Here is a 52,197-nt window from a genome sequence, read left to right as displayed (position 1 = left end):
TAATGTGGATTGTAACAGAATCTAACATTTAACTCTTTGGAGGGGCACACATTGCATTGTTTCTGTGTGAAGATCGTAGGAATCGCTTAAGGGTCGCGCTGAATACCGATTGCAAGCTGTAAATTCTGGATTAAATCATCTCGCGATGTTACGGGTCGCGATGGAGAAACAAAAGCGCGATTTTAAATCGCAACTTGCTATCCAGCGGCTTGAATGCAAAGAAAATGCTCTTAGGTTTTTTCGGTAAAGTCACGTAGGAAAATAATAATAATAAAATAATAATAAATGAAAATAACTAAATTAAAAAATAATAAAAGTAAAATAAGAATAAATGAAAAAAAACTTCTTTTAATCATGTATTTTCATTTATTTTTATTTTCTTATTTTTTACCTACGTGACTTTACCGAAAAACCTAAGAGTATGAATCCTTGCAGTCACGAAAGCTTCAAATCTAGAAGCAAAGAAAATGCATTGGCTTTGCAGGACGACTGCGTGCTTACATGAACTTAAGCCGTGAGACCCGAAGGACACGCGACTATGAATGAATATATCATACAAATTCACGATATTGCCGCTTGTGTTGGCCAGGACCCCACAGTTTGGACGAAGTGTTGTGGACATTAACAAATGGTTAACCCAACAACAGCATTTGTTTAACAAGCCCAAGCCCAAAGTCACGAAAGCTTTAAATCGAAAGCCCAATTCTGTCGGCGAGGCTAATGCGAGGTCCACTTTCCAGAGGTGTGGACTCGAGTCATGTGACTTGGACTCGAGTCAGACTCGAGTCATGAATTTGATGACTTGCGACTCGACTTGGACTTGCATAACAATGACTTTGTCCCACCTATGAGATGTGGACTCGAGTCATGTGACTTGGACTCGAGTCAGACTCGAGTCATGAATTTGATGACTTGCGACTCGACTTGGACTTGCATAACAATGACTTTGTCCCACCTCTGCCACTTTCTGCCCTGCCTCCTCCCCCCCCTTCTCTCTCCCCACTGCCGAGGCCGATATAACCTCGTGCCACGGCAGATTTACGAGATTTAAATGCCGTCACCAAGTATCCCACTTGGTCACATGTCCAGGATGGAACAGAAATATGGGAACCATTACAAGGGAAAACGGAACAAGAACTGAATCGTGAGCAACAGGGCAGCATCAAAACTTTAGCAGTTTTGTTCTTGCTGTGGTTGTCTCACCTGATGACGATTGCTTGTGTTGCGATCGAAACGTCGGTTAAGATGTTCAAACACCAAATATATGTACTCTTTGTTTTTTCGGTAAAGTCACGTAGGTAAAAAAATCTAAAATAAAATAAATGAAAACTACTAAATTAAATCACGTTTCGGAGGCAACACAAGCTTCTTTCATCGAAACGTCGTGATTTTATTTAGTTTTCATTTATTTTATTGATTGTTTTACCTACGTGACTTTACCGAAAAAAACAAAGAGTATAAATCCTTGCAGTCACGAAAGCTTCAAATCTAGAACCAAATATATGCCTTTTGCAAGGAATCAAGTCTGCATTAACCACACGTACTCGTGGGGAATATGCAAACATGCTCTGAAATTATATGCAGTCTTTGAAAAGGATTGGCATACGCCAGGTGTGATTGTGACCATGATCTTTCCACCCATCATCCCTTCCGTGTCACATACCTGTCAACCCCTTATCAGTGCCTTCCTTATGCCAGAACAATTCAGACCTTGATAATTGTGTTTTTACCCTTTTATCTAGCAACAAAACTGACACCTTTATTTACGAGGAGTCATGTTTGCATAGACCACAATACCTGCAGTCATAATGCAAACAAAAAACATAACTCTGATAATGTATGCACTGTCCTTGAAGTTGATTGGTCCACACCAGAGACAGCTTTCCTTAGAGCCGTCTGTAAATACTTACCCCGACCTCTCATACTCTGATGGTGCATTGTCTTTGAGTTGTGCGCCTTTTGGCGTCATCTGGTCCAACCCATGTGAGACTAGGCTCTAAGGAAAGCTGTCTCGGGTGTGGACCAATCAACTTCAAGGACAGTGCATACATTATCAGAGTTATGTTTTTTGTTTGCATTATGACTGCAGATATTATGGTCTATGCAAACATGACTCCTCGTAAAAAAGGTGTCAGTTTTGTTGCCAGATAAAAGGGTAAAAAAACAATTATCATATTTTTTACTGGCAAATGAGGTACCAATGGTGTAAATTCAGACCTTATTGGTCACCTCGGTACCCTTATAAATCTCAACGTTCATCCTAGTCCCATCAGAAGGGAGAAACACAAATAGACAAAACATTTTTTTTCCCCGAATTGAAACGGCTGTACGCCGTATGGACCTGAAAACCCAAGATCTCTGAATGCGGCTAAACCGTATGGGTTGAGCCAAAGTGTCACCTATCTAGAAATCATCGTTTGTCTGACGATCTCATTTATAGAAAGGATTAGTTTGTTAAAAGTCGGCACACAAACACCAATCAAAATCCAGGAGAAAGTATTTTTGTCAAATGCATTTATTAAACAGGAAACATCCTAAAATGTATTTTTAACCAATTAATGAAGTATCAGATCAGAAATGTGTTTCTGTCAAAGAGCTGACACTATCCAGGGCATTTGTTTTTTCATGCCTATCAAAATCTGTGGACAAACTACCTCAACCAACACTTAACATTATACTGCCATTGCTTAATAATGGAAAAGTTCAGCAAAAATAATATTAAAATAACATTGGAATTAGATTCCAGAGGAATATTCATGCCCAAAAATTAACGTGCAAGTCCACAGATTTCTTAGGCATTTGAAAGGTCTTTGAAAAATCCCAAATTAAAGACTAAAATAAGTACCGTATCTTGAAAAGCCACATTGGGATTTAAATTTGTAATTCCATGTATCCCCAATCCACAGTGGCCGTCGGTTTCAATATATCGAGGGTCACGGATTTAATCGACCACTGCAAAATAATATTAACATTATCGAAATCATCGCAAATTCAAATTTGAGCACTGTAATGCAAATACATGAAAGGCCCCATATACCGGTTAGGGTTCAACATTTTTTTTTTAAAACACGTGGATTGTTCTCTCGACCAAGTCATAGCTTATTGCACGTCGATTCTTTCCGAAGATTACAAACAACATTAATATCCCTCCATCATAAGGTTCAAGAAAGCTAAAATACTTTAATCCTGCCTGCTACTACAACAACGCCCGTGATCATTTTCTCTATATTAATCTTTGAGATCGAGACGTATAAAGTTGTCTAGATTTTTTTTTTTTTAGGATGCGAGCCGGTTTGTACTCCCAGCCAGTCCAGTATAAGACAAGAGAAACAAAATCGAAGATTACCAATCACAACATAGGGGTAGGTTAACAGGAAAGTTTGAAAAGCGATCGGTCAGAAAGCCCTCATTTAATGCAAAGCATCCCCATGGCAGTACAAGCATGTAGAAAAATATGCCTGCAAGCGACGCATTCATCTAGCAGACACGGTCTGCACAATGGGCCCTTCAGCAGCGCTGCAAACTCCTTAAAACGGAAAGTTAACAAAAAAAATCGAACCTCCGTCATGAGATGTAGCCAAACAGGCCCTTTAAAGTCATCAGAACATCTCACGAGATGATTCACAAAGGACTACACACAGTAAACGGATACAGGATTGCTAATACACACTTGGAATCGCTTCTGAGTCTGCAAAATGTTGTATGTGGGTAATAAAGTAGCTAGATGTGTCGTTCGTCCCTTAGACAAAAAATTGACACAAGGGAAACCCAAAAAGTCGTCGCTACATCTTCGTGACAAATTCGCTAAGTTGGCAACCACTGCTCTTCAGCGGGTTCGATGCGCATTCGTGACCTCGGGTCTCAGTCACAGGCTTGCCAATATTCTGTCTCTTTTTGGTGTCACTTCATACATTTGTTTTTTGGTGTAAATAATTGTATTTTTTTGTATTAAGCGTGTGGTAAAGTGATCGGGCTGTGCAGCAAGATCCATTGGTTGTACCGAAATTCTATTTCCCCACATGCTCCCCACCTTTCATCGCCAACCCACACTGACCAGTGTGAAGGAAAGTAAAATAATTCTTACAAACAGCACATCATGGGGGAAGAGGCCCGAATCCAGCAGTGGCTTGACAAATTGGCCGTACAAAATGCATATCCTCAAATATGAAACGTGTCGATAATACAGTTTTACACACAATACGTGTTAAACTACCAGTGCTTTATGAAACGGACTAAGTACAATTTAGTAAGACAATGGTAGTTACTTAGTCAATCATGAAGTGCTATAAATGATCAAACGACGCAATTACTTGGGTTGCGCTGCGTTTTCAGGTTGTATCCAGAGCGGTTTCAGAATTATGTCCGACGTTTTGCTTGGGGTGTTGGGGAGCTTCTTTAGAACAAAACTTCGGACATCGTGCTGAAAAAGTGGTGCCGATTCTAAAATACACGAGATGTATACAGAAATGCAAACAAATCTATGCAGTAGGTATTACCAGGATAATTTCGTTTCACTTCTGTAAAACCGTTCCGTACACAACATGAACATTCGTGGAGATCACAAGAAATGTAGCCTTCAGAGCCTTAGGCCCAGTTACAATGACTTGGAATTCTGAACACCAACTGAAGAAACCGAAATAAAAATTCTTCGCCTAAATGTTATGAGCATTCCTCTTTGGGTCTTTCGGTAAAGTCGCGTAGATAGAAAAATAAAAGATCACGACGTTTCGATCGCAACACAGGCAATCGAAGACCCAAAGAGTATGAATTCCTGCAGTCACGAAAACTTTAAATCAAGAGTTATGAACATTACTTAAGTCATCGGAATTCAGAAAACAAGGAGCCATTATCTTCATATTATTCGCCCATGTCATTTGTTAAAAAAAAGCAAACTGTCTGGGCCATCAGCGTTGGCAAACGGTTTGCATTGGGAAAATCAGCATCATGACATTTATTCACACAGGAGAGTGTAACCGAGCCACATTTCTTTTGAACGAGGGTCCTGATAAATGTTGATGCGGTCTGACGTTGTTGCTTATGCGATTTCCACAGAGCAACTTACGGGCAATTTTTTCAAATTTGGCAACGCCGCTGTAGTGCCCGTGCGAGGTGCAGTGCAACACGTGAGGGATATTACCACTTCCTGGAATTTCCCCACTCTTTTTACATGAATTGTACACGAGAGATGTTTGGACAGTGGCTTCAAATTGAAGTTAAGGCACCGCCACATGATGACATTTAGGAGAGAAACAATACAATATGAATTTAAAACTTAGCAAGCCTAATAACAGGACATAGAACGGATGCAACTAAATCACCATTTCCACTCTCAATGCTCATATACAAATATATTAAATACTCTAAATTATATCATGGGTAGCCATTAAAGTGGTTTCGTCACCAGCACCTCTGCTCTACACTACACGGACCGGGGAAAAGGCTCAGTTTGTAAAAGTAATATAAAAAGAGCGCTACATTTACAGCTATTAATGTGATGTTATAATTGGGCTTTCAGTGCCAATAGATGGAATGGCACTAAGATTATTAAAATATGGTTTCTATATTTCTTTACCACATAACCCACTGTTCTGAACGGCAGTGTTGTATCCTAGAACAGCGGATTAAAACCTCAATTCAGAATGATCCTGTATAAATCACAACAGTGTTTATTGTTCGCCATCACGTGCAGAAAACGATTTTCACCACAGACGTCACTTATGCTTAGACGGCCTCAGCACAGCTCAATGGAGAACCAATGCTTCCCTCAAATGTTTTTTTTAACGCAAGGCTGGCTTTAAGATAGGCAACACAGCTGTCAGATGGCAGTGAGAAAGTTGCTAGCTTCTGCTGGGGTGATTTTGAACGTGTCTAAAGAGTTAGTGTATTGGGCGTATTCGGTGATAATATACGCAAATCGATTCTTCGTTAAGAATCAATATTGCTGCCGCACCCATTAAAATAGATGTTTATTTTTGCATACGATTGTTTAAATGTGGCTCGTGTGAGCATGACCCCACCATGCGAGGTGAGCAGTGACCCTCTGAGCAATTGCATCGAATGGGAAAAAATATTCCTCAAATAAACACATCCATCCCTTATAAATTATTCAACTGCAACCAAACATAACACAATTAAATCAAACAAAAAAAGTCGAAACGGGGAAATAAATATAGAAACCAAAATAAAAACTTTAAACCCAACTTATAATGCATTTGTCGTGACATGTGAAGCGCACACAATGGAATGTGTGCCGCTGTGTTGCGTGTTTGGTGAAATTCTTCACGAGCCGCCGTGGTCTCGAAGAATAGACGGTTGTTCCTCCTTTCAGCTGCAACAACCAAGAGACTGCTCACAAGGCATCGCATTTGTCAAATATAAGCCACGGAGAACAGTCGTGAGGACAAATACCCAACACATACACCTAAAAGAGGAATGTGTAAAATGCCATGTTGCCTTTGGGGCCATTCGACCAGCTGTTTACATCATTATAAACGCCCCCACAATAGCGCAATATATGCATTTCTGTTTAAATTAATCACTTATTCGATTATTTTGTCAGACAAACTTCTCAAAATACACCACAAAAGTTTCACTGCAATGTAACCTCCCACGTCTCGTGATGGTGAATGCTTGCTACCTCTCAGCCAGGCGATTGCAAACCAATCGAATCCACAGCGCCTCTTTTCTAACGTGAACAAAATAAAATCACCAGACACCTCACCTTTATTCCCAAGACCAATTTCCTCTTTATTTTTTCTTAAGAGCAAATGAAGCACTTAAACCGTGACCACCACCCAGTGCTGTTACAGCACAGGTTGGGGTATGGCTTACAGCATTCACAGTCAACATTCAGACTCTAACCTGCTAAATAAATTCCATCAATATCCATCAACCTTTTGGCGTGCGGTGCGTGTATGTGCGGGCTGTTTATATATTTATTAAAATTCTTTACAGACACTGAGAAGGAGAAATTCGCCATCATTTCGCAGTGCCCGGCGTGAAGGTGGCAATGCTCAGACTACTTCATGGCGGGGTACTTGCGCGCTCCCAACCGACCCCCTCTCTGGCCACCGGCTGGCATCCCCGTGGGCTGAGGAGACAAAAGCAACGCGTCGATGGCATTTAAAGGTGAAAAACAGTAGGGTCACGTAGTCATAACTAGGAAAGAAGGACCGGGGTTCGATTCCCCGACTAGAGCGCCTTTGCTGTAGAGGTTGTACGCTCTCCCCCTGGTACTGCATGCCTATCTTTTAACAGGTAGGAACAACAGGTTCCACACTGCCCACCAGGGATTATTTGTCTGTCTGTCGTGCATATTTGTCTGTCGTGCACGAATGCGCTGTCCAACCAAGTTCCTACCTGCCCACTCCGAAGGAACGTGTTTTAGGTTCTCCAGTATCCTCACATTGCTAAAAAGAGTTCCATAAAAGTTACCCAAAACTACAAAAAACATAAAATGCAGGTTGGGCTAGGGGGAGACAGGAGTCCATCCACAGGCAATCACAGCTTTGGATGGATGAATAACTGAACCCTATGGCGATACCCCGGGATCCCATAAGCCCCCGGCTCTCGCATAAACTGCGTTGCGACGATACGGCAATCTATTCCTCTCGACGAGCTCTACACGATGCGCTAATCAAAGTTTTGTTGATGACTACGTCAATTTTGGCAACGCCAGGTGCTTGGTGAAGAACAAGAGGATTGATTTCTGGTGGGTCGTGGCGTTTATGTGCGCAGTGGGACGGAGTCGCCAAAAAGAAAAAAATTATTTACGATTTGGACTTCTGCTTATTCGGGAACCCCGGGGTCCCGCCATGAGGTTCAATGAAACAAGAGCATTGTGATGATCGATGTCAAAGAAATGTGACGGTTGCAAAACAGAAGGAACGAACTGCTGCTGATCTTGCACAACAGAGGAGCGTTGCGCAACGTGTGGGGACCTTTGCCCCATCTGGCTTCAGCAAAATGCCGACGTGTTTACTGCATACGCAGCATGAACCACGATCATCTCTGCTTCTATTAAAATGTAAGCAGTGTAAAGTGCATGACAGAATACTAGCGTTTTACGTTTCACGGGTACATCAAACCCATATTTTGCAACTTCATTGCCTTACATTGCCTTTACAAAATCACTTCCCCCAATTCATTGCCACGACGCACATTTCTCCCCCGTTCTCCTGTGGAGTTTGGAGATTCACTTGCATTGAGACGCTATATGCATCCAAACTATACGTGGTGCAGACAAAAGTGAGGGACCTTAGAAATGCAGAGTAAATTATAACAGATGCTCACAATGTCCATCGTTGCTTGGACACATGTCTCACTCACAAATTAACACACAGGATGCTCGAACAGTACTTTGACATATCCACATTGACCTTACCTTACCGCGCTCGTATTTGTGCCTTCGGTTCTTCAATGTCTCCGGGATGATTGGCCATAAACGATTGATCTCAAATGCCCCCACAGAACAAAAACCAAGGGGCGCGAGGTTGCGGTTAACCCGAGTGGCCATTCAATGGGACTTCAATGGGCAAATTTTCAGTTCATTTCTTCTCTGTACATACCAGACAACAGTATATTCATGACCTTTGCTGCACCCTGTCCTGCATTGAGCCTCACCTGTGTGAACTGCGTGGGGTTGAAGAAGGGCACAAACCCTGCAGCAGGGCCCTGTGGCTCGGGTGCATTCGCCTGCGGATTTGCACGAGACAAGAGGTCGCGACGTTACACAACGCTCATTAAAAATAAAAATGCTTAAGAATCTTTTAGTCAAGTTTAGCAAGAAGCATTCTCACTCGTGTAGAATTGAGAAGCGTCCTGGGGAAAAATGCTGATAAACAAGTTTTATTTTAAAATAATACCCGCTTCTGGTTTCAGTTACAATCCACTCTTGTTAGATTGTATTGTATCCTACGGCCACAACATCCACACAATGAACTTTACAATTCCCTCGATTCATCCACTTAATGCATCTGCTCTTAACAAAACTCTTCTTTCTGGACAAATTAACATTTGTGGGTTATCAAGTTTCTTTCCAGGACACCCTTCAATTGCACATATCTATTTTTTATGAAGGTTACTACTGAGCATAGGGCCAAAAGGCCTAATAGCAAAGCAAATGACAACAAACAGCACGACTGAAGGTGTGATAGATACGAGTTAAAACATTTGTTGAATTGAGCAACGTTATTATAAGAACTTTGGGAAAAAGCAGTCGATGGCAGGGAATTTCAAAGTCAGCCACGCAGCAAAGGCTCGATTAACTACACTTATTGCGAAGCGTCGTTGCATAGACAAGCACTTTTTTGTGAAATTAACTGAAACAGACGGCATTAGCCACAGCGTGGGCAGCGCGAGTCAGAGTAAAGCACTGGTGGAGAGAGGGTGCAGTAGAAAAAAGGTGAATGACTTCACAATATTGGAAGTTCACCTTCAAGTATTCCAGCCAAACAATGAAGCTCATGGTAGAACCCTACACAGAGTGACTTAAAATCTGCTTTGGACGCCGAGGTCTGGAACTGTTGCAGCCTCACGACACTTTAAACTACACTATACATTACACTATACACTACGCACTTTACTGTTACAGTCTGACGTCACTATACACTAAACCAGTGACATGGCCAGATTTAGTTTTTAGAAGGTAAATCATCGAAAACACAAATTAAGCATGGGCATGTGTGTACAACTACTTTGTTTCATCAAACCTATGGATGTATTAACATTATAATTGTTTTTACGATTGAAAACAAGGCTGCAGTAAAGGTTAAGAACCACTGTACTATAATATACACTACACACTACTATACACTACACTACACACTACTATACACTACTATGCACGACACACTACTATATACTACTATACAATACTACACACTACACTATACTATACAATACTACACACTACTATACAATACGATACACTACAATACAATACGATACACTACAATACAATACGATACACTACACACTACTATACACTACACTATATACTACGATATACTACACTATACACTAACACTACACTATACACTACTAACACTACACTATACTATATACTAATATACACTACACACTACTATACACTACACTATACACTACTAACACTACACTATACTATATACTACTATACACTACACACTACATTATACACTACTAACACTACACACTACTATACACTATACTATATACTGCTATACACTACACACTACTATACACTACACTATACACTACTAACAATACACATACTATATACTACTATACACTACACACTACACTATACACTACTAACACTACACTATACACTATACTATATACTGCTATACACTACACACTACTAAAGACTATACATTACTATACACTACACTATACTCTTACGGCCTCACGTCGGTTCCCTGCTATCGCTCCCTCGGTGTAGAACTCTCTAATCCCTTTGCACATCCACATCATCAAATGCACTCGGACTTTTAAGAAACATCTAAAGGCCTCTATCTGTGTTGGTAAGGCTTTCGAGCAGCCATCAGCTTGGCTCCGCACCACTGAGTTGATGACTTGTGTGCAAAATAATCATTATTATCACGACTTGAAGGGTGACACAGCTGGAAGACTAATAATATGGGTGTGGCCAACAATGAATGGAAGAGCAACTCAAAAGGGAAATAGAGTAGCTCGTGTGGTAGGTACATACATAGGCTGTATGTCCCCAAATCTGTCTGACATGAGTTTGAAGCTTGCATGACGAAAATGTATTTTCAAGTAACAGTAACGTAAGCTGTCAAAAGGACCATCAATATGGATAGTGGTGTTGGGACTGACGTCACAGTGACGAGGAGTGGTATAATGGCAAGCCTAACGATTACCTCATCATCTTTTTTCATTAACAAAGTTCTGAACTCCTATTGGGCAGCCCAAACATGCAGCCTTGGCACGTATCAAGAAGGGATTTGAGCCGTCTTCTTTTAAATGACTAAACATCCGTTGGCTTTTAGAAATAACATCACAGGCATAACCCAGTCTTGCTTCTCAATACTAATAATAATGTGCCCTTAAACAATTCTCTGTTGAGACATCACTGCTATGTCCTGTGTGTAAAGTGACATATAAGGCACGGGGGACCCTCTGTTAAAACTATAAACTAAACAATTTTTTTTATTTTAGCAGGTAAGGCCCACCGAGCTCTATAGCTCCTCAGAAGCGACCTGGCCACATGAAAGCTCAACGCGTGTTGTTTCTAAATGTAGAGAAAAATCGACGCGACCAGGGGGAGTACTGCAAACTCCAAATGTACAGGGCGTCAGAGTCGGGATCAAACCCACAACCTATTGTATACCAGGCGAGGTAGTTAACGCTTCGCTACCGTGTTGTCACCAGACCTGTAGGTGGGGGCCTGGTGCGTCGGTGTGGGTGCCGACGGGCAGCGCAGGGCCGTCCGCAGCCCCTGCAGGTGGCATCTCCTGGGGCTGCTGCTGCTGTTGTTGCTGCTGCTGATGATGATGTTGCTGCTCTTGCTGATGCTGCTGCTGCTGTTGTTGCTGCTGCTGCTGCTGCTGATGATGTTGCTGCTCTTGCTGATGCTCTTGCTGATGCTGCTGCTGCTGCTCGACGGGCACTGCACACGCGCAAACATTCGGATCCCATTGGACTTCAGGAAGACGAGTGGGCCTTGTGGCCAGTACAGATATGTAGGGTAACGCAGCCTTGTAGCTTCCACAGATTTGTAGCCAACAGAGCACTTTCACTCACACAAGCCCAGTAGCTGACACGAGTCTATCAAGTAACAGTTTAGTTACAAACACACGCGAGTAACTAACGCACTCAAACACTCGAGTAAGTAATAGAGCCCAGCAGCTAATATACTTTGGTGGTTAACACAGTCCAGTTGCTAAAGCAGTCTAGCAGATAAAACACTAGTATTTGGCACAATTTAGTAGTGAACACATTAACACTCTAGTAACAGTCCAGTAAATAAGAGCCCAGTAAATATTTATGTATGTTGAACTTCTTTCGCACCATACATAGCTAACCTTGCTAATCGGAGGTGCGGGGAAGCTTAATGATTAACACTCCAGTAGCTAAATGATTTGAGTAGATAACAAAGCGTAGTAGTTAACACCATCTAGCAGCTAACATGGTCCAGTAGCTAACACAGACCTATGGTTAACAGCCCACTACATAAAGCTTTATCTGCTTAAGCAGCTCTGCAGCTGGGCTGCTGTGGAGCTTCATTGGCAGTTCAAGGGCAGTGAAGCAAAAGCCATTGTTGTACTTTACTATGCTCCCCACTTTCACCAACCTGCACTAAGCAGCATCGTGAGAAAAAGTAAAATAACTCAATAGGCTCACATGACAAACGGAGGCCCTTGTCCAGCAGTGGATTGACAAAATTGCTGTCCGTACGTACCTCGTGTGTTGTTAAGTATGGGACGAATCTCCCCTCTGTCCTGCGGCCTAGCTGACACTGTGCTGTGACTATTCCGGGAGGGGCAGGCAGGCGCACTGCCACCTACCTGGGCCGGACGGCACAAAGAAGTTGCTGCTGAGATTGGCCATGGGGGCGAGCGGAGCAAACATCTCCGGAGGTGGCGCGGTCGTCTGCGGCGGCGCAGCGGCACCACCGGGGTTCATCACGTCCACGTAGCGGCCCCGGCCGCGTGCGCCAACTGCTCGCGTGGGCCAGAGGGGGACACGTCACGCGCTCGTCACGCGCTCGTCACGCGCTCGTCACGCGACCGTCACGCGACCGTCACGCGACCGTCACGCGACCGTCACGCGACCGTCACGCGCTCGTCACGCGACCGTCACGCGCTCGTCACGCGACCGTCACGTGCTCGTCACGCGCTCGTCACGCAAAGGGACGAGTCGATATGAAAGGGTTTTAGCACTTACGCTAAACCCGGTTTTCATAGTTGGCCACCGACACGCTCCGGCTGTACACAAATGTCGGGGTGAATTGTCGGGGGTGAGATGTAACACTCGGGGTGAGACGTCACATGCGGGGCGAGACGTCACGTGAGGGCGAGCTGCTAGCTCAAATAAATGAACAATAAACTGCCAAGCGTAAAATAGAATTGCTGTTTACAGATTAATGAGTATATAACAAGGAGGGAAGATCAAAGATCCCACGTTTGGCTTTAGAAAGTTCGAGGGCAAGTGATGAAAGTGAATTTATGAAAGTGCCAAGTTCACATTATGGCCCTTCAAGAATTCCAGGGCAAATGATGTGAGCAAATTTTTCATGAAGGCCATAAAGGAACTCATGAAGACTGAATGATAATCACCACATGCCCGACTATGTCTTTGCCTTGCGAGCGTTGAGAATGATTAACGCCTCGCAAATGACATGCAAAATAAACGATTGTATGGCGGCAAAGCTAAGAGTTGCGAAGGCGCGCGACATCACAACGCTCGCTCACCGGCTCTGCGAGAGAACATATTGACCCCCCCCTGGGGGGCAGATGGTGCTGAGAGCCCCCCAGGGCCCTGTTGACCCTGCAAGGGCCCCATGGAGCCAGGGGCGGCGCCGGCGCCGGGGAGTTGGGCCCCTTGCAGAGCTGAAATTGGCGGCGGAGGTGGCGGCTTGCTCTGCAAAAAAAACCCCACCACAGTCCATCCTCACATTAATACGTGTTTCAATTTGGAATAATTTATTTTATTACAATGAGTGATCCCAATTCCCCTGCGAGCGAGTGCCGTGCTTACGGGTTTGTAAACCCGTAGGCTCGGCACTCGACTGCTCGTGAAGGCTGCTCCCTGTGCTCTCGTACCTCATCCTCGGGCTCCTCCAGGTTGACCCATTTTTTCCTCTTGTCATCCCACACGATCTGAGACGACACGCGCACACACACACACACACACAGGTGCGTGAAGACGGTTTTACTCCCCTCGACTTAAACACAACCCTTTTCCACCGACGCATCCGAGTCACGCCAGGGTCATGTGCCGAACCAGGTCGGCGCGGGTTAGGGAAGCTCAAAGTTATTTTTCCACAACAGAAGCAGAGCCGTGCCGCAGACGTCACACGACGAGTCGGGATGCGTTGTACTGACGCCAGATGCACTGGACCCATCATTAGCACCATCCTTCGGTCCTAATCGGCCCTAAGCTAGGTTCGGATGTCTCGTAAGGCCAGCGTATGATGGATTTGTCACAGCTCTGCACGGCAAATAACGAGTAGAAAACCACCTGTACCCTGAGAGCCCTGCACTGGCTTCGCTCAGACGTGCCAGTATAAAATGGATTTTACACTTCCCCCCAGAGTGACTTTTGCCTTCAAACCTCTGACTGGAAGGGGGGAACAAGATGTGTCCCTTAATTGGTAGGGAGACGCAACACTGATGACCACGATTATCCATTTTATTTCGCCTGTGACCAAATCAACCGATTAGCATGGTTGACTACGTACAGTTGTGCGAAACAAGCTCAACATAAAATACGTACGTATCGCTCTAGGATGTATTTTTCTGGTTGTACCGCGTGTTGTTCGGCACAATATCCGACATTTCACTCCATATTCTGGCAGCTTCTTTCGGAAACAGATTCCGCATTGTCTCACTCTTACACATTAGGCAAGACGTGCGATCTTGCATATGGTGTCTGGCAGCGAGACTCACAGATTTGTTTTTGTCCTCCGGCAGATGGGCTTCATTCTTCTTTGGGAGAAGCCAACTGAACCAGCCGCCTTTAGACCCCTGCGTGTGCACGACACGCCAGCCACACAGCACACACACACCAGGGACATGCGGGCAGGGGAGGCAGGGGAGGCAGGGGAGGCAGAATAATCAAATACAAAATTTTCCACTGATCTGTGTTATAAATGTCATTTCTGTACGATTCCAATTATTTTTATAGTCAAAAATCGCCAAATTTGTGGAGCTCCGCTGTAAATACAGGAAGAGACGAGAGGTGAGGCAGCAACGAGCTCAGCCTCCCCTCTGATTGCGCAACTCCTCAGTAACTGGATGGAGTGCGGGCAATAAGCACATGCCTGTTACTATCTCAGTATGTCACCAATGTAATATTTGTACGCTGGTCTCGTCATGAAACTGCAATGAAAAAGCACCAGGGGAGGCAGCTATCACATCTGCCTCACTGACGGGGACGTGTCTAACACACCCCCTCAGTAAGGATACGCCCCCCTTGGCGAGGACACGCCCCCTTGGCGAGGACACGCCCCCCTCAGTGAGGACACGCCCCCCTCAGTGTGTGAATCTGGCTCTGATACGAGCCAGTGCCTGCCCAGCCATTGACCTCACCGCACGTCACTGACACACACAGGCCAATGGTTACAACGCTTCACAAAAGTCCATAATCTCTGGTTTTTTTTCGGTAAAGTCACGTAGCTAAAAAATTCTAGTAAATGAAAACAAACAAATTTTCATTCATTTAATTTTTTTACCTAAGTGACTTTACCGAAAAAAATATACGAATCTTTGCAGTCACGAAAACTTCAAATCTAGAATTCACTAAAGTCATCCAGCAGGTGGCTGCGAAAAGAACCATGTCCTCAAAATAAGTTTGGCAGATATACCGTGTCCCTGCGTATTACGGAGATTTTTTGGGGATCACTAAAAGTATTCAAGAAGTCTTCCACAAGGCGACATTTGTAATAATTATTATAAAAGCATTGCAAGTAATGTCAAGACTGTAAAGAGAAGTGAATGCTATGAATTGTACGGCATTGAAATGCTATAGAGCAATTTAATGGACAGCATTTCCAGAACACTGAGGACACACCATATACACTGTTTGATATGCGAGAATGAGCGGCTCAGCATGGTGCACGGCGACTCAACACTGGGCTGTTTCGTCCTCAGTGTACAGCATGCCATTGTAATGCTGTGCGAGCCTATCCACATTGCATGGGCAGTAGCGTAGCTAACGAATGTGCAGACGATGCGCATCTGCACCACCTGAGACCAAAGATCTACGTCCAAAATCTCTTCAGGTGATCTCGGGCATACAGAGTAGGGGGCAGTGCTATACAACCCACCCTGCTGCAGAAGGTAATGTCCGTCGCGTGACAAAGCCATATTTAAAATTCTCAAGAGTTAGAATTTAGCCAAACTTAAATACAGAACAAAACATTTCATGTGATGTTATTTAAAAAAATCTATCATCGAAGTCCACAACACTCCCTACATTTGAGAACGCAGATTATTCACAGGCGGCCATCTGGATTTGTATCGAGGTTCTTGGCATTGCCAGCTCAGCGCTCTGACATTCGAGCCGCCCAGCCATCTCCTCGCGACCGCTGCACGACGCTCAATGCTGAGAGCGAGACCTCGGGCGAGGTTCATGAGGGTTGTGAGGGGTGTGGTCAAAATAAAAGACAAAGATTTCCCGTTCAGCCTGAACAGACTGTTGGGGCCAGTGCTGTTAATGAGAAGCACCTATGAAGGCTGGCACGGCACACGAGCGGGTGGTTGGCGAGCACCACGCCCGACCGTCTGTCTTCCCCAGTGGTGACGTTTACACACCGCACAAGGTACTCATTTGATGCCGAGTCGACCTAGGGGAGGCCCAGGACAGGTTCAGATAATCATCACTGTTATTGGTGTTGGCCATGAGCGGGAATAGAACTTGGGTCGCTGGATTTGTCGCGCAGGGCGCTAACCTCGGCACCACCCCCCCCCCCACGTCCGGGCAGGGTGCGACACCCACCTTAGTTTTGTCTGCGGGTTTCTCCTTGTCCTTCTTCTCCGTCTTGTTGGAAAGCAGCTTCGCGTCGGGCGCCATCGGATTGCTGTCCACCCCGATGGAGTGGACGGATGACTCCGACAGCGTGCGCGAGCGCCGGCCCGTGGCCTGAAAACACCGGCGCAGAGGCAACGAGCGTGTGAGCACACGGAGAGGTGCGTTCACATGTGCATGGAGATACATGGAGTGACAGAAGCAATGTATATGTATATATGTATGGAGGAAGAGAAGCACAGAGACTTGGGAATGTAATGACGAGCAGAGATATTGAAAGAGAGAATTGGGGATATATTGAGATGAGCAAAGAGATGCGGAAAGAGAGAAATGGAGATATATGGAGTGAGAAAAGCAGTGAGAGATGTAGAGATGTATTGAGAGGAAGCAGACAAAATGAGAGAGGAATAGAGTGAAATTGAATCTTTGAAGAGAGAGATATACAGCATCAGAGATGCAGTGAGAGCGAATGAGAAAGAGAAGCAGAGTAAGCCAATCAGCCAGCATGTCAAACGTTACATTCTACGAACGTACATTTTTTTGGCCTTTTAAGCAACACTCTTTTAAGGTTTTAGCGCAACTACCATTTATAATATGAAGGAGTTTTTGATTGCAATAGAGGAGTTTGATATAAATGCCGTTTATGCAGTTAAATTATTTCTGATTAACATTGTAAACAAAAAGGTATGCTTTAAAAGATCACCAACAAACATTCAATTATTCACCATAAACCCACCACAAATATTCACCCCGCAATCATCAGGTCCAACACCAACAATCACCGGACACACCAGAACAGAAGGGCACTGACCAACAAATCAAAGTGAGTTTCAGAGAGAGACCATGAGATTGTTTAAGACAGACACAAGACACCGTCACCAAGACAATATTCAGATATTATCGTGGGTCAAAGCCACCAATGTCACCACACCACGCCGCCGACACTTTATACGAGGCATGCTACCACCAAAGCCACTCCACGTGAACGCACCCCCTGTATCAAACAGATTGACACATTCCCAGACAGACCACCTGAATGATCATTCATTGGTGTTAAATCACTGGACATTCAGCCAGGGACAATTAATTTCCCCCCCCCCTCCATTCAATCCGCTTCCACTTGCATGGCCGATTTAAATGACCACCACATCGCACAACACTGACGTTGAGCAGTAACTCTTTTTTTCATGAAAATATAAATGCTTCAAAGGATATTTGTAATTTGGATAGAAAAAAATTCTGTTCAGCGCTTGAGCCACTGGACAAAACCCGTCCAAAATTTATCAAATTTCATGACACGCATCTGTCTAGATTTTGCGCGTAAATTTTGCCATCTTGACACCACTTGTGCGATGGGCGGCCAATCAAAGCAGTCACGAACAGTGGGAGGAGGATATCACGCGGGGCATGCGACACCAGATGTGCGCCGAGAGCAGCACACTTGCGTACCCTGTAACTCGACGTCTCCGACAGGCGCGAGCTCCGTCGCCTCTCCTAGACAAACGTCACACACGCCGGTCCTTGGGGACACAAAACCTCCCGGACAAACCGAAACATCGCCATGCAGTTCATTGATATGATGTAGAAAGCCTTGTCCGTCTCAAAGCTTGCCCAGTGGCAGGCAGTGCGACGGCACCTGGGGCCCACGGCTCGGAGGGGCCCAGGCGACGGGCCACAAATAGGTGGGAAAATCAACATGGGTTTAACTATTTAATTATTTATATCAGGGCCCACACCAACCGGGCTATGCCACGAGGCTTTCCCCTCGTCTCAATTGTTCTGTTTGTCAATCCATGACACTTGAGTTGCACTTGCGTGCATTAAGGTCACACTTGCATATACTGCGGAAGCTGGATATAAGCAGCACAGTTCTTATTGTAATAAAAACAGTTCTCATACGATCAACACATCCTTACATTTGTGGAGGGGGAAGGCGAAGGGCGACTTCTGATACAAGCACACCAGTCCTTACCCCCAAGGGACATGCTATAACCCAGTTTCTCCCGAATTAAGTTAAGGAGTACGATGAAATGTTGCAGGAGCCTGTGTATTCTGTTGTTTCATAATGATGCACATGATGTACTGGAACAGTTGATTCTATACAAACACGATGTCTAAACACAACCACATTTTAAAAGAAGTCGCTCCAAAGGGACGCATGCTTTAACACGAGACTGTGAGGAAGAGAGGGGGGGGGAGCCCACGGTGCAGCACCCAGAGACCACGAGACTGTTCCAAACAGACACAAGACACCATCACCAAGACAATATTAAGACATCATCACGGGTCAAAGTCGTTTGATGCCACCACACCTTGACAATGCTCTTTCTACAAGGCATACTACCGCCAAACCACTCCACATGAACACACCCCACACGCATCACCAAAAAGATTGACACATTCCCAGACAGACCACCTATGAGTGGTAATTAATTGGGTTTAAACCACTGGAAATTCAGCCAGGGATATTGTTTTGCCCATATTCAATCCACTTTCGTGGCTCATTTCAATGACCACCAACACCGCAGAGCACTGTCAAGCAGCAACTACTTTTTGTACGAAAATACAAACACCTCAAAAGATGTTTGGAATTCCGATATTAAAAGTTCAGCAGACCTTTCAGCTCACTGCTCGAGCCACTGGACAATACGCGTCCAAATGTTACTCAGATTTCACGTCATCGATTGTCTAAGATTTTGCAATATTTAACGAATACTGCTCATGCGGTGAGCGGCCGATCAAAGCAGTCACGAACAGTGGGAGGATATCACGCGGGGCATGCGACACCAGATGTGCGCCGAGAGCAGCACATTTGCATACCCTGTAACTCGACGTGTCCGACAGGCGCGAGCTCCGTCGCCTCTCCTAGACAAACGTCACACATGCCAGTCCTTGGGACACAAAACCTCCCGGACAAACCGAAACATCGCCATGCAGTTCATTGATATGTGGGAGCCTCGTCTGCCTCATTGTTTGCCGAGTGGCGTAGCCACCGAGTGCAACGGCACCAGGGCCCACGGATCGGAGGGGCCCACAAATCGCAGGGGCCCAGGTTCCGGGCAACAAAGGTGGGAAAATCAACTTGGGGTAGGGAATACATTTTTTACATTGAGGCCAACAATGATGTTTTGCAGGTGTTCGTGCATCCCATTGTTCTCCATATGGATGTACACAATATCCTGGAATCATTCTATACAACATTTTTTTTACACGATTTAAATGGAACGACATTAAACAAGGAAACATGCTTTATTGCGAGACTGAGAAAGACGGAGATCTTACTCTTCTTATTCTTTGGGTCTTTCGGTAAAGTCACGTAGATAGGTTGATATTTGATCCTTTTGGCGGTAACCCGGGGTACCAAATAATCCAAAATGGCCTAGGCAATTAAATATTTTATTTCTGGGACACTATTTTTTTCCAAGGGTGTACTTAACTCCGCAACTGGGGTACCAATCAATCCAAAATCAGTGCCACTCCGCGATGTCGAAACGCAGCGAGGACGAACGCGCCGAAACTCTGAGCGCTCGTATGCACCACAGTGCATCGTGTACAGCTCGAGATGAGTCGATTGCTGCATCCCCGACCATCAACAGACTAAAAATGACTGCATCACGGACATTATGCGAGACACGGGGTGCTATGGTACCCCGGGGTACCGCCATGAGGTTCATATGCTGGTGGCGATGTTACCTTGCATAACACTGCCAACAAGATGGTGTGGGAACTCGATAAGACGTAGAAATAGCTTGTTAATGGAGTCTGCATGGAAACTGATTTTCACCTCACTAACCAAATGATTCTTCATTATAAAAAATGTTCTTAACAAACATAAACAAAGATCCCCGTATAGACTTAGCAGACTGTTGGGGCAAGTGCTGTTAGTGAGCCCCTATGAAGGCTGGCACGGCACACGAGGGGGTGGGTGGCCAGCACCACGCCTGGCCGCCTTCGTCTCCCCAGTGGCGATGTTTTTACACACCGCACCAGGTACTCATTTGAGGCTGAGTTTACCTATGGAGGCCCAGGATTGGGTCAGATAATTGTCACTGGTGCTGGTGGCCATGAGCGGGAATTGAACTTGGGTCGCTGGATACGTAGCGCAGCGCGCTAACCGCTTCACTACCGCACCGCTCCCCACGCTTGAATACTTTTAGTATTGTGCAACCATTGGTTACCAGGTTGATATACTACTGAAAAACACCACCGACCTTAAAATGACAGCGTCAGTACAAGTCAGAGTCGTTAAACACAGACGGAATAGTTTGATTGCTGAGGCCGAGGCATACGTGTCCGCAAACGGAAGAGGGCACAGAAAACATGAAGACTCTTCTCATCGGCTCATGATCGCCGCCACCGCCAACATCATCTGTTTCATTGTAATACAGCACCTTCCTCCTGCAATACAAGTCTTTTGAGTGTTATCCCCCAGTGTGCCGAGGGTGTTCGCCGAGCACTTGTTTCCTTAAACATGTAATACACGCGTGCTAAAACACCAACGGCAACAACAGCCGTTGGTTAGGATCCTCCTGGAAAACAAAAAGAGTATTGGTATTCTGTGAAGCTTTCCTAGATAAAGAACATGAGTGATTAACATAATATATTCAACTGCGTAGTGTTGCAGCAAGAGTACTCTACTCAGCAGATCGAGGACGACTGCGGCGCATACACACACACCCACCCACCCCTTCACACCCCCCCCCAACACGCCTCCGCTAGCCAACTCACCATGCGGACGCCATCATCAAAGTGGTCCCTTTGCTGGTTCGTTGGCCCTCCGGCGCCATTCTCCTGCACCGTCGCGAGGGAGGGATCACCTGCGGGACACGCCATGGAGCCACCCCCCACCCCCATCGTCGTTCAGCTGGGCCGTTACCACGTAAGGCACATATGCACATGTACAGCCCTTTCATCCATCCACTGCTGGACGAGGGCATCACGGCGCCGTGTCAGGTTGTTGGACCACAAATGTGCGACATCACGATAGGGCATCATCTCGTCGTACTTGCAAACATAAATTGTCGCTAAACAAATACTTTCAAGGTTAAACCACACTGTTGGAAAGCATTGCAGAATCCGTGCATATGCATGATTATTATTCCTTATTCTTATTTAATACGTGCAGTAGACACCATTAGAGGGAGCGTGTACCTTGCTGAAAACTCATCTGCTGTGCATGTTGCGCCGGGGCCTGCAGAGTTTGCATCCCGTATCCCACGCTCTGCGGCTCCCCACTGTGCATCGCCATCCCCGCAGCTCCATACGAGGTGGCCTGACCCACGTAGCCAACACCCTGTGCATGCGAGAGACAACAGCTGGGTAAATCCTCTGATGCAATCGTCATGAAGCAAATTTGTATCCCATTACAAAAAAAGGCACCTTTATACTTGACAAATACTGCCCAAAGACTTTTACACAGCCACACCCACTCTGACATTGGCCACACTCACTATCCAGGTCGCCCCACCCATTATCCAAGCAGCCCCTCCCCCACTATCCAAGGTAGCCCCACACACTGCCCACATCTTGAGTCAAGCATGAGGCCAAATAGTTGCTGAACCGGGACAAATTCCCGACTTTGGCAAATTAATTTGCGATACCGGGGACAGGAGGACGTTCATTTAGTTGTATTGCATCTGCCGTGTCGACATTCTTAAACCCGTAATCAAAACGATAAAGAGTTAAAATCCCGGTTGGGAGTCAATCCAGTTCTTCCTCCCTCCAGTGTCATTAAAAAGTACCACGGAGAATAACCCCCACATCGTAATAAGGCATTTCCCCCACCGAGTTCTATGTACGTATGTTGAACTTTGTTCACACTGTACGTAGCCAACCGTGGTAAATCGGACTTGGGGGCACTTTAGGTAGGGAGATATTTCCATGAGGAAGGATATCATTGACACGTGAAGGGCAAGTGCTCGTGCACCTGCATGTGAGGCTGCATGCTGGTGGGTGGGTAGCCCGGGCCGTAGCCGGCCTGCTGGTGTGTGGGAGAGAAGCCAGGAGATCCGCCGTCCGGTGCAAACGATTGCTGCTGTCCAGGGTGCTGAGAAGCGGCTTGAGCGTCGACGCCGTGGGGAATGCCTGACGGAAACGCACCACACCGTCGCATTAACCCCTTAGCAATGTACTTACAATGGACATGAATGTTCAGCAGTTCATTGCTAATTTGCACAATTCGATGCGTGCGTGCGCGAGACTCCAGAGGAAAACCTCTCGAGGCTGGCATATTTGGGAAGAGAGCCTAACATGTCCGGCAAAATAAGTAAATGACAAAAAAATATAAATTTTGTACATTCCTGTATTTATTTCAGATAGCCTTCTGGCTTATACAAACTTCCAGCTTACACTGAATTCCCCTTTACTAGAGTCTGGGGCTTACAGATTTTGACTGCATTGTAAATCTACAAATCAAAAAATCTTGACAAGCCAAATGCAATGAGATTAACAAAAACAATTACCCGGCTGCATGAACTGCACTCCTTCAGATCCGGCGTGCGCCTGTTGCATCGCAGGCGGCATCTGATGCACCAGCGCCTGCTGCGTTTGAAACCCGCCTGCTGGTGGCCCTTCGCCCAGATACGTTGTAGGCGGGACCTGGAACCCGGGGGGCGGGGCCTGCATGCCAGGGGGCGGAGCCTGCATGCCAGGGGGCGGGGCCTGCATGCCAGGGGGCGGAGCCTGGTGGGCAGCGAACGGAGGCTGCTGGGGCTGCGTTGGGGGCACGTTGAGCTGCTGCTCCGAGGACGACGGGGTCACGATGGAGCTCGTCTCGCTCGAGTCGAAGCCGTGCGGAGTGTCGCGGCCCGAGCACGGCTGGATCAGCCCCTCCTGGGAATGGCCAAAGGAAAAAATATAAAACAAGCTGGCAAAAGCACTCCGTTAAGGGAGTCTCCATTTTGTCCCCCTGCCGCCTTCCCTCAGGGATGGACGGAAGTTAATTACCGCCTTACGGGACTATGACAGGTTGATAAGTTCACTAATAGCGTCCAAGTTATTCCTTCCTAGGTCCTCCTCCCTTTCCTTTTTCCATTCGCCCTCCACCCCTTCACCCCACTCCCTCTACTCCCTTACTTAAGTTCTGCATCCACCTACCTTCTCCTCCCCACATCAAAGTACAAATACCCCGCTCAAGTTCCCCCACTCGGTAGGGCAGTGAACCCAATCTCTTCCCTCCTTGAAGTTCTGGAGCACAGAGTTTGGGATTTACGTCCGCGGAGTTTCTGTACCATGTACCCCCCCTTTTCCCAGGTCACGATTCGTGCTTCTACAGAAATATACGACACAATTCTACAACTTAATTATCTGCCGGGTCACAGAATAGACTTAGCGAGCGTTGGCGGGCAAGGTGATTAACGTTATATCATGACATCATATCACTTCGAAACAGACCTCTCGTACACTTTTTCCACTGGCACATCAGAGCTGAGCTAGCGCGGGGCCCTCGCAGTATGGGTAGTTTTCCACTGGCAAATTGCAATGCCGAGTCGAAACCAAACTGTGATACAATGGCCTCACAAGACATCTGAACCTGGATAAGTGCCAAGCAGGGCGAGGGGCCAATAAGGTGCTTATTGTGTGTGACTTCAGCATCACCATGCCATCTATGTGCGTTTCGGCTCATTCATTGCGCGTCACATAGTTGGCACATCTCAGATTTTGCAGTGCAAAAAAAGCTGGTGCCTCCGAAACCCTTGCCTGGGAAATGCCCAACCACCCCAGTATGGTTGTGGAGGGGCCGCGTTGATTTCAATTGTACAGTGGAAATAGGCTTCCGGTCAAATTTTGTCTTGCACGGGACTCAACTACCGTCGAGTTACATGCAAGAGCCCTGGGAAGGGGGTGTCAAACCTTCATCTGCTGTTCCAGAAAGCGCAGCTGAGTCAGCCACTCCGGGTCCACAAACTGCTCCTCCTCGGGCCTTTCCTTCAGTTGTGGGTCAAACGGCCTGAGCTGCGCCGACAACTGGGGGGAACAAACGCACATACAAATACAGCACTCTCGATTATCCACGTGCGGTTTATCCGATTTGCGGATTAACCACGCACCTGAGATATTTACGTAAACTAACTCATGGATTTTCCCTTAAGCCCAAATTAATAATCGAAAAACAGTTATACATTGTTATTATTGGAAATGTGTATTACAAGTCACATGCTTAGACCAATCAAATATGTGCTCCGGTTAATCTGAAATCCACGTGATAGCCTCTACAGTACAGTAGTTGCATATCTTTACAACAGTGGGCGGAGTTTTATTGATGTTGATTGGCGTGGCTCTGCTGGTGTCCACTTAGTGGGCCGAGTCTTCTGTACGGGAGCAGCAAAGTGTTATTACTGAGCACGAGCGTGTTTTTCTATGGGTTTTTGTAACAAATCAAAATCAATATTTTCTTTACTAAAATTTTTAGTTTTGTTCAGATTAGTGGAAGATGGATATTTTTTTTTATTATCCGCCATTTTCAATTACCCGCGGCTACCCTCCCCGTCATTAACGAGGATAATTGAGTCGACTGTATCGTGGAATCATCATCAGCCAAAATTAATCACCAACTATATGAAGACCTTCCCAAGCCATCCCCATCTCACATGATCCTGCAATGTTAAGAATCCACCTAGCACCGGCACATGAGCTGATTTCATTGCTCCATCTCCTGGAGGACTTTCCCTCAGACGTGTTCCATTTCTTGGCTGCCACTCTGTCATCGTTCTTGACAATGATAGTAAATTAAAATATATATAGTATTAATATACATAAAAATGTTTATTAAGGCTTAGGGGAAACTAATGACAAGTTCAGATATAAATGGCAATCGGTGTTGTGCAAGGCCAGGAATTAAACGTAGGTCACTTGGGATAGGGGGAACAAAAGTGTGTTGCCAAAACACAAAAAGTCTAACTCATGTATGGCGATACATACAGATTACTCAGGGGCAAGTACTGTGAGTCACCAGCGATTAACTTCAGCATGGCAGACCTAATTGCTTCTCCAGTGCTGATGTTTAAACTCCATATTAGGTACTCATTTACAGCTGAGTCAACCTAGAGGAGGTCCAAGACAGATAAAAATATCACTCGCCATTAATGTTATCAGTGGCTAACGATGAAACCCAGGTCAGCCTGATTTATAACACAGTCCTTGAACCACTGGACAAATTACACCCACAAAGGTATAAAATAAAATAACATTTTCTACCTACGTGACTTTACCGAAAGAACCAAAGAGTATGGATTCCTGCAGTCACGAAAGCTTCAAAATCAAGATTACACCCACAAAACTACGCAAAGACAAAGATCCTCCTTGTAGCCTTAACAAGACTGTTGGGGCAAGTGCTGTTAGCGAGCACCTATGAAGGCCGGCACGGCACACGAGGGTGTGGGTGGCCACCACCACGCACGGCCGTCTTTGTCTCCTGAGTGGTGATGTTTACACATCGCAACCAGGTACTCATATAATGCTGAGTCGACCTAGGGGAGCACCCGGAACCGGTTAAGATAATCGTCACTGATGTTGGCCGTGAGCGGGAATCGTACTCGGGTCGCCGGGTTCGTAGCGCAGCACGCCAACCACTACACTACTGCTCCAAACAAAAATACACACACACTTATGCACACATAAAGACATGCACAGGTCAACATACTACTGGTGCATTCTGCTTACACTGACGAGCTGCACGAGGAAGGCGTGGGTGTAGAGCGACGGGTGTTCCAGCACGGTGTTGCCGATGACCTCACAGTACTGCATGGCCTGCGCCACCAGCCCGTTCTCTGCCAGCCGGCTGGCGTAGAGCAGCTTGAAGGGCTGAGTGGGGCAAGGGGAGGAGATGGCAGGTCAAGTCAGTGTGTAAGTGTTAACGAGTCAGTTGAGGTGGCAGTTGTGACTTGTCTGTAACACGAAGCGTCACAATCCACGTGATGTACTTCGATTCGGATAGGAAGTCAGGCTTGGTTTATCATGGAATACTTGGCAGGTCAATACATCTCCAGAAACTACAATTTTCTGACACTCCGCAGGCAGGCAATTGACTGCATTGAACTTTTTTCCAGATTTGAAATTACTTGCATGGTTCCATCATAATGAAACATAAAACAATTGTATCCACCACAGAACATACAGATTAAAAACCCAAAAGCGCCATGCGCTACGCTGCCCGATGCCGCCACCGACAAAACCCACCCCCCTCCCCACCGCACCTGGAAGTTGGAGAGCGTGGCGCTGGTGCCGTTGGAGCCGAGCGACTGCGCGTATTCGTAAACCTCCGTGCGCTGGATCGACTCGTTGCTCATGAACTCGGCCAGGGGCAGGCTGCTACACACACAAGACACAATGCGTGCGTATGAGAATCTATTATTTCTGAATTTGTATGCATTATATGTGATTGGTGTATGTAAACCCTGCAGCCACATTTACCAATAAACCAAAAAATAATTGTCGAATTGAATCATGACCGCAAATCATAACAATTCGCCAATCACAGAGGAGGGCAAAACTGTTAAATGTCCACAAGACACATTTTAAGGTATGACACACAATACAAGTAATACATGACTATGGACACTGCTAACCCCCATATTTCTCAAATCCCAACTCAGAAGGGCACTGACACACACACACACCTGTGGTTGGCTCCCAGCAGCACCAGCTTGGCCGACCGCTTGTTGTACATGTCAAAGCTCACTTGGGCCATCAGATAGCAGAAGTGAGCAGCATCAACCAACCCTTTGGAGGCTGCAAGGACAGAGGGTCATGTTAAGGTGGGTTCCTTTTAATAGCACGTACATGTACAGCCCTTTGGTCAATCCACTGTTGGATAAGGGTCTACTCGCATTGCGTGTCATGGGGGTTGTTTGCCCATTTTTGTTTACACCGGTCAGTCTGGGTTGTGAAGGCATGGAAGCAACACGGTAGGAGCCGCGAGGTACGGTACAGCAATGGATTTAGCTTTAGCTGCACTGCTCTTTGCTGCCCGGAACGTAACATAGCCCCGGCAGGAGCCTATGACATCCAAGCATGCATGGTGGTCACCGGTCCAAACACGATCCAGGCTGAGCCCCGCTTAGTTTCTAAGATCCGATGAGATTGGGTACATTGCCGGGTGATATTGGCATACGCACTTATAGATTGCTTTCGGATATTTGGGCGTAAGAGCCAATGTAAGAGAAACTGCTAAAGTAGGCCGACACCTACCCATGTTAATGTGTAGGAAACTGGCATGGTGGTGGAGTGAATGCACGAGGAACGGTGACGCATTGGTTAGCACATTGCACAATGAACCCCGCGACCTCAATTCAATTCCCACTCATGGTCAACATCGGCGACGAATATCTGAACCAGTTCTAGTCCTTATTTACGTCAATTCAGCCTTAAACGAGAACCTGGTGCAGTGCGTGATACATCACCACTGGGGAGACAAAGATGGCCAGGCGTGATGCTGGCCACCCACTCCCTCGTGTGCCGTGCTGGCCTTAATCAGGTGCTCACTAACAGCAATCGCCCCAAAAGTCTGTTAAGTATATACGGGGATCTTTGTGTGGTCTCCCACCCAGCGTGTCGCCCATGGTGGTGATGGTACGGCGATCCAGGTCGGGGTTGCTCGTGATGTTGGACAGGATCATGGCCAGGTGAGGCCTCCAGTCTCCCCAGCGCTCGTCGCAGCATGACTGATGGCGCCGCACAAAACGTAAACGTCAGTACGAGCTGAACGGTTACACACAACACTACAGCCTTGCAACACAAGCTATAGTAGGTTTAAAAGAAACAGACAAGGGTCAGTCATCAAAAAGGCATTTGAACCAAAGTTTTCCATCAGAATTTGTTTACATCGGCAAACCTTGGGCTGGTTTTAAAACCTCAGAGTCTCTTCAGCAATATGAACCAAACGGCTGTCAGATCATGTTTTTTATTTTCTCTGTCACCTACAACCGACCAAAAAAGAACAATATTCCACTTATGTAAACCTGAGCCTACACAAAACGTGGTTTGTACACTCAAGTCTTGCCAAACGTAATCGTTCCGACTACATAAGCATATAATATCAACAAACCTTATTTATAAGCTTCCAATAATACCAACCCCTTGTAGCAGCCGACACCCTGGCATTAACGAGCCCTATGTGGCTTTCACTTCACAGAATTCCTAGCTTACCGTGGCGGCCGCAGGCATCCTTCCGGATTGCTGCTGGTAGCAAGTCTGCAGCGGGTCATTCATGGGCAGACTGTTGGCAAACCTGCAAGGAGCAAGCAAACAAGGATGAGTAGCTATCACCCAATGCTCTGCATCATCACTGCAGTCAGCTTCATGCTTAATGAACCCCCCTATGACTTTGTGGAGGCAGCTTTGGCAAGAGAGATGTGGGCTGCAAAGTGCAATATAAAGTATCTACTTGCACAATAACAATCATAAAAAGTAATAAAAATGTGAAAAATATTTGTGAGCAAATAAATCATATATAAATAATGTACGAGTACAGCCCTTTGTCAATTTATTGCAATGGCTCTTGGGAAGTTATTTGACCATACTTCACTAAGCTGGTCAGTGAGGGTTGGTGAACGTGGGGAGCATAGACTTGGGAGCATAGAAGTGTACTATAAACAAGACATCTTGCTGTAATGCACATCTGGTCAATAATATGGCCACAATTTTGACTCTTTTTGAGTTGATGGTCCAAAACAAGGCTGTGTGCGTTGAACCTTCTTTTTAGAGGCCGACCAAAACTTAATTTCTGGTTTCGGCCGAAAACAAAACCAGATTGAAAGTAAAAAATTTACTTTCGGCCGAAACCGAAAGTAAAAAATTTACAAAAACTATGCCGAAAGAGGCATTTGCCAACTTTCGGCGCCGAAACCGAATTTCAGTCGGCCTCTAATTGTCAGACTTCGAATCTCGGTATCAACACGCGTGTAGACTGAAGCGAACCCAACACATAAGCTAAGGCGGGCATGCGCCTGGGAACAGGCAACATTGGCACTTGTTGTCGTCCCACCAGAGACTCCACCCACGGATGGAGATGCAGGCTGCCATCTGTTGACCGGTCATATAAACATTAGCAGACCATGGTTGCGGCTGTAACCTCGCTCCCAAGCTGCTGCTGCTGACGTGTGTGTGTGTTTGCAGCCTATCGTATAAGATTGCCTACCGCCGACTGGCCGGCCGATAGGCAGTGATAGACGTAGCACTAGCGTTATATTCTAACAACTAAACCCGTAAAAACAAAGTTTTTCACTATAAATCCTTTATATGCGTGGCATCGGGGCGGCTAGAGTCCTCTCGTCCTCTGGCAGCATTAAACAATTGGTAATTAAATATTTTAAAAAAATCCCCTAAACAGTGTAAAATTTTGGAAAAAATTTTTCACGAAAATGCATTGTCACGCACAACGAGTCTGTGTGCAAAATGTCAGCTCGATTGGATCACGGGAAGTGGGTTAAAAAACGACCTAAAGGTCCTAAGCAAGCAAGCGAACTTAATATAAAGGATTTAAAAATAGATCTTCGGTTGACGAATGACGACCGAAAGTTTAAAATTTACTTTCGGACGAAACCAAAAGTATGCCGAAAGAGGCCATTTGCCAACTTTTGGCACCGAAACTGAAACCGAATTTCAGTCGGCCTCTACTTCTTTTGCACCGTACGTAGCCAACCGTGCTAATCGGAGGTGTATAATGTACGCAACTTTCCCACATATTATCCTTCTTCACTTCCAGCCTGCGAGCACTTTGTCCGATGGCTCTCTCATCGTTTACAGATCGTGTTACACAATTGCTTACCTGGTCATGACGTTGGCGTGCGTGCGGCCATCCATCTTGCTGGCGAGCAGCAGGGCGTGGCCCCAGAGGTCGTTCTTCATCGCCGACTCCAGGGCATCCTGTACAAGTAGCAGCACCGTGTTTCCAGAGTGATTATGAGATGCAAGGGGGCGTGGGCCAACAAACCTATATATACGCACAGTAGACTCTCGATTATCCGCGCGAATGACGGGGAGGACAGCCAAGGATAATTCAAACATTGCGGATAATGCAAAAATATCCATTTTCCGCAGATCTTTATGCTGAAAACCACTAATGTTATATTTATGTTAAGAAAATTGAGTTCAGATTAAAAGCACGTGACTTCCAATAAACATTTCCAAGAATAAACTGTTTTTAGATTATTAATTTCTTAATTTGGGATTAAGGGAACATCCACGAGTTATTATTCTACGTGAAAATCTCCGGTGCGTGGTTAATCCACATGCATGTTAAACGTCTTTTGCACCATACGTAGTCAGCCGTGCTAATCGGAGGTGGACGGAAGGATAACAAATTAAACATAAAAGCCATCATCATTGCCGGACGAGAGCTTAAAAGATTACTGACCATTTACAAAATCAAACAAAAAGGGTATGGGGACTCAATTTTCAACAAAGCATAAGCAATTATTTTTAAAACCTTAGCTAAGCCATTGGTCGAAATGTTAGCCTATTAAATAGTTTTTTTTCTGTTGTAAGAATGGAGTGAGTTTTATTTGTGACCATATAAAAATGCCATGAAAAAAAACTTTCTCTATGTGTAGGGGTGTTAGAGAGAGAGCCGTTATGCATGGCAGCTTATGGGAAACAAACACAGTGGGCGGGGCTACGTGAGTGCACGGGGGGGGGGTGCTCTCAACGACGTCCGCACCAGGCAGCCCGGGGCCCCACCCCTCAGCGGGGGTTGAGTATAAAGGGGGATGTGTCAGAGGGCTCGGGGCAGAATGTTAAAACTAAACCAGTGAAGACCGAAGATCGTCTAGCTAGAGCCCTGGACTCCCCTGGGACGCCGCCCTTGTCAGGGCCGTGCAGGACCGAGCCAGCGGCGTGGTCCCGAGAACCAGAGCTAGTGCTCTGGGACTCCGGGTACCGTAGCCCGACTTACCAGTGTCGGGCCAGACAGCCTCCCCTAGCCCGTTAGTGGAGGACTAGGAGGTAGATCAGAGATAGCTAGCAGTGTATTCCCAGCTAGCCGGGTGAGGGGGCCGATACCCCCTCCAGTATTGTATGTCCGCGGTTGTGACAACTGTTGCGGAATAAATACGTGTGCCTCAACCCCGGGTGTCCAAGAGTCCTCAACGGTATTACATATGCACTGTTACCACTGCCTTGTGACAAACGTGGTTGGGGGGGTTCCATAATAGAGGGTTTTTTGGGTTAGAGCACGTATAAATATATGTCATTAAAACCCGCCACCATTCGACACAGCCAACTAGTAAAGGTTGTCACGTAAACAGAACGTGCCAATTCGTCACTAGTACAGCACACCGGTGTGTTGGAAAGCCAAGCCACAACATTTACAATCTCAGTGGTTTGATTGTTTAACATCTCTGAACAGCACAACAACCTCACTGCAAGACGTAACATTTTCCCCCTCTTTCTCTCCTTACACAGCTCAACTTTGGATCTCCCTTCATCTGTCTTTCCAACTTTCTGTTACCCAAATAAATTTAAGAATATTGGACATTCTCATAGCGAGTTGAACCTCGATGAAGATTGAAGATCCTCTGGGTTTGACCTCACACAAAGCCCATGGTCCACCCTAAACCACATCCCACTGCACAAACTATGGCAGATGCGGATCTCTGATGCACAAAAGGAAACTTTTAAACTCCCCAGTGTGTGACTGTGGTCATCCAGAAGAGACCATATAACGATGAAATGCCCGATGCAGTTATCTGGCTTAACCACCTCAATGTGAAATTGTAATTGCTGCTCTGAATCTAAATCAGCCATAAGAAAGAATAATTCTCATTAACTGTCCTTCCTCTATCTTTCATTCTTTCTTGCTGCCACTTTGTCAACAAAAGGCTCTTTCGGGTCAACGCACCTTCTTACGGCCGAACAGCAGCAGCTGGCGGAAGCGATCGGTGGCCTGAGCGACGGCCTCCTCGCTTGACAGGCGCCCCTCGCCCAGCAGGGACGCCTGCCCCACGGGGCCGTCCTCCGGAGCGCCCAGCAGCAGCGCGGGCTGCGGTGCGGCGGCGCCAGCGTCGTCATCAAGCCCCGAGAGCGCCCCCAGCTCCCCGCTCAGGTCGATGAGGTTGGCTTCGTCGTTTGGGGCCCGGCCTGGATGCCAGCCCGCGCGGTGGCCGCGCAGCAGCAGTTCAGCGATGTCGGTGCCCACCACCGTCTGTCGGTGCCGAGACACACCACCGTGCCGCGCCAAGAGATAACGTGTTATGCCAACGCATACCGTGCCATACCAGAATGCTTACAGCCGATTTATTTGTAAATAAAGGCCATTAACATCAAATCGATCGACGGCACCAGACATTCATTTATACACGAACCCCGTTCTGCCGGCAGATGAGCACGAGCAGCTCCCAGAGGAGGGCGGCTGACTTCTTGTCGATCAGCTTGTCATTACGAAGGCACTCCATAGCCTTGTTCTGAGCAAAGGTGATCACGTCCACCTTGTGCGTCTCGTCCCTACGCAGGAGGACAGCACACAAGAGTTACGCACAACGTCAATGGGAATCTCAATGTCACGGGCCCTGCCGTGCCCTTAACCAGCAACGTCACTTTGCAATCCAAGATCCGAACTCAAACCCAAATAACTAAAGTTACATCCCATGCAGTGGTGTAGCTATTGAGTGTGCAGGACTAGGATGTGGTCTATGAAGAGGGAGAAAATTTGACAGGTGGGGCCTGTTTAATTTCTTGGACCAGGGTCGACGCAAACTACAATACAGCACGGGTCTCCTGCTTTAGTGTAATGCATTGGCGGATAGATGCAACGTTTTTAGCGATACATTGACAGATAAGAGTGCAGTGGAATACAAATCTAATCTAATTCAATTTTATACTTATCAGGCACCATCACTCAAGGCGCTTGACATAGTAAAAAAAAACGGTGACAGAACGGAATGATTTAAGATTGGCAGGAGAGTGCAAGGATTGAGGAACGAGTGGCCGCAATAGAGGGGTGCTTAGGGATCACGAAAGGGTAGGGGATGGATGGGAAGGAGTGGAGGGGCGAGTGGAGTGAAGAGGAAGAGAATGGGCAACAGAGAAGAGGTGGAGCTTCACGGGTGGCACGTACTTCACCAGTGGTCCTGGGAAGCAGCGCAGTTCCGTTTGCTCCTCACTCTCCTGCATCATGACCTGCAGGGACATGGGCAGCAGAAATCAGCTGGGGCGAGGGGTTAGGGTTAATGCTAGTGTTAGCATGTGAGTGCTTAGGTCGAGGTAGGGGTTAACATTAGCAGTAAGGCATTCAAATTTGGCCAAGCAAGGCGGCTAACGTTATGGTAAAGATAACAATAGTAAAGTATTATATCACTGAAGCTGTTTATATTAGGTTTGTATTTAGGCAAATAACTTGGGTTAAGGTAAGCATGATAAAGATAAGCATTAGTACCCAATTATTAGTAATGGTACAAGAGACAGTAATATCATGAAAGATGTGTGTTTGCTTAAAACAATTACCAGGGCTTAGGTAAGTTAGAATTAGGGTTAAGCATGAGTGCTGAAATGAGAATAACTGAACATGCAATAGAGATTCATTCCATTTCAGAAGTCAGTTTTATGATTAAGTTCAGATGCTGTGAATAGGGTAGGTGTTCGAGTTAACATTGGGATTTGTGCTAATAAATAAGGTTAGCCTTAACATTAGGATTAATGTAAGCGTTTTGGCTGAGCTTAGGTAGAGTGTTCAGCCGATGGATCGGACTTCTTCCATGTGTGTGCTTTTTGCAGTCACCTCCACGTTGTGTATCTCAACCAGGGCAGGCTGCCCGTCTGCTGGCATGTTGGGCAGCACCTTTATGAGCTGCCCACCCGGGCCGAACCGCGCGATCGTGTGCGGCGCCACAAACTTCTCCGGGGTCATCGGTCTCACGGGGGCCGGGGCAACTGCGATCGACAGAGACAAGAGCATCGTTCAGTACCACGATTGCAATTGGGCACGTAACAATCAATGGATTTAAATCGGTTCTTACGCTCGCAATACATGTAGAATCGTGCACGTTACAAATTATGATCTGCACAAACAACCCGATTTTGTAAATTTTTATTTAGTTTACTTTGTTTAACAAAATTTCAGCTCTGAGAATAAAAAATCTGCTTCATTGCCCATGTGATGAACACGACTCTGTACAAGGAGTAACGGAATGTGCAGTGGTTCCTTGGTTGTGGTCATTGTTTTGTGGTCAAGATGAACACACACACGGTGGTGAACCCGCTGTGTGCGTGTGCGGTGAACGCAGCGGATAACTCACCCTGCTCGCCAGACTGCCACGACTGGGTAGTGTAGTCGTACTGGTAACCGTAGCCCTGGGACGCGTCGTAGCCTGCGCTGGGGTACTGTTCGTAGAGGTAACTCTCCGAGGCGGGCGTTGGTGTCTGGGACTGGTAGGCATGTACTTCCTGGGCTGGCGCACGGTACACGGCACTCTAAAGCGGGAAGAGACGCGACGATTACAAAAACAGATACGAGACTGCGGGGGCCATCGCGACCAAAGCTGTGAACAGGAAATGCTGCTGCCATCACCGCTACAAAGCAACTGATGTTACTGCTGCCCACACCCGTTACAGTACTGCCAGGGGGCTAAATTTGGTCTCCATGGAAATAACACGGTTTTCTAACGAATACGGATATAGCCGCAACCGCACCTGAAATAGTCTGGTGCTTCGAGGACACTGTAAATGACAATATGTTTATGATGGGAGGATAAAATAATTCTGCAAAGATTGGGTCCGGTCTTGGAATCTAAAACAGAAACATCACCCTTGCCTGCTGCGAATGCGTGCTGAATGCGCTGCGGTGGCTCCGCTCGCTGCGCACGCTGTGCACACTGTGCGTGCTGCGTTCGCTGTGCACGCTGCGCCGGTCAAAGTCTTCCGCGTAGGCCTCGGAGGCGCGGCGGTATGGGTCGTCGTCGGCCGCCTGCGGAAGCCGTGGATCCGACGGCCAGTTCTCCATGTAGTTCTCTCGCCTTTGGCAACGGAAGGGAAGGCAAGGGGAGGCCCGCCAGGGTTATCGTTAGGCGAGCTACATGGCCCAAGGGTTTGCGGTTCAATTCCAGCAAGCAGCCCTCGTTATCGCCGTGGGTGTATCAACCTAAAAAGTATTCGCAGTCTGCTCCACAGCAGACGTCAAAGATCCCCCGACTTACATAAAAACAAGTAAGTTATTGCGAACCGGCGTCATGGTCCAATTGAACTAATTCACAAACGTCCACCGCAAATTACTTAATTGGGATTACACCTAGCAATCATCGCCCCACTACTGACAAACTAATGCCTGGTTGCTTTCTAGGGGCCGAGTCACCGTGTGCCCAAATGAACAGCTGCTACTGGGGGTTCCGTTTCATGTTTCAGATGGCATGTGATAAGAGCTACTAATCGTGCTCTGAGATGCCATGGTGTAAGGGGCAGCTCTATCGGTAACAAATAATTATTATCGTGATTATTAACAGATAGCGGGGCGCAAGATGGATTGTCGAACATGCAAAATGCAAACATTTATGTTTCAAGGATAATGCATTCCACAGACACACAGCTGCGATTGTATTTCATTTACCAACACAATACTGGTCAACTGCAGTGCGTCCATCTAAATACGATTATTTATTCACCTCCCATTCTGAGCGCCGCAATTTCTGTATTCAAGTTTCCTGACATGCAGAGAGATTCTTCCTTTTAACTGACCACCATTTCCATCCATAGTAATTAAAATAAATACCACCATGCATATACCTGCCATAGTAGACGTCCTGATAGTAGCCAGGATGCCGGAGCTGCATATCTTGATCGTAACTGTAGCCATCAGCTCTGGGCTGGTCTGGCTCTGCGCACGTGAAGGGGATACAATACATCACTAACATTCATACATGGTATACTTCCATATTTCAAGCATATTTATCCACACAATGCTGATATTCTTACATCAAACACATACACACTAAACATGCACTATGCTACATTAACACATCTGCGTGTACATACATACGCATGCAAATGCTGCCCTTTGGAGGAAAGGGTGGGTGGATCAATCTGATTTGTCAAACTCTCAAACCCGGTGGGGGCTGTGAGAAATGGCCAGGGGATGGCGGTACAGCAAGTAGGTTTGTGAAACAGTCTGTGTGGACCTCCGAGTGTTATTCCGCTTGTGCGCTCCGGGATTTTCTCCTAGAATGTTCTATGTATGGAGGAAACTGGTCATCCCGTTTCCTCCCAAAATAATTAAAAAAATGCAGATGGGAGAACACCGGTACAATGGAAGTGGACAAATACCAAAGCTGGATCACCTTGAAAAGGAGCCTTGAGACTCGGCAAGGTTTTGTTTTCGTATAAGTGACAATACCCATGCAATAAATTCAATGAACATCAACGGTGACCCCAATACACTGAGGCAGAGACCAGGCACTAAAAATAGGGGTGGTGATAGGTGGCTTAGCGGTAGGGCGATCGCCGCTTGTAGGTAGAGGTTCGCTTCACAGTGGAAGTTAAAGATCTCATTACATCATTCTAAAAGAGGAGGCCATTGTGTGCCGGCATCTCGGTGCAAATTTGTTAAAAATGAAAAATTACCTGCAAATAAATCAACTGGCATTACACATGGCAACATTGCCCCCCTACCCCCCACTACTGTGAAACTACTGCAGACTGTCTCAAACAAAGCACCGCTTTGTGCTATAAGAATGGCACAATGAGAAAAATGTACGAGATAATATATATTATTTAAGTATTAATCTTGTACCCAGGTGGGATCCCAGTAAGAGAAGAGGACTTACGAGAGGGTGGGTAACCGTATGCCCTGGCACCGTAATAATTGTCTGCTGCGTAGTAGCCGTCTGGCCTGTCGTAGGGGCCCCTGCAATGTAAAAAGATGTGGGGTAGGCAAACAAACTAAATGGTTAAACAAGACATCAGCTAATAACAATAATACATCAATACTGAACGACTAACAAATTCCTGAAATGAAATATACATATCAATCATCATCTCCTACTACAAAAAATTGGCAGGAACTGCTGAAAAAAACAAAGTCATGAGGCTTCGTGAGGCTTTCCTGGGTAACACAAGCATAATAGATAAGCAGATAATGTCTCCTTCCAATATCTGTTTTTCCCCATGAACACAACCCATCGGCTCCACAGCCTTCTGGGAGTGAATACTTTGAGAAACGTCGTATTCAGAATGTAAATGTTGTGGATTTGCTCTCCAACACACCGGTGTGCTGTACTCGTAACGAATTGGCATGTTCTGTTTACGTGACAAACCTTACTAATTGGCTGTGTCGGGTGGTGGCGGGTTTAAAGACAAATTTATATATTTAAGCGATCTAACCCAAAAAAACTATTATGGATAATTTTATGAGACACGATGGTTTGTATCTTTTATTAAGAGGCCATAATAGTCAATGCCACCGATGGCACATCCTACCATCGCTTTCTTCCTTCTGCCACGTACCACAACAGCCTAGGCGTATCTATAAGATAACAGCTCTGTTGCTTTATGGGTTTTTCCTTGGTTTAACTTCAACACGTTCTTAGCCACACAAACGGTGGGACACGTGTGAGAGGTGTGGGGGGCATAGCCCACCATGAAGAATTTCCGATTATTAAACACGTAGCAAGTCATCATTCCAGGATTTGGTGAACTGTCACATCTGATTCAAGATTTGATTACTGTCTCAACTATTCTCTCTACACTTTCACCTCATTTGTAGTTTTCTACGGCGATTTATTTGTACCGCCGATAAAGGCAAGTTTGTGCCGTGTCGGTCTAATTAGCATTTCGTGTACGGTTTAATTTGCTCTGCCTCACGTGTTCGATCTCATTTGTACTGTCTCATCAGCACCGATTCATTATGTCTTGTTCATTTCAGCCATTATCCCAAAGGAAACATCTCATACAATACAAATGGTAAACAATTTGACTCGTGCGTGTATACGGTTTTATCAACCACGAGGGTGTACAAATCTATTTTAATTGTTCAGTTACGTGGAGCGAGCACACTCACCGCTCCGAGTAGTGGCTGGCACGGGAACTGGGCCTCTCCGGTTCGGGGGGACGGTAGCGGCCGTATGCGTCGTAGCCGCCCTGGTAGCTGCCCTGTCGTGACAGAGGCTGCTCGTAGCTGGCACTGCGCCCGTTCTGCTGCAAAACACCACAAACAGCGGCAAGCAAGACGACTCAGCAAGAGTAACAACCTCGATTAAGGGGAGGCTGGGGAACCTTATCCTTACTGAAAAGGACTTTCTAAAATATTTGGGGGGCCACACGTGAACACACACCTCAGTCACATAAATTAGTCCAAGGACATCTTGCAGCGGCAGAAGTGATACCGAGCACGTTAAAATGTTGCCTTGTCAAAGAAATTGCCCCGAAGTACCCAATTAGTGTGGCTAAGAAGCTTGCAGTACTGGATAAACATTGTTTGTGGGCCATTTCCAAGTGGTAGACTTTGTTGCCATGGGCCGTATGAAATTAACTCGTAGGCCATAGATACGCGACATATACCTTAAGACGGAAAACACTCGAGATGTATTCACACCAAACCCTATGCTCACATGAATTTTAATAAGCATGGAATTGTTCGTTTTAAATCCACAAAATATAAATGGTGAAATTTTTTTAAGAGTGTTTCACATTGAAAAGTTTGGTCAATGATTTCTATTGTGTTTGTGGAAGCCCGTGTCCAGAGAAAACTCGTGTACACCTGAAGATAACACTCCAGAGGCATCTACTGGCCACCTTGCAGCCCTTGCAAGTCGGTGTCTGGTGCACACGATAACTAAATGTTATCCACCAACTGCACCTACACGGTAAAGGATTACAGATACGTTAATCAGTACAGGAAGTAGGATGCAGAAAAAGCGACCCAAAAACCAAATGGCCCTGGTGATCTTGGCTATCTGATATGAGTTTCAAGCTCTGTTTATAACACTAAATTAAAAGTTATAAAGCACATCATTAGATCCCTCAACAGATAACTGTTATGTCACTCCATTATAGTGTCATGTCATATCACAAGTGGTACATGACAGACCATCTGGCCATGAAGTACCTTATATCAATAACTATATCAGAATTGGACAGACATCCTAGGTATGTATTTATGACAGATGTATTGTTTTGGCTGCCTCTCCGCTTAAGAAACTGTAACGTCCTCCCCATAACACCCACTTACTGATAAAATGTGTATGCATTTTATTTGTACTTATTTAAATGCAGATCTCCCTTGAAAAATAGACTGCTGGTCTCAATGGCTTTTTAGTTATAAATCTACCAATCACTTGTGTGACTTATGTTGTGGTCTGCCTTGCCGGTCCTTTCTCCACTCAATTCTGTGTGGGGCCATCTCCACGTCCACTCCAGTCCTTCATAGTGCGTTTCACCATTTCGGTACAATGGAGTAACTGGTTCACTGGTTGTACTGGTGCTGGAACACAAATACTGGTTCAACAGAATATAGTACTATTTACATTTCAAGGGAATTGAACAAAACATCGCAGGCAGTACGCTCCTGAAAAAGTATGGAACTCATTGTGGCTATACTACTAAATGAAGACAAACATTAATTGCACAAGTCATTAGCAAGTGTTTTCACCTCATAGTACGCCTGGGCAGCTCTGGGGTCGGCCTGCTGGTAGTACTGGTAGTAGTGATGTGCCCAGGGGTCGGTGCCATAGGGGTACGGCGGTTGCCCGTAGCCCGCCGTCCCTGCTGGCAGCGGTGGGTAGCCCGGGTAGGTGCCAGCAGCGGCAGCAGCAGCATAGCGAGCCGCCTCGTCGCCCGGGTAGCGCCCGCCCGTCTGACTGCCCGCATACTGTCCTGCTTGCTGATGCTCGGCAGTAGAGTGTTGAGATGACGACGGCTGTGGTGGCGCCCCTGTTGGGTAGTGAGATGAAGAAACTGGTGGCTGAGAATCGTTGGGTGGGTAAGCTACAGAACTATCTTGCTGTTGTTCAGTTTGTGTCCGTACAGGTTGATCGGGTGGATATGGAGTAGTTGCAGTGACTTCAACTGATGCTGCTCGTTCTGGGAGAGAATGGTAACTCGAGGTCACAACTGGCTGCTGCTGCTGCTGCTGCAGTGCTGCCTTTGAGTCAGCAATAGGCGGGTTTGCCAAGGTCACATGGGTCGAGGCTGCAGATGAGTCTGCATGCTGTGGAGGTGGAAGCTGTGAGGAGGGAGGCACCTGATGGCTTGGAGTTGGCTCGCTTAGCTGTTCCATTGACTGGCTCTTCCCAGATAAAATTTCTTGTGGAATTTGAACAACAGGCTGCTGGGCTCTGGGTGGTGGCTGTTGTTGTTGCTGCTGCTGTTGCTGCTGCTGCGGTTGCTGTTGTGGCTGCTGCTGCGTGACAGATGAACCTGGTACCTGCTGCCAAGCAGAAGGCTGTGACTGCAAGTGAGATGACACCGGTGGTGGACATGGCGGTACAGTGGATGTTGGCTGCAACTGAATGGGACCACCTTCTTGTGTCCTCATGGCGCCCTCTTGAGCAAATGCTGCTTGCCGCACGGTCAGGTCGAGAGCCTGATCGCCACTCTTGGGTTTCTCAATTTGCTGGTAAATGGAAGGGTTGTGTTGCTCACCCTGAGTTGGAAAGCTAAGCAGCGCATTCTTCGTCGCCGGTGGATCAATGGCGGTCATGCCCACGAGAGACGGGTTACCATAATTACTGGGCGGGCGCTCTCTGTGTTGAGCGGCTTGCGCGTTCAGAGATTCTTCCTGCCATGACGACATCATCTGGGGCTGCTGGCTGATGGCTGGAGATGTAGCGCAACGAGCTCCTTCTGCAAAAAGCTGCCCACCGACGAAACCCTGGGTCGTGGGCACGGGGGCGGCACTGATGGCGGGAACGGTAGGGAGGGTCAATGAATCAGACGGCACAAAGGTCAGCAGAAGGTTTTGTGAAAGTGCCGAGTGGTGCATCAGTGACTCGGGTTGAGTGCGAGTGACAGAGACAATGCCATTTTCAGATGTCTGGTTGCTTCCCCTGCGTGACAAATCAGCGGCCGTCGGAGGGACCAACTGAGGCTGCGGCAGGATTATTGGCGGAACCAGACCTATGTCCAACGGGGCCACGGGACAAATGACTGGTGCGATGGCTGGTCCAATCACAGCTGGCCCGTGCATTTTGGACGCTGGTGGAATTTCCATGTTCTCCACCGCGGACCCAGTGTATCCGTGGATCGCGCCTCCATGCCTGGTGCCCATCTCCTCCTCCGGAGGCTGAATCACATCTCCTCCGGCTGCTGGCTTCCTCGGCGGTTGCAGCGCAGGTGCGGCTGGAGCAAGGATGACGGTCTCGTCCAGGCCGGGGACCCCATCCTGCGCCCACAGCGTCGTCATGGGGCTCTCCGTCATCTGCCGCAGCGCCGAGCTGCGTGACAACGGCCGACTGGGCCGCCGCTCGCTCGGCGTCGAGTGCACACCGACCGGCGGCTTGCCGGGGTTCGCCGGACTCGCCACGGCACTGGGGATCTCTTGATTATCGGGCAACAGCTCCATGTTGGCATGCGCCGTACGTTGCAGCGCACGGTGACGTGCACCCCGGGCGCCGAAGTGCTCCTTGTTGAGCTCCTCATCGAAGTTGAGGCTCGTCTCATCCCAGCTGCCCACCTTCTCAGGGGCAGCGGCGCCATCTGCCGGATCTACTACGGAGTGCTGTGGCGAGCGGAATGGCTCAAACGAGCTGTTCCTGCTCAACTGGAAGTGGCCCGTAGGCCGAGGTGGGCTTGGACTGCCGGGCCACGCTTGCGCGGCGGTCGCATCGGCCGACAACTGCACATTCACAGGGGCGGTGGCAGGCCCCTGATGGTAAAAGTCCCCCAAGCCTGATAACGTTTGGGGATGCGGCCCTGCCGGGTTCTCCTGCTGAATGAACGTGTTCGACACCTTGGGATATACGGGCTTCTTGGCGTGTCCGCCAGCACTGCTCATACTGACACCGCTCAGCGTAGAGGACGTGGCGCTGGCCGGTCGGCCTGGCCGGGCCACCGAGTCCGGCGTCTCGACGTTGGGAAGAAGCTCAGCATTGTCAGGGAGCTGCGGCGGCCGATCCCGCAAGGTGCCATCGGGATGGACTGCGCCGAATGGATGGTTCGGTGAGTTTGTTGGTTGGCCAACGTTTTCCTGCTTGAAAGGATCCCTTGGTGGAACCTCCTGGTTCTGGGTGTAGTCCCAGTGACCAGAACCTTGAATCGTGGACGCCGCATTCAATGGCGCTACGATACCACCAACCGACCCTTCCAGGCTTACATCAGGGTTCTCAAGAGATGGATTAGAGAAGGACGCAGGGCTGCTGTTCACGTTGGCACCCTCAGGTACACCGTGCTGAGCGGCGCTGTCAGCCTGACTCCATCCGCTGGGCTGGAGTTGTGCTATGCTCGTCGGGGCCATAGTTGCCTGGTGAGAAGAGACGTTCTCAAAATTCTCAACATCATCATCCCTGAAGAACATGGACACAGTGCTGCAGTCGACGTCCGTCTGGGGACTTTTTAGGGCGTCTGCGCAGCCTGACATGTGTGCATTATGATCCCCCTCGTGTGCCGGCCCACTGTTGTAACCCACTCTGCCCTGCACGTCTGTGTGAAAGCCTTGCTGCTGTAAGGATGCGTCGAATGAGTACTGAGAGGCAGCTGCATTTCCAGGGTAAGTTTCTGCATTGGAGCTAGGCTCCGCCAACGTATTATCCAGATGAGGGGGGAGCTGAGGGACACCGTGCTGCTGCTGTGGTGGTGATGCTGTGTAAACGTCCCCTTGGGGCGCATACTCATGCGCGTGCGGTCCAGGGTTATAACTCTCGTACGTGGGTGCACCAGAGGACGTGGGAACCTCGGCAGATGTGCTGGAATTTTGAGGAAGGCGCTCTGCAGGGTAGAGTTCCTGGTCATATTCTCCGGAGCCTGGTCGGTACGGGGCTTGGTGCGATTGTGGGAGACCGGGATTGTAGTAATTAACGGCTCCATCATGCGCTGGCTGACCATAGCCAGGCAGGCCCTGTGCAGGTGCCACCCTCTGTACAGATCCAGCACCGAGTTCCGGGTGTCCTGATGGATCCATAGTGGCGCTCGGCACTGTGCCTTGCATGTGCCCGTAGGGTGGGTGGCCCTGATGTGGCGGTGGGACTGGTGAAGGACCCATGTAAGAGTCCCGAGGGCCTCCAGGCTGCAGGACAGCAGTCGAATGCACCTGGGAATGCTGTCCATGCTGCAGAGAAAAATGTGAGTCATTGTGATGTGTCACTTGGGGATGATGCTGAGGAGGTGCCGGTGCATGCTGGTAACCGTGGGAAACGGGGCCTTGCTGGTATAAATGGCCGTGCTCCAGGGAGGAAGCGGATGACACAGGCATGGCTTCAGCACCAGATGGGCGCAACCCTTGCTGAGGCTGGAAGTATGGATCCGCCCCTGCGGAAGAAGCAGGCACTGCCCAGGATGGCAGTGGAACTGACGTGGGGGGCAGGGATGGTGGCATAAACTGTACTGGAGCGGCGGCGGGCGCATGCTGCATTGGGTTGAACACATTTAGTTGCTGCTGCTGTTGCTGCTGTTGCTGCTGCTGGTGCTGCTGTTGCTGGGCTGGTGGATTTGTTATCAAAGAAGACGGCGGCTGAGCGGAGACCGGAACAGCAGGCTGGTAGAACGGCTGTGTCGGGTTAAAGAATTGAGTTGGTCCTGGCTGGCTGACGAGCGGTGGTGCACTCCCAGTGGGGTTGAAAGGCACGGGCTGCGCCAGCACGGGTGGCGACGGCCCCGGCTGCTGCAGGCGGTTAAATGCAAAAGGGTCCGAGATGAGCGGCTGCTTTGGTGGTGCGGCTGCAGATGCCGCCGCTCCCGCCATCGTGGGCGTTGTTCTCCGGCCGTACGGCGTCGTTCGCCGAAAGGGCGAGGGCGCACCATGCTTGGGAGGGCCAGCAAGTGGTGGCCCCGTGGGTGAAGTGGCAGCCCCAAGTTGACCCACTGGGGATGGCGTTGCGTTCTGAGGGATGGGCGCAAACATCACGGCAGCGGTGGGCCCGGATGTGTCACCACGGTCAGCCTTGGTAAGCCTGCAGGCAGTGTTTGATTATGAAGAAAGGCAGAAAGTTAGTGCAAACAATGAGATTATCCGACTGCTGTTTAAGGTCTTAGTCTCTCACTAAATGCACTACTTGAGCACAAATATTGAGATTGTGCACTGTAGTGGATTTTCTGCATTGCAAGATTTAGACTTTATGGACCAGGTTCTTAAGTAATATAGCAATTCAAGCAAGTTAACTACTGCGGTGAATTTCAGTGATTTGTTCATATATAAATAAGACTCATCCAAGTGGATTATAGTGGAGCAGTGCATTGCCCGATTAATCTAAAAACATGAGTGATAGTGAAGTGTGGTAGAGCATAGTCAAACAACCCTCATGGAGAAGCCTTCATTCAGCAGGGAATTGGCAAAGTACTGTAAAATATCCTTATAATGATGATCATGAGCCAGCCATTTTGCAGTAAAACAGTAATGAAACATGGTCATGAACTTCAAGTATATGCCCTTAATGTAAAACTTAAACAAAAGTAGAGCAGCTGGGAAAATCATGTTGGTATACACCCCAAATTGTCAAGGTAAAACAATAAGTCTAATTTCACGCAATAATGCATATCAAAGTGGGTTCTATACACTTGGGCTTGGAAACACGCAATCTGAGTCAACATGGCTATTTTCTTTCAGCTTCAGAGTTAACGCCACTAAGCACACACATGCACACTACACACACAGATTGATCCAGGAACTGGCTGAGCAGTGCAACGTCTAACAGCTCTCAGCGAGTGGCTGTGTGTATGGACACCTGGCACTGATAGCCACCGCTTGTCGCTGACCCGGGGAGCCACACGAAGCAATACAAGCACGAAACACATTTCTGTTTGAGCCCAATCGATACTTGCTTCCACATCAGCATCTGTGCCAAATGCACACAGCACCTTGCAAGTAGCAGGCCCATGCCAACCTTGGTGAACACATTGCTCTACACTGTACAGTTTTTCTAACCGCACATGAGCAAACACCGTAGTGTTGTTACAAAATATTAGTTTGCGTTCAATGCAATGTGCTGTCACTGCAGGAGTGTACATTTCGTCAATACAAGCAGTGATCAACATGTGCCACGCTGTCAGTAGGAGCTCTCAGTGGTTTCAAAACCCCCAGAGGCTTTAAAGCTTACAAAAAATGTACTTTAATCATCATTATTACATTTACAATAGAGGATTTTTAAAGACACTGTTGATAGAAAATTCATAAATTGCACGTTGCTGTGAAATGCTGAATAAATGTGACAAAAAAAGGTCTAGCATACGAACTCAAAAAGTAAATTTTAGGAGTATACTTTAAAATATGCGTGAAAGCAGTGTACAGCACCAGTAAAACATAACTACTCCGGTATGGATTTGATAGTTATATCAGCTTCAAGTAATGTTCGTAAAATAACAGGTACCACTGACGCAGTCTTATCTCCTGCCGCTAAAAACGCAATAAATGTTAAACAGCTGACTTGCAGCTGTTTCCTATAGAACTAAAAAACAAGTGTCTGAAGCCCTTATTAAAAATGTTCAAATGCCAAAAATAAACATGTATAAGGACACCCATTGCTCCTCGGCTACATATATTCATTCAGCATTGTATCTTATTTATGAAGCATATTCAGGGTTTAAAAGCTAAAAAACACCCAAGCGTAACAACAGATGATGCAACATTATCCGTACAGTTCTGCAACATGAGTTTAATTCCTGCCTACAGCTAAGCATCGGTGACGAGTTATATCCAAACTGGTCCTGGGTATCCCTTTAGCAGCAGCCACAATGATTGACCAGGTGAGGAATTAATCATTTGGCAGAGGATTGACAAAGGGTTGTAATAGGATTTTATGTCAATACTACAATCAAATTGCATTTCTACTAATAGAAATAAATGTGTTGCCAATTTCTGACGACTCTTATAATCTGTGAAATTAAATGGCTCATCATCCTCCGAAATCGTCATCAACACTATCATCACATTGACATTATCATCACCATCATCCATTGTATAACCACTGCTGGATGATGGTATCCCTGCTCCATTACCATCCCTAACAGTACACTGGCACCACAATCATTCCAAGTAATGCATGTCAACGAATCTCTGTTCCATCTCTGGGGTAATCATCCTCGCAATGTCCCTCTTTATCACGACAGACATTTGGAAATTGGGGACATTTGCTGGAATAATGATCTTATCCAGAAACAGCCATAAATAATTATTAATCTTTACCACCACTAATATCCGTTTTCACAGATTGTGTCCAGCTATGGACAATGGCAATCGTGGATGAGAGGCGTTTCTGCATCTATACCACCATTGTGAAAATTTGAATAAAGTTGATTTTTCTTTCACTCAAACCAGCGAGGGAAAGTAGTTATCCAATTTAGATTCCTGAGCCGGAGGTAACACTTTCACAGTCATATGCTGTGAGTTTATCAACCCACATATGTAATACCATTTAAGATATATACCATAACAGACAACTTGTCATAAACCCAACAAGGCTACATAAAAATATGGACAGTGATAGTGTAGTCGAATCAGGCCTTACATAATACAACTGTAAAAGCTGTGCTGGAAATATATTTCCATGGCAGAGCTGAACCTTCTAAAAGATGCCTTGCATTAAAAACGTTATAGAAATAACATTCTAACTATAATCAATTAATACAGTATACGACTGCAGAAAATACGTGATGCATGCTCCAGAAGCAGGACGTACATTAAGGATAAAACATTAAAGCCAGTGGCGAAGATTCTAATATGGCTTTGGCAACCCTTGCCTAAACAATTTGACTTGAACATAATTGCTTGTACCGTAATCAATATTCACACTGTAATAATTAAAATCATATAAATGTACAACCCTTTCTCAATCCACTGCTGTATTACACCAAGTCATGATAATGTTTGTACAACCCACTGAAGCCACTTTTGGATGACACCAAAAATGTACAATCCGTTTTTACATCAACTGCTGGATGAAATCAATACTATCGCACAACCCTGTTTCAATCCACTACTGGTCTACACCAACAATAATAATGAACAACCTCTTGTCAATCTACTGCTGGACGACACCAACATTTGTATGTTTATTTATCGAATTAAAAAAAGCATCCCATACTCCTGCGGTCTCCAACCGTGCTGGGCTGGCAGCTCCGCCCGGGGCCTAGCAACCAGGCCCCGGGCAAAATTCCAGACAACACCGGTGACCCCGGGAAAACAGCGAACAGGCCTCACAATGTCGCCGACTCAAGGCACATCGTGAGCATCATCATAAACACCACCACCAACCACCACGACCGCCAAACACAATCCGGAGACAATCGTTGCAGCTGTCACCTCGATTATCTCCTGGCAGAGTTCGAAGTCCCAGACTTCACAGCGTAGGCGCCATCGCCAACCTCCAGGTGAAGGAGACGCGACGTGGACTTTAATCGCTCACCGACGGCAAGCGCATCAGCTCATTCCGGGACAATAGAGACCGTGAAGACGCCGTAATTGCGAGGGAGGATGCGTGGGGTGGGTGGGGGGAGAAACGGCGCCTTTCAGCAGTTACAGAGGCGTGAAGGAAGCCGCTTTAACTTGAGCTCTCGGCGACGTCAGCAGTAAGGACGTGTTTATGGGATCCGTGTCCGGCGAGGCTTTTGCATTTCCTAGTCAGTATGGGCGAGCCGAGGCGCGCCGCGCTCGCCGATTGGTGGGCGCGCGCCGCGAGCGGAGGCTCTCAGCCAATGGGGCGGCGCGACACGAAAGGGCGCGCCCGTGCGGGGTGGGAATTGTGGGAGCCGCCGCGGCCGCCTCCTCCTCCTCCCGGAGCTGACTGTGAAAGCGCCACATGTACACACAGCACACACACACACATAGCGCACACACACACAGCGCACACACACACAGCGCACACACACACATAGCGCACACACACACATAGCGCGCACACACACAGCGCACACACACACAGCGCACACACACATAGCGCACACACACACATAGCGCACACACACATAACGCACACACACACAGAGCACACACACATATAGCGCACACACACATAGCACACACACATATAGCGTACACACACTCAGCACATACACTCAGCACACACACTCAGCACTAACACACTCATAGCGCACACACACACATAGCACACACACATATAGCACACACACACATAGCGCACACACACATAGCGCACACACACACATAGCACACACACATAGCGCACACACATAGCACACACACACACAGCACACACAGCGCACACACACACAGCACACACTCATAGCGCACACACTCAGCACACACACAGCACTCACACTCAGAACACACACACATAGCGCACACACACACACAGCGCACACACACAGCGCACACACACTCAGCACACACACACACTCAGCACACACACACTCAGCACACACACACACTCAGCGCACACACACTCAGCGCACACACACTCAGCGCACACACACTCAGCGCACACACACTCAGCGCACACACACACAGCGCACACACTCATAGCGCACACACACACATAGCGCACACACACACATAGCGCACACACAGAGCGCACACACTCATAGCGCACACACACACATATAGTGCACACACACAGCGCGCACACACACACAGCACGCACACACATATAGCGCACACAGCGCACACACACATAGCGCACACACACACAGCACACATTCAGCACACACAGCACTCACACTCAGCACACACACATAGTGCACACACACTCAGCACACACAGCGCACACACACTCAGCACACACAGCGCACACACACTCAGCACACACACACATAGCGCACACACACACATAGCGCACACACACTCAGCACACACACACATAGCACACACACTCAGCACACACACACTCAGCACACACACACACATAGCGCACACACACTCAGCACACACACACATAGTGTACACACACACACATAGCACACACACTCAGCACACACACACTCAGCACACACACACACTCAGCACACACACACACAGCACGCACACTCAGAACACACACACTCATAGCGCACATACACTCAGCACACACACATAGCACACACACACATAGCACACACACTCAGCACACACACACATAGCACACACACACATAGCACACACACACATAGCACACACACACTCAGTTCACACACACGCATAACACACACACTCAGCACACACACACAAATAGCACACACACATAGCGCACACACACACATAGCACACACACACAAACGCACACAGAACACACACACATAGCGCACACACTCAGCACACACACATATAGCACGCACACTCATCACACACACACATGGCACACACACTCAGCACACACACACTCACAGCACACACACACAGCACACACACACAGCACACACACACACAGCGCACACACACATAGCGCACACACACAGCACACACACACTCAGCACACACACACTCACAGCACACACACAGCACACACAACACACACACTCAGCACACACACATAGCACACACACATAGGACACACACAGCACACACACACATAGCACACACACTCAGCACACACACATAGCGCACACACACACTCAGTACACACACTCAGCACACACACATAGCACACACACACACAGCGCACACACACACACAGCGCACACAGCACACACACATAGCACACACACGCACATAGCGCACACACACATAGGACACACACACACAGCACACACACTCAGCACACACACAGCACACACACACTCAGCGCACACACACAGCACACACACTCAGCACACACTCAGCACACACACATAGCGCACACACACACTCAGCGCACACACACATAGCACACACACAGCGCACACACACACATCACACACACAGCACACACACATAGCACACACACGCACATAGCGCACACACACATAGCGCACACACACATAGGACACACAGCACACACACTCAGCACACACTCAGCACACACACATAGCGCACACACACATAGCACACACACACACACACAGCGCACACACACACATCACACACACAGCACACACACATAGCACACACACGCACATAGCGCACACAGCACACACACATAGCGCACACACACATAGGACACACACACACAGCACACACACTCAGCACACACACAGCACACACACACTCAGCGCACACACACAGCACACACTCAGCGCGCACACACTAAGCGCGCACACAGCGCACACACACACAGCGCACACAGCACACACACACGCGTGCGCGTTGCAGTGTAAACACACGTGTGAGCAATGCCAAGTTTGTACAAGTTGCCTACATGGCTCCACCTGATTCGCTCAAGACCTTAAGTAGTGTCGTGGTTATTTTGGTGGTCCGGATTATAAGACGCACACCAAACTTCGTGGCGATAGCCTTTAACAGGCTATAAGGGGCAAGTTCTGAGACCCTTAGGAAAATCAGACGCACTCAGCGCACACAGCACACACACACATAGCACACACACAGCACACACACACACTCAGCACACACACTCAGCACACACACACAGCACACACACACTCAGCACACACACTCAGCACACACACAGCACACACACAATCAGCACACACACACTCAGCACACACACACTCAGCGCACACACACACAATCAGCACACACACTCAGCACACACTCAGCGCACACACACTCAGCGCACACACACTCAGCGCACACACACATAGCGCACACACACATAGCACACACACACAGCACACACACTCAGCACACACACACACACAATCAGCACACACACACAATCAGCACACACACTCAGCACACACACACTCAGAACACACATAGCACACACACACACGGCACACACACACTCAGAACACACACACTCAGCACACTCGTGTCCAGCGTTGATAAAGTCACACAGAGATGGGTCTCAAACACGGGCCAAAGATCCCGCGGTTATAGCCTCTAACAAGGGACACGAAACTTGTGTCCAGCGTTGAGCTGTAATTTGTGACCGGGGCGCTTCTGAAAAATACGTCAATAGCTCAGTGGGCTTTACCTACCAGGTAAGATAAACATAGTTTAGTTTCATTTGTATTTTTCAAGGGCTTTGTTTATCTTTCCCATGCGTTGCACTCCACACGTGTTTAATTGTTGCAACGTTCTGACAAAGCCCCGACTGGACATGTGTGAAAAGAGCTTTATAGCTCCTCGGATTCCTCGTGTAAATATTCTAATTCACCAAGCTGGTCCCAAACACAGGTCAAAGATCTTGCGGTACAGGGTAGTCTTTAACAGGTTGTAGGGGCAAGTGCTAATGCGCATTGTAAAATAAGACGCACACCAAACGTGTTGTCCAGCATTCACTTTTAACAAATCTGGTTTCGCACCTATCAGATTATGAGACGCTCCTCCCAACCTTTGGTTGAACATTACAAACACAAGACGCACACCAAACGTGTTGTCCAGCATTCACTTTTAACAAATCTGGTTTC

The 52,197-nt window shown here is 47.3% G+C and overlaps 1 protein-coding gene across 6 annotated transcripts; it reads right to left on the bottom strand.

Moving 5' to 3' along the window:
• Positions 1–2,505: 2,505 nt before the first annotated feature.
• On the bottom strand, positions 2,506–48,351 carry SEC16A (SEC16 homolog A, endoplasmic reticulum export factor). Of its 6 annotated transcripts, none has more exons than XM_078878068.1 (30): positions 48,059–48,351; positions 40,262–44,714; positions 38,672–38,808; positions 37,440–37,519; positions 36,403–36,493; positions 35,432–35,639; positions 34,923–35,097; positions 34,406–34,557; positions 33,746–33,807; positions 32,994–33,132; positions 32,531–32,833; positions 30,461–30,558; positions 28,840–28,921; positions 28,238–28,355; positions 27,312–27,423; positions 26,889–27,003; positions 26,356–26,496; positions 24,547–24,660; positions 23,157–23,526; positions 22,622–22,779; positions 21,847–21,988; positions 21,424–21,512; positions 16,666–16,809; positions 14,616–14,693; positions 13,770–13,826; positions 13,419–13,587; positions 12,513–12,665; positions 11,379–11,614; positions 8,623–8,694; positions 2,506–7,090 (listed from the first exon to the last, which is right to left on the bottom strand). In XM_078878068.1, the coding sequence occupies exons 2-30, from the start codon at positions 44,663–44,665 to the stop codon at positions 7,019–7,021; spliced, it is 8,271 nt and encodes a 2,756-aa protein (XP_078734194.1). In that variant the 5' UTR covers positions 44,666–44,714; positions 48,059–48,351; the 3' UTR covers positions 2,506–7,018. The 6 variants fall into 6 exon arrangements, 5 of the variants coding, with proteins under 5 accessions (XP_078734194.1, XP_078734197.1, XP_078734199.1 ...); XM_078878071.1 differs by having other exon boundaries at positions 26,889–27,000; XM_078878073.1 differs by having other exon boundaries at positions 35,438–35,639.
• Positions 48,352–52,197: the final 3,846 nt, after the last annotated feature.

The sequence above is a fragment of the Lampetra fluviatilis genome, chromosome 49 (assembly GCF_964198595.1).
Source record: "Lampetra fluviatilis chromosome 49, kcLamFluv1.1, whole genome shotgun sequence".
Taxonomy (NCBI): Eukaryota; Metazoa; Chordata; class Hyperoartia; order Petromyzontiformes; family Petromyzontidae; genus Lampetra; species Lampetra fluviatilis.
This window is presented reverse-complemented; position numbering and strand designations above follow the sequence as displayed.

Bases quoted from the DNA above. Each gene is read 5' to 3' on its own strand.
- SEC16A (XM_078878068.1), bottom strand. From the start codon at position 44,665: ATGTTTGCGCCCATCCCTCAGAACGCAACGCCATCCCCAGTGGGTCAA. The intron at 37,520-38,671 runs GTGAGTGTGCTC...TTTACATTGCAG, and splicing joins GCCAGCCACTACTCGGAGCG to GGGCCCCTACGACAGGCCAG. The intron at 12,666-13,418 runs GTGAGCGAGCGT...CCACGCGAGCAG, and splicing joins TATGTTCTCTCGCAGAGCCG to TTGGCGCACGCGGCCGGGGC.